Genomic DNA, 72,089 nt, shown 5'->3' with positions numbered 1-72,089 from the left:
TGTTGGCCAAAATCTTAGAGTCCTAGTTGGATCAGGACTCTTTTTCCAGAGTCCCAGTCGGATTAGAACTCTACTTTTTACTACCTTTTCTACCTCTTTTGGAGAAAACCTTTCAAAATCTTCCGTTTTGGCCAAAATCTCAGAGTTCTAGTTGGATTAGGACTCTTCTTCAAGAGTCCAGTCGGATTAGGACTCTTCTCTAGAGTTTCAATCGGATTAAGACTCTGTCTTTTGTCACTATTTTCACCTGTTTTTAACCAAATCTTTCAAAATGAGTCAAAACTCATAGTTTCAGTCAAAACTCAAAGTTTCGATCAAAACAGGACTCTGTTCAGAGAGTCCTAGTTGGATCAAGATTCTGATCCTGATTTCAATTTTGAGAGAATCTTTCAAAAATCTTTTCATCTATCAAAATTGTTACACTTTTATCAAAGAATTTCAAAATTCTGAGGTTTTATCCCAGTGTCCTGATCAAATCAGGACTCTATCCCGGAGTCCTGATCGAATTAGGACTCCATCCAAAGTTGGTTTTTGCACTTCATTTTCACTGGTTTTCAAAAGCTTTGTTTAAATTTCATCATTTACTTATCAGAAAAACCAAAATTCTTAGAGTTTTAATCGAATCAAGACCCTTTCTCAAAGTCCTAATCAGATCAGGACTCTTTCTCAGAGTCCTAATCAGATCAGGACTCTGAACCAAAACTTCAAATTTATCCTGTTTTTAACTGTTTTTCAAAATTGTCTTATTTGTTTTCCCAGAAAATCCAAAAATCTGAGAGTCCTAGTTCAATTAGGACTCTGTCCCCAGATTCTCAGTTGAATCAGAATTCTGTTTTATTTCAATATTTGTTATTGTTTTCACTATTTTCACACGTCCTTTCATCTGTTTTTCAGAAAAATACCAAAAAAATCTAGAGTTTTAGTGTGATCAGGACTCTGTCCCGGAGTCCTAATCTAGTCAGGAGTCTGTTTTAAAGTTCATTTTTACTTCCATTTTCATTTATTTTCGTTTATTTTCAAAAATTAGGTCATTTTGAAAAGTCCAGTTAATCCAGGACTCTATTTCAGAGTTCTGATTGAGTTATGAGTTTAACTCTGACTGTATTTTCTGACTCGTTTCACCATTTTTGGTAAAATCTTTTCAAAAGCTCCTTCGTTTGTCTTTTAAAACCAAAAAATCTCAGAGTCCTAAAAATCCAGGACTCTAACCCGGAGTTCCAGTTCGCCTGAGACTCTATTTTCAAAGATTTTGAATTTTAATTATTGATTTTAACCTCTTTTCAAAGTTATTTTCAGTGTTTATTTTAAATTTCTTAAAACCTGATGTGGGCCCACTCAGTTGGCGCCATATCCAGAGGTGTTCTGACCCAGTTGGAACTCTATGCCATTTCAAAACTTTTAATTTTAAGTTTACTTTTGAAAATCTTTTGAAAATTCTCTCAATTTCAAGTTTTAAAATCGTTTTTGAAAATTCAAGTGGGGTCCACTCGAGGTGGCGCCACATTTGAGAAAGTCAGAGCTAGAATAGGGTTAGTCAGTGTCTTGGTTAGCTTTAGAAGTTTAAAAGAGTCAAAATCCATTTTTGAAAATTCATTTTGAAATTTGATTTTTAAACTATTGTTTTTAAAGGTTTTAGTTAAAACTTTAAACACCAAATGTGGAAAAATGCCAAGTGGCACCACATTTGGAGGTCTTTAGGATTGGTTAGGAGTTCAATTAGGTGTCAATTAGAGTTAATTAGGTCAAGGTCATATAGGTAAATCCACTCCAAAATCGCCCTTCTTAGAGAGTCCAAAATTTTTAAAATTGTCAATTTTCAAAACCTAAAAAAATTTCTATAAATAGAGACCCATAGGGGGTTGATTTTTCCAGCTACCTCTTTAGCAATTCTTGAAGATTCTCTCTCCTCTCCAGCCCTTCCTCCATTGCTGCAACCTCAAGAAAAGAAACTTTCTTAATTTTTTGGATTTATTTAATGCTTTTATTAGTTTAAACAAGAATTTAGCCATTGGCATCATCACCTTCATGGATTAAACCATGGATTCAACCTCAAGAACATCAAGAACATTCCAAGAAGATGATCTAACCTGGTTTCACTGTTTTTACAGAGATTCTAATCCGTTATAATCGATTATTGCATCGATTTTCATGTTATTAACCAATAAAACATGTGATTTACCCTTTTAAAGGGTTAAATCCATGATTTTAAAGGTAAAATCAAATTCCAGCCATGGATTCCCTGTTTTTATTTATTTATTTTACTTATTTACATTTATTACATGTGTTTTAGCATAGAAATTAATTTTGTTTTTCTGTTTGGTATTTATTATTATTATTTTCATTAGTTAAAGCATGATTTATTAGGTTTTATCAAATTTCTGTGTGTTTTTAGTTTAGAACAGTAAAGAGCATGTTATTTCGGATTGAAATATTCACTGTTAATTTCTGATTTTTTTATATGTGATGCATGGATGTGTAAATGAACTACTTTAAAAAAATCAGAGGTTTTGGGATTCGAGAACCCTGTCAGAAAAATCGGATATCAAACCGTGATTTTAAATCTTTAAAATCGTTATTTAAATTCAAGAGGTAACTTGATGTTATGTTATTTTTCTCATCTGATATTCGATTTGAGATCCGTAAAGTGCTGTGGATTTGTGTTGATATTATATATTTACTGTGAAATTTTGGTAATTTTTATTTTCTGTTTAGTATTTTTCCTCTGACAGAAAGTCTGATTTTAAATTTAAAACTCGTTAGGGTTTACCAAAACCCTAATCAGACTTGTAATGACCATAGATCTTAAACCACAGGTCCGATTTATGATCTGTAAAAAAGGAGTTTCATTATTTTTATATCTATTATTCACTTCTAAAATGTCAAAAATGTTTGAGTAGGTTTGATATTTATTTCTGTATTTTCAATCCGAAGTAGCTGTTTTAATCCCTGTTAGATTTGTTATATTTTAGTTTAGATTGCCGGAAGGGTTTCTCCCTAACCGAAGATGATTTTTCCAATCTGTAAAAAGGAAAACCTTTGTTTTTATGTCTAGTTTGCCTCTGTAAAAATTCAAAAATTTTAATGAAGGATTGATCCCTGATTCAGGTCTAACTCTGAAATGGCTTTGTGACCTAGGTTAAAAATAGCATATTTTAGAGTTTTAATGTAATTTTCGGATTAAAATAATGTCAAAAAATCATTTTTATGATTTCAATCTTATTTTAAGGTCATAAAAAGTGCATTTACCAGTTTTTATGAATATTGTTATCTGTTTGATGCCTGAATTAATCAAATTGCAAAACAGGGCACCCGCAGGATCCCGAAACACAGCCAAAATCATAATTTTTGTGATATTTCTTGATTTTCGTGCATAAGTGTGTGTTTTTAGGGTTTGTTCATGTCTAGAATCATATTAGGGTGTTTCATGTTTGATTTTGTGTTTATTTCAATCATAAATCCCAAGTTGTCATCAAGACCTATTTCAGAAAACCTTGATTTCAAGGCCATAGTCTTGCTATCAGGGGTAATTTGGTCATTTGACCTCAATTTCGAAATTAAAAACCCTAATTTTCTCATTTTTAATAATGTCATATCATATTTGAGTTAATTTATCATTATTGGTATTTCAAAAGTTGTATTTTACAAAATATCTTTCTGAAAACCCTGATTTCAAGGCCATAGTCTTGCTATCAGGGGTATTTTGGTCATTTTGACCCCAATTTCGAAATTCCAAATCCATTTTCATATTAATTACATCTTATTACATATTTTATTAAGTTTATATAAGGGAATCACAATTTTCCAAGTGTTATTTTTTTTCAAGAATCTCCAAATATTTTCCAATCTTTGAAGCAAACATCATGTTTTCAAATATGCATTTTCTGAAATCCATAGCACATGCCTGATTATTTGTGCATTTAGGAAATAGAACACGATTTAGACAAGTTAAGCAAAGTTAAGCACACTTTTGATCCTTGGTTCGATTACCCCAGGTAAAGGCACCAGGAACGGTTGAACCTCGTACCGACAGGTGAGTCTCATTCTTCGAAATTATTCTGCATTTTAAAACGGAGGCGAGTTATTTTCAAAATCTTTTCAAAGGTCAGTTTCACTTGCAAAAGTAAAAATTTTGCGATGATAACAGGTTTGGCGACCAAGATGGGACCTGTCTTCGCCTGATCAATCGTGTGCTTAACTTAGTTCAAATTGTCAAAATCATGTTCCATGGAATGTCAGCTTTTTATGATATCATGTGAACCTAGGAGCCTAGACTTGAACCCAGCTGACATGGATTACATGTAGACTAGGCATGATTTGGTAGGACTATATTGAGGAGGAAATTTTCATGCTCACATAGACTTAGGTCTAATACAACCCTCCTCAATCTAGGTTTGATTGAAAACAATGTTTGCTTCTTCAAATTTTTCAAAATATCTATCTCTTTAGGTTTTAGAGCCTTCTGATTTGATTGCATGTGCTCATATTTTCAAAAACCATCCCACCTATCTTTACCCAGTCTTCACGTTGCTGGGCTTTCTTCGAGAACCATAGTTCGGGAAAAAGCCTCACAACTGGGCCACCTATTTGGGTGAAACCCCCCCAGCCACGTACCAAGGGCCATAGTCCAAAGTATATCGGCAGACGCTCAAGGATATTGGAAAACTTGAATCTAGAACTGGAGAAATTGATTTTATGCCACGTACATCGAGCCCCGGCTCGAGTATATAGGCATAGCATGATTGGACACAGATGATCTAAACTTTAGAGCTAGGATTAAGGTCCTACAACTATTTCAAAACTTGTGCATCTAGAGTCAGCTTTTAGGGAATGCTGTATGTGCATACTTGTTTGTACATGATGTGATTGAATGCCAGTTTTTTTATTACATTTTTCCATAAGTTTTCTAAAATACTGGACGATTTTCAAAAATCTCTAATTTTTTCATCTGTTTCCATATACTATCTAAAATTTCTGTTTTATTCAAACCCTGGACGATTTTTCAAATTCTCCTTTATTTTACTCAAAACTCTAGGTGATTTTCCATCCTTTCGTTCTTATGGATCTCGAATTTCCTGCTTCATTTTTATCCTGCCTACATTCTTTTCAAAATTCTTGTATTTTCCCAAGTCTTATTCCAATTCTCCATGTTTTCCAGACTGATGGCATCCAATCAACTCGATTCAGTCTTTTCTGAAGGTCACATCTCCTACGAGGTGCGACAAGGTCTTCCAGAACATCGAGTCCTCAGCACCGGATCCTTCCTTCCCCGGTGGTATTATTCGTGGCTCAAGAACTTCTCTCATATGTTTTCGGACCATCTAGACGATTGTGGATTGGAACTGGCATACGCAGTGGGAAAACAGACAGTTAACAACAATTTGATCCACGCACTGGCTGAGCAATGGAATTTGAGCACTAGTACCTTCTGGTTCCAATGGGGGGAAATGACTATTGATGGACAAATTCTCAGAGATTATAGGATTACTTGAACCAGTTGGTCAGCTTGGAGATCCATTGGAGAAGCAGTTTTTTATCAATGTCAAGGGTTTGGATCCCCGAGACGCTTTAGCTCGCATGACAGGACGCAAGTCATGGCCATTGATAGAGGAGAATGAAAGCAAATATGTGGACCTGCTCGACATCTACAGACAGTATGGGGCATTTGTGGAAGTCAATTCTTTATCTCGAACTGCCCGAGAGAGAATCCAGCATGCGATGGTCTTATGTACTGTGGGATTAACTCTCTTTCCCGATGGACGAAATTACATGGATATCAAGATAGTTCAACTTCTGCGAAGGTGGGAAAGTCGACAGACCAGCCGCCTCTCTATAGCCATGGCTGCACTCGCTTTTCTGTACCGAGGGTTGACCCGTTTCACACTCGGAGAATCAATTCTAGTTGAAGGGTGCACTTACGCATTGCAATCTTGGTTCCTCCGGCATGTGCCAGCCCGAGCCAGTTCATTCAGATACAATGGTGAAGAGCTCCTTCCAGTTGCACGATACCGGTTCTTGATCGACAACCTTCAGGAGGAAGAAGTCGTATGGGACTACTTTGATCGTCAGGAATCACCTCTCAGATATACTTATGCATATGGCAAGCGATTCAGGCTACTTGGCCCATTCTTTTGCACATACTACCATCCAGAACGGTGTGTCAGGCAGTTCTCTTAGAGACAGAAGCGCATAGAAATTCGCCCACTATCAGGGATCTTGCCAGAGTTCGATCTCACATCAGATCAGTGGTCCGAAGTATACCATTCTGCCAGACATGGTTGGGATTCTTTTGTTACTCTCACTATTTTTCCTGGTCCTAGAGTGTCCTCTGATTATCAAGTGTGGTGGAAAATTGTTCGCCCCCCTCCCCTTTGTCAAGTATATTATTAATAAAATCATGTCTTTTTCTTTTAATAAAATTCCTTTAAATTTCATCCTATCTTGGTTTGACGACCTCACCTAGGTAACAAGGCATATTTTTCAGTTGTTTATTTTGGCAAAGGAATGACAACGCAATTATCGTAATCCTAACGATGACTCAATCCCTAGTAATGAGATGCTCTTTCAATTGTCTACCAAAATTCTCAATAAATATTTTCCCCAATCAGAATTTCTTTCAAAAGCCTAACCATCAATTCTGCCCTGCAGAGAGCGTTAGTGACATTCAAGAGAGCACCTGCATCCTTACATGGTTCAGACAAGGCCCAGAAAGAAGATCGCACTAGTCCAGCTTATCAGTTCTCTGTCAGCTTCAGTACAAGAAATGGCTTCTTCATAATCTGCTGGAAATATAAGTCAACAAGCTAATGATGACATCGATCCACAGAAGTATTCGTTGTTCCGAAGAATGCTGAGCAAAGTATTGTCTGAGGAAACAGGGGCCGGTTCAGGAAAAGCCCACAATAATAAAAAGGTTAAAGGCCGAACAACAAAGAAGGATGTGAAGATCACCAAAAAGCAGAGTCGTCATTCCATTTCAAGTCTTCAATAAAGCTATCAATTTTCTCATCTATCTGGATGCCATCTTTCTCTTACTCCTTTGCAATTTGTCTTCAAAATTCATTGTTCTTATCCTTTTCCATTTCATGCAACTTATGCCATAGTGAATGAACTTTTTCTGAAAGCTATTCCTTTTCAAAATTTCAGAATGTCTTCCCAATCAATAAGGAGATTAGTCATTAATTCGTCAATCACATCAAAACCTGCAAAGATTTATCGGGTCAGGGCAAGAGCGGAGGACAGTAAGGTCACAAAGCAACCAGAAGAAATGGCAGAATTTGATTCGGCGCTTCCAAAATTGCCAAAATTTACAGCGATTCAGAAACAGGATGAGCCATCGACCCTAGTTCAGGATCCAACTAAAGACATCAATATTGGTTTAGAGGATAATCCTAAAATTCTCAAGATCGGCTCTTGTCTAAGCACAGATGAGAAGGAAAAGCTCATCCATTTTCTCAAGCAATATCAAGAAGTGTTTGCGTGGACTTATGAGGATATGCCAGGGTTAGATCCTAAATTGGTGGAACATTGCCTCGTCTTGAAGCCTGATGCAAAACCAGTTAAGCAGAAATTAAGAAAGATGGATCCTCGAATCGAGCAGCAGGTCAAGGAAGGACTTGAGGATTTGCTTAAAGCAGGATTCATTCGAGTAATAGATTATCCGGATTGGTTGGCAAATATCATAGATGTTCCCAAAAAGAATGGTAAAGTTTGAATCTGTATCGACTTTCGTGATCTCAATAAGGCTACTCCTAAGGATGACTATTCACTCCCAAATATTGATCTCTTGGTCGATAGCACGACTGGTTATGCCATGTTCTCTTTTATGGATGAATACTTCAGATATAATCAAATCAAACTGACCACTCGTGACCAATCCAAAACACCCTTCACTACACCAAGAGGCACTTTCTGTTACACAGTCATGTCGTTTGGGCTCAAGAATGCCGGAGCAACCTATCAACGCGCAATGGCTGCCAAATTCCATGACCAGATGCACAAGACCATGGATGCATACGTGGATGACATCCTAGTCAAATCCAAGGAAGAAGAAGATCATATCGATGCTTTAAGTCAGGTCCTCAAGCGACTTATTCTTTATAAGCTAAGACTCAACCCTCAGAAGTGTGTCTTCGGAGTTGGATCAGGCAAGTTATTAGGCTTCTTGGTCAGCAAAAATGGAATAGAAATGGATCCTGCCAAAGCAAAGGTCATCATTGATATGTCACACCCGACTACTCTCAAAGAATTGCGTAGTCTTCAGATACGTATGCAATCAATTCAGAGATTCATGTCCAATCTTGCCATGAGATGTGAGCCTTTCAATCATTTGCTTAGAAAAGGAGTGAAGTTTGAGTGGGGACCGGAATGTCAGCAATCATTTGATCGTATCAAGAAGTACCTTCTTAACCCACCTGTTCTGAAGCCACCGAAATTGGGAAAGCCTTTTTTATTGTACGTTTTAGTTAACCAAGCCGCTTGTGGTGGATTCTTGGTACAGTACGAGGAAGGCAGTCTGATTGAGCATGTCATCTACTATGTAAGCAAGACTTTTATTGATTATGAGAAGAAGTACTCCCAGATAGAGAAGACATGTCTAGCACTGGTTTGGATGTGTCAAAAGTTAAGGCATTACTTGTTAGCATCAGAGGTCAAGATTCTTTCAAAACTTAATCCTCTCAAGTACATTCTCGAACAACCATTTCTCAGTGGACGGATTGCCAAGTGACAAGTCCTTTTGATGCAGTATGACTTGAAATATGTTTCTCAACAATCTATCAAAGGCCAAGTAATTGCAGACCAATTGGCAGATTTTCCTCTGGCAGAAGATGTTAAAGTTGAGGATGATTTCCCCGATGAGCGGATCTACAATGTTCAACAGTCTTCAGTTTGGAACTTATTCTTTGATGGTTCCAAGAATATGGTCGGCATAAGAATCAGCATCTTACTGATCACACCAGACAAAGAGATGATCCCCTTTTCTCTAAAACTAGATTTTCAATGTACCCATATGGCTGAGTATGAAGCTTTAATACAAGGTATGAGAATTCTGCAAGACTTCAATGTCAAGAGAGTACACGCTTTCGGTGATTCATTACTCGTCGTCAGCCAAGTCAAAGTTGAATGTCAGGTAAAAGACAAGAAGTTGCTTCCTTATCAAAAGATTATTCTAGCCCTCGTCAACAATTTTGATGAATTTCAGCTTTGCCATATCAAAAGAGAGTTTAATCAAATAACCGACGGTTTGGGCAGCCTAGGCTCCATTATGTCTTTCAGAAGCGGAGAATTCTGTCGTTCTTTTGAGATTGGCAGACTTGATCAACCTGCTTTCGTTCCAGTAATACAAGTTACCCAGGCGGAACAGAAAAGAAAACCTTGGTACCAAGATATTAAAGATTTCATTAAAACTGGTGAGCTTCCACCGGAATTATCAAAGAAGGAGCAAAAAGTGATTCAGCATATGTCGGCCCGTTATTTTATTCTCGCCAATGTTCTTTATCGTCGTGGGTTCAGTTCTGAATATTCTAGGTGCTTAGATGAAGAAGAAGCCAAAGAAGTCGTGCGAGAAGCGCATGAAGGCATTTCCAGTGGTCATGTTGGCTACCAAACCCTTGTTAAGCAAATCATTCGAGCAGGATATTATTGGAAAACCATGCAGCAAGATTGTTATCGCTTTGTAAAGAAGTGTGTTCCGTGTCAGGTGCACGCACCTTCCATTCATGCGCCAGCTACGTACTTGCAATCAGTCGTGTCTCCATGGCCATTCTCTATGTGGGCTTTCGACGTCATGGGACCCATCACTCCTTCCGCTTCCAATGGTCATAAATATTTCCTTGCCGCAACAAAGTACTTCACCAAATGGGTTGAAGCTGTCACTCTGCGTACGGTAGAAGGTCGACATGTGGTCTCGTTCATTCATAAGAACATTCTTTGTCGTTTCGGTATACCGCACGACATTGTGTCAGATAATGACACTCATTTCAAGAATGAGACAATGAAGATCTTTTGTTCGAAATTCAGAATTCATCATCATTTTTCAGCTCCTTATTATCCCCAAGAGAACGGCCAAGCAGAAGCGATGAATAAAAGTTTGATCCGCATCTTGGAAAGAACCGTTGAGACGGGCTATGATTGTCACGAGAAAATCCATGATGCACTCTGGGCATATCGAACCACCATTTGAACCCCAACCAATGCAACTCCTTCAGAACTTGTTTATGGGACCGAGGTGGTGCTACCCTTTCATGTTCAAAAACCCGCTCTTAAATTTGCATCTCTTCTAGAGCTACCACTTGATCAGTATCAGCAACAGAGATTGGTACAACTAGATCTACTCGATGAGAAAAGACTTAAAGCAGCAGAGCATGCCCAGTCTTATCGTCAGAGGATAGCAAGACAATACGCCAAGTCAGTCATCGAAAGAAGATTCCAAGTTAATGACCTGGTCCTTAGATCAACGGCTCATCTGAAGCATCATCCACGTGGCAAATGGTCACCAAATTGGGAAGGACCTCACGTGGTGAAAGAAGCACTACCACGTAATTCATATCGTCTGATTAATGTAGACGGGGTGAAACTATCCGACCCCATTAATGCTCGACATCTGAAGAAATTCTACACCTAGAAAATCTCTATTCTATCTTTTGTATGCTTCAAAAATCCTTTCAATAAATGATCAATTATTCTTTTATAATTCTCAGAATATACTGGGGCATTCTTGTTATAAAGTTGTCTTTTATTCAAAACAACCTGTGTGCAGGCATGATCTAATAAATCTCTCATTTTGCACACATGTGCACTCAGTTGCATCCTTTGCATTTGCATCTGCATTCATTTTACATCAAGCTTTTTCACCTATTCAGGATAAGGGATAAATCCTGAGACCTGTGGCGTTTGTCCAGGTCATTGGAAGGGTGAAGATCGAAAATCCCCTACTACGATCAACCAACAATCTTTCAAAACCCAGTGCTCGTACTGGCAAATCTTTTAAAAATCCAGTGCTCGTACTGGTAACCTTTGCAAATCCAGTGCTCGTACTGGTAAACTTTGGAAATCCAGTGCTCGTACTGGTAACCTTTTGAAATCCAGTGCTCATACTAGTATTCTTCAAAAATTCAATGCGCGTACTGGTAACCTTTTGAAATCCAGTGCTCGTACTAGTAGCCTTTTTAAAATCCAGTGCCCGTACTGGTAATCTTTGGAAATCGAGTGCTCGTATTGGTAACCTTGTGAAATCCAGTGCTCGTACTGGTATTCTTCAAAAATCCAGTGCTCGTACTGGTAACCTTTTCAAATCCAGTGCTCGTACTGGTAATCTTTGGAAATCCAGTGCTCGTACTCGTAACCTTTTGAAATCCAGTGTTCGTACTGGTATTCTTAAAAAATTCAGTGTTCGTACTGGTAATCTTTTGAAATCCAGAGCTCGTACTGATAGTCTTTTAAAAATCCAGTGCTCATACTGGTACTTTGTCAAAGTTTGGTCTTCATACTAGTCGCAACATAACTTTCACATTGAGGTTCAGACTCAATCTTCAGATCTGCGAATCAAACAATCCTTATCAAACCTTTGGGTCACTCCATTCTGTTGATCTGACCTTCGGGTCACCAATCTTGTCAGACCTCTGGTCATCCATTTTACCAAGCAAACCTTTGGGTTATCAAATCATATCAATGTCGATCATATTTGTCCGACCTTTGAGTCGTATCATGCAATCATAGTCTTTTAAGATTCAACTTTTATGTCGAATTTGTCTGCCAGTTAGTTCAGAACCAATTATCAATCTTTTCTCTTGCGAGGGACCCTTTTTCCAGAGAGAGTTCGAGGGAGCTCGTTCTTTTCGCATGTCTTTATTGTTCGTTGAACCCCTTTTTCTAGGGAGAGTTTGAAGAGACTCGTGCTTCACGAACAGTTTGCAAAACAATCTTTATTGTCATACAAGGAACCCTTTTTTCAGGGAAAGTTTCGACGGAAGCTCGTCATCCTTGTAATCCTGAATGTCTTTTGTTAGGCCACCCCCATCGTCGAGGACCCTTTTTCCAGGGAGAGTGTGATGGACTCATTCCTCTATGTTATCTTTTCAACCTTTGTTAGCGGCCCTTTTCCATGAGAGAAGCCTAGAAATAGGGAGTTTTGACGAAAACTTTATTTCTCTTCGAAAGTTCATTTTGCAAACACCTTCTCTTTAGGGAAGAGAGGAGTATCTTCTTTATTACCCGTTCAGGTAAGAGTCAAGCTTGAGTCTCTCCTTTGGGGAAAGGAGAGGAGAATCTAGTCACGGATGTGTCATTTAGATCTCAAGTGATTTCTTTCACCAAGGATTTCAGGAATATTTTGCCAATTTGCCATGAAAAATAGTTGTTGATTTCAAAATCTTTATTGCATAAAATTGTACCTCAGAATACCTTCAGTATTACTTCCAAAAGGACAAAGCTTTTGGGAAAAAGGATTCAAAATTCAAAATCTTTCTATTGGCCAACCAAAAGGATGAAGATTAAATCCGCGATATGGCCGGTAAAGAAAATTCAATGTTGTTGCAAAGCCATGAGTGGTCGATATTGATCGCAGTCAATGGCACACTTTTAAAGATTATTCTTGGGAAATTAAAACAATCAAAATATTCTGGGTGGTACAGAAAAATCCACTCAATCTCCATATCTCTTCAATCACTTAAGCTGCAATTAAATATCTGCAAAAGGGATCTCTCAATTGTCGTCAAGATGAAGGTGAATTAAGCGAGTAGACCCCCGGGGCCAAAGAAGATTTGGATCATCTCCAAGATGACGGAGTTTGTGACGGATCTTTCTAGGGAATGTCCAAAGCATTGTCGAGATGAAGGCATATGCGATGAACCTCCCGACAATCCCTAAAAGGTATTTAATTTCTGCTATCACCAAGAGATTTTCAATAAAAGAGCCAATACCGTCAATATAATCCCTGAGAGAAAAGAAGGATTGGAACATCTCTGAGATGAAGGAGTTTGTGACGTATCCTTCCAAAAAAAAAGAGAGAAAAGTCAGGATATCTCCAAAATGAAGGATGATGTAATTTCCGAAAAATCCAAGAGAGCTCCAATTCTGTTAAAAAGAGAGTGCAGAAAAATCATCATGAGAAAAGAATCCCAGGATATCAGACTGCCGAATCTATCAAGAATCTTCTTTAATTTTGTGAAATTCTTTTATCAATATTCTTTCACCAATAGCTCTCGCAATAACAAGAATACATTCTTTTCCGTCCATATCAAGGAAATTGATAGCTTCCTTGAAAGAAAGTCAATGGCAATGATATTTGAATTCGAATTTTGATTCTACGGAGTTAAGTCCAGTCAGAGGTAATACTTCAGGTAGACAAAAGGGAATATTTTTCATATATATATATATATGTGTGTGTGTGTGTGTGTGCTTATCATTCTTGAATTAAGTACAATCTTTATCTTATTGGCAATCTTTTCAAGTTATTCTGACATGAAGTGAGAACTTGATGTCTATTTTGATGTATCGAGGCGTTGTTGTTATCCCTTTTAGGATCGGATGATGGGAGTTGTCCAAGATCCTTCCCTTCTTGTTTTAATCTGAGTGTCTGGGCTCTCAGATTCACACACTTCCCTGTGCTCCCCATTGTCCCACCATAGACAGTTCTCGTTCAGGTTAAGAGTTAAACCTGAATTTTCGCAAAAAGGTCATCTGTCTTAAAAGTCATTCAGTCTCAGCGATGAGACGTCCAAGATCAATCCCTTTTCAAGCTTTAGGGAACCCTCTTTCTTCCTTTTGCAAACCCCTTTCGGATTTATTGTGCAAAATTCGAAGGTCCCATCATGGTTTCTTCATTTGAGGATTCCGTTTATCGTCCCCTTTCAGGTTAAGGGTTAAGCTTGAACCTCGTTTTTCCATGAGGTATCGTCCCCTTTCAGGTTAAGGGTTAAGCCTGAACCTCATTTTTCCATGAGGCATCGTCCCTGATCAGGTCAAGGGGTTAAACCTGAACCTCATTCGTATGAGGTATTTCGTTTTCCGTCCCATCCAGGTCAAGGGCAAAGCCTGAGCCTTATTTCGATGAGGTGAATCTTCTTCTTTGTTCTCTATTCCCTATCTATCACCATCATCTGAATTAATTCTTTCACACCCAGCCAGATTTTTCTAACTGGGGCATTTTATAGCCCAAATTTGGTGTGTTTTCTTTGCCACTAAGCTCGGCCTTATACCGGCTTAGTAGCAAAGAGGGGCATCTGTAAACACCCCAAATTTTTACCCTTATCCAATACTTATATTTCATACGTCATTCCCTATCATTGCATACATTCTGCATACCATTTCATTGCCCTGCATAGCATTGCATGTCATTACATCTCATTTTCGAGATCCAGCACTCCTGTTTTCAAAATATTTAATCCAGATTCGAGTTTTAAAACTTTTCTTTCAAAATCAATTTTAAAACCTGGGTTTTTAATCAACATTCTGTCATTTGCCAACCCCCAGGACCTTATATTTTGAAATGTTTTCTCAGAAAACAATCTGGATTCGTTTTAAACTCAATTTTCAACTGATTTCAATTATCAGATAAGACTCATTTAGGTGATGTCGCTTCTGGATTCCTTCATTTATCAAATTCTTCAAAAATTTCAGAGTCCTAGTTGGATCAGGACTCTATCTTTTTATCTTTTTATTTTTTTTAAACATTTTCAAAACTCTATTTTGATTTTAAACCAGTTATGGTCATATCCCTTGTCCATTTCAACCATGTTGGCCAAAATCTTAGAGTCCTTGTTGGATCAGAACTCTTTTTTCAGAGTCTCAGTCGGATCAGAACTCTACTTTTTACTACTTTTTCTACCTCTTTTGGAGAAAACCTTTCAAAATCTTCTGTTTTGACCAAATTCCGAGAGTCCTAGTTGGATTATGACTCTTCTTCAAGAGTCCAGTTGGATTAGTACTCTTCTCCAGAGTTTCAATCGGATTAAGACTCTGTCTTTTGTCACTATTTTTACTTGTTTTAACCAAATCTTTCAAAATGAGTCAAAACTCAGAGTTTCAGTCAAAACAGGACTCTGTTCAGAGAGTCCTAGTTGGATCAGGATTCTGATCCTGATTTCAATTTTGAGAGAATCTTTCAAAAATCTTTTCATCTATCAAAACTGTTACACTTTTATCAAAGAATTTCAAAATTCTGAGGTTTTATCCCAGAGTCCTGATCAAATCAGGACTCTATCCCGGAGTCCTGATCGAATTAGGACTCCATCCAAAGTTGGTTTTTGCACTTCATTTTCACTGGTTTTCAAAAGCTTTGTTTAAATTTCATCATTTACTTATCAGAAAAACCAAAATTCTTAGAGTTTTAATCGAATCAAGACCCTTTCTCAGAGTCCTAATCAGATCAGGACTCTTTCTCAGAGTCCTAATCAGATCAGGACTCTGAACCAAAACTTCAAATTTATCCTGTTTTTAACTGTTTTTCAAAATTGTCTTATTTGTTTTCCCAGAAAATTCAAAAATCTGAGAGTCCTAGTTCAATTAGGACTCTGTCCCCAGATTCTCAGTTGAATCAGAATTCTGTTTTATTTCAATATTTGCTATTGTTTTCACTGTTTTCACAAGTCCTTTCATCTGTTTTTCAGAAAAATACCAAAAAAATCTAGAGTTTTAGTGTGATCAGGACTCTCTCCCGGAGTCCTAATATAGTCAGGAGTCTGTTTTAAGGTTCATTTTCACTTCCATTTTTATTTATTTCCGTTTGTTTTCAAAAATTAGGTCATTTTGTAGAGTCGAGTTAATCCATGACTCTATTTCAGAGTTCTGATTGAGTTAGGAGTCTAACTCTGACTGTATTTTCTGACTCGTTTCACCATTTTTGGTAAAATCTTTTCAAAAGCTCCTTCATTTGGCTTTTAAAACCAAAAAATCTCAGAGTCCTAAAAATTCAGGACTCTAACCCGGAGTTCCAGTTTGCCTGAGACTCTATTTTAAAAGATTTTGAATTTTAATTATTGATTTTAACCTCTTTTCAAAGTTATTTTCAGTGTTTATTTTAAATTTCTTAAAACCTGATGTGGGCCCACTCAGTTGGCGCCATATCTAGAGGTGTTCTGACCCAGTTGGAACTCTATGCTATTTCAAAACTTTTAATTTCAAGTTTACTTTAAAAAATCTTTTGAAAATTCTCTCAATTTCAAGTTTTAAAATCGTTTTTGAAAATTCAAGTGGGGTCCACTCGAGGTGGCGCCACATTTGAGAAAGTCAGAGCTAGACTAGGGTTAGTCAGTGTCTTGGTTAGCTTTAGAAGTTTAAAAGAGTCAAAATCCATTTTTGAAAATTCATTTTGAAATTTGATTTTTAAACTATTGTTTTTAAAGTTTTTAGTTAAAACTTTAAAAACCAAATGTGGAAAAATGCCAAGTGGCACCACATTTAGAGGTCTTTAGGATTGGTTAGGAGTTCAATTAGGTGTCAATTAATGTTAATTAGGTCAAGGGCATATAGGTAAATCCACTCCAAAATTGCCCTTCTTAGAGAGTCCAAAATTTTCAAAATTGTCAATTTTCAAAACCTAAAAAAATTTCTATAAATAGAGACCCATAGGGGGTCGATTTTTCCAGCTACCTCTTTAGCAATTCTTGAAGCTTCTCTCTCCTCTCCAGCCCTTCCTCCATTGATGCAACCTCAAGGTAAGAAACTTTCTTAATTTTTTGGTTTTATTTAATGCTTTTATTAGTTTAAACAAGAATTTAGCCATTGGCATCATCACCTTCATGGATTAAACCATGGATTCAACCTCAAGAACCTCAAGAACGTTCCAAGAAGATGATTTAACCTGGTTTCACTGTTTTTACAGAGATTCTAATCCGTTATAATCGATTATTGCATCGATTTTCATGTTATTAACCAATAAAACATGTGATTTACCCTTTTAATGGGTTAAATCCATGATTTTAAAGGTAAAATCAAATTCCAGCCATGGATTCCCTGTTTTTATTTATTTATTTTACTTATTTTCATTTATTACATGTGTTTTAGCATAGAAATTAATTTCGTTTTGCTGTTTAGTATTTTTTATTATTATTTTCATTAGTTAAAGCATGATTTATTATGTTTTATCAAATTTCTGTGTGTTTTTAGTTTAGAACAGTAAAGAGCATGTTATTTGGGATTGAAATATTCACTGTTAATTTCTGATTTTTTTATATGTGATGCATGGATGTGTAAATGAACTACTTTAAAAAAATCAGAGGTTTTGGGATTCGAGAACCCTGTCAGAAAAATCGGATATCAAACCGTGATTTTAAATCTTTAAAATCGTTATTTAAATTCAAGAGGTAACTTGATGTTATGTTATTTTTCTCATCTGATATTTGATTTGAGATCCGTAAAGTGCTGTGGATTTGTGTTGAGATTATCTATTTACTGTGAAATTTTGGTAATTTTTATTTTCTGTTTAGTATTTTTCCTCTGACAGAAAGTCTGATTTTAAATTTAAAACTCGTTAGGGTTTACCAAAACCCTAATCAGACTTGTAATGACCATAGATCTTAAACCACAGGTCCGATTTATGATCTGTAAAAAAAAGAGTTTCATTATTTTTATATCTACTATTCACTTCTAAAATGTCAGAAATGTTTGAGTAGGTTTGATATTTATTTCTGTATTTTCAATCCGAAGTAGCTGTTTTTATCCCTGTTAGATTTGTTATATTTTAGTTTAGATTGCCGAAAGGGTTTCTCCCTAACCGGAGATGCTTTTTCCAATCTGTAAAAAGGAAAACCTTTGTTTTTATGTCTAGTTTGCCTCTGTAAAAATTCAGAAATGGGTTTGTGATCTAGGTTAAAAATAGCATATTTTTGGGTTTTATTGTAATTTTCAGATTAAAATAATGTCAAAAAATTATATTTATGATTTCAATCTTATTTTAAGGTCATAACAAGTGCAGGTACCTATTTTCAAAGATTTTGAATTTTAATTATTGTTTTTAACCTCTTTTCAAAGTTATTTTCATTGTTTATTTTAAATTTCTTAAAACCTGATGTGGGGCCACTCAGTTGGCGCCATATCTAGAGGTGTTCTGACCCAGTTGGAACTCTATGCCATTTCATAACTTTTAATTTCAAGTTTACTTTTGAAAATCTTTTGAAAATTCTCTCAATTTCAAGTTTTAAAATCGTTTTTGAAAATTCAAGTGGGGTCCACTCGAGGTGGCTCCACATTTGAGAAAGTCAGGGCTAGACTAGGGTTAGTCAGTGTCTTGGTTAGCTTTAGAAGTTTAAAAGAGTCAAAATCCATTTTTGAAAATTCATTTTGAAATTTGATTTTTAAACTATTGTTTTTAAAGGTTTTAGTTAAAACTTTAAACACCAAATGTGGAAAAATGCCAAGTGGCGCCACATTTGGAGGTCTTTAGGATTAGTTAGGAGTTCAATTAGGTGTCAATTAGAGTTAATTAGGTCAAGGGCATATAGGTAACTCCACCCCAAAATCGCACCCCTGAGAGAGTCCAAAAATTTCAAAATTGTCAATTTTCAAAACCTAAAAAAAATTCTATAAATAGAGACCCATAGGGGGTGGATTTTTCCAGCTACCTCTTTAGCAATTCTTGGAGCTTCTCTCTCCTCTCAAGTCCTTTCTCCATTGCTGCAACCTCAAGGTAAGAAACTTTCTTAATTTTTTGGTTTTATTTAATGCTTTTATTAGTTTAAACATGAATTTAGCCATTGGCATCATCACCTTCATGGATTAAACCATGGATTCAACCTCAAGAACGATCCAAGAAGATGATCTAACCTGGTTTCACTGTTTTTATAGAGATTCTAATCCGTTAGAATCGATTATTACATCGATTTTCATGTTATTAACCAATAAAACGTGATTTACCCTTTTAATGGGTTAAATCCATGATTTTAAAGATAAAATCAAATTCCAGCCATGGATTCCGTGTTTTTATTTATTTTTTTTACTTATTTATATTTATTACATGTGTTTTAGCATAGAAATTAATTTTGTTTTGTTGTTTGGTATTTTTTATTATTATTTTCATTAGTTAAAGCATGATTTATTAGGTTTTATCAAATTTCTGTGTGTTTTTAGTTTAGAACAGTAAATAGCAAGTCATTTTGGATTGAAATATTCACTGTTAATTTCTGCTTTTTTTATAAGTGATGCATGAATGTGTAAATGAACTACTTTAAAAAAATGAGAGGTTTCGGGATTCGGGAACTCTGTCAAAAAAATCGGATATCAAACCGTGATTTTAAATCTTTAAAATCATTATTTAAATTCAAGAAGTGTTGTGGATTTGTGTTGAGAAGATCTATTTATTGTAAAATTTTGGTAATTTTTGGCTCTGTTTAGTATTTTTCCTCTGACAGAAAGTCTGATTTTAAATTTAAAACTCGTTAGGGTTTACCAAAACCCTAATCAGACTTGTAATGACCATAGATCTCAAACCACAGGTCCGATTCATGATCTGTAAAAAAGAAGTTTCATTATTTTTATGTCTACTGTTAACTGCTAAAGATTCAGAAATGTTTGATTAGGTTTGCTATTTATTTCTGTATTTTCAATCCGAAGTAGCTGTTTTAATCCCTGTTAGATTTGTTATATTTTAGTTCAGATTGCCGGAAAGGTTTCTCCCTAACCAGATTTGGGTCTAACTCTGAAATGGGTTTGTGACCTACGTTAAAAATAGCATATTTTTGGGTTTTATTGTAATTTTCAGATTAAAATATTGTCAAAAAATTATATTTATGATTTCAATCTTATTTTAAGGTCATAACAAGTGCAGGTACCTATTTTCAAAGATTTTGAATTTTAATTATTGTTTTTAACCTCTTTTCAAAGTTATTTTCATTGTTTATTTTAAATTTCTTAAAACCTGATGTGGGGCCACTCAGTTGGCGCCATATCCAGAGGTGTTCTGACCCAGTTGGAACTCTATGCCATTTCATAACTTTTAATTTCAAGTTTACTTTTGAAAATCTTTTGAAAATTCTCTCAATTTCAAATTTTAAAATCGTTTTTGAAAATTCAATTGGGGTCCACTCGAGGTGGCTCCACATTTGAGAAAGTTAGGGCTAGACTAGGGTTAGTCAGTGTCTTGGTTAGCTTTAGAAGTTTAAAAGAGTCAAAATCCATTTTTGAAAATTCATTTTGAAATTTGATTTTTAAACTATTGTTTATAAAGGTTTTAGTTAAAACTTTAAACACCAAATGTGGAAAAATGCCAAGTGGCACCACATTTGGAGGTCTTTAGGATTAGTTAGGAGTTCAATTAGGCGTCAATTAGAGTTAATTACGTCAAGGGCATATAGGTAACTCCACCCCAAAATCGCCCCCCTGAGAGAGTCCAAAAATTTCAAAATTGTCAATTTTCAAAACCTAAAAAAATTTCTATAAATAGAGACCCATAGGGGGTCGATTTTTCCAGCTACCTCTTTAGCAATTCTTGGAGCTTCTCTCTCCTCTCAAGCCCTTTCTCCATTGCTGCAACCTCAAGGTAAGAAACTTTCTTAATTTTTTGGTTTTATTTAATGCTTTTATTAGTTTAAACATGAATTTAGCCATTGGCATCATCACCTCCATGGATTAAACCATGGATTCAACCTCAAGAACCTCAAGAACGATCCAAGAAGATGAACTAACCTGGTTTCACTATTTTTATAGAGATTCTAATCCGTTAGAATCGATTATTACATCGATTTTCATGTTATTAACCAATAAAACATGTGATTTACCCTTTTAATGGGTTAAATCCATGATTTTAAAGATAAAATCAAATTCCAGCCATGGATTCCCTGTTTTTATTTATTTTTTTTACTTATTTATGTTTATTACATGTGTTTTAGCATAGAAATTAATTTTGTTTTGCTGTTTGGTATTTTTTATTATTATTTTCATTAGTTAAAGCATGATTTATTAGGTTTTATCAAATTTCTGTGTGTTTTTAGTTTAGAACAGTAAATAGCAAGTCATTTTGGATTGAAATATTCACTGTTAATTTCTGCTTTTTTTATAAGTGATGCATGGATGTGTAAATGAACTACTTTAAAAAAATGAGAGGTTTTGGGATCGGGAACTCTGTAAAAAAAATCGGATATCAAACCGTGATTTTAAATCTTTAAAATCATTATTTAAATTCAAGAAGTGCTGTGGATTTGTGTTGAGAAGATCTATTTATTGTAAAATTTTGGTAATTTTTGGCTCTGTTTAGTATTTTTCCTCTGACAGAAAGTCTGATTTTAAATTTAAAACTCGTTAGGGTTTACCAAAACCCTAATCAGACTTGTAATGACCATAGATCTCAAACCACAGGTCCGATTCATGATCTGTAAAAAAGGAGTTTCATTATTTTTATGTCTACTGTTAACTGCTAAAGATTCAAAAATGTTTGATTAGGTTTGCTATTTATTTCTGTATTTTCAATCCGAAGTAGCTGTTTTAATCCCTGTTAGATTTGTTATATTTTAGTTCAGATTGCCGGAAAGGTTTCTCCCTAACCAGAGATGCTTTTTCCAATCTCTAAAATAGAAAACCTTTGTTTTTATATCTAGTTTGCCTCTGTAAAAATTCAGAAATTTTCATGGAGAATTGACCCCTGATTTGGGTCTAACTCTGAAACGGGTTTGTTACCTAGGTTAAAAATAGCATATTTTAGGGTTTTAATGTAATTTTTGGATTAAAATAATGTCAAAAAATTATTTTTATAATTTCAATCTAATTTTAGAGTCATACAGTACCAATTTTTATGAATATTGAAATCTGTTTGATGCTTGAATTAATCAAATTGCAAAACAGGGCACCCGCAAGATCCCGAAACACTGCCAAAATCACAATTTTTGTGATATTTCTTGATTTTCGTGCATAAGTGTGTTTTTTTAGGGTTTGTTCATGTCTAGAATAATATTAGGGTGTTTCATGTTTGATTTTGTGTTTATTTCAATCATAAATCCCAAGTTGTTATCAAGACCTATTTCAGAAAACCTTGATTTCAAGGCCATAGTCTTGCTATCAGGGGTAATTTGGTCATTTGACCTCAATTTCGAAATTAAAAACCCTAATTTTCTCATTTTTAATAATGTCATATCATATTTGAGTTAATTTATCATTATTGGTATTTCAAAAGTTGTATTTTACAAAATATCATTTTGACCCCAATTTCGAAATTCCAAATTCCATTTTCATATTCATTACATCTTATTACATATTTTATTAAGTTTATATAAGGGAATCATATGGAAAATGACTTATGTCTAGCAAAATACAGTAATTTCTAGATATTATTGGATAAATCTAGAAAAGCCAACATATTTTCACTAATCAATTTTTCTAGTTTTGCAGGAACATTGAAGACTTTATTTTCCTTTATTTCCTGTATTTAAATTTGATTAGTGATGTAAATTGTAATTAATTTTGGAATAAGAATTTCAATTTCTGCATAGAATAGGATGCATTGCATATAGTTTTAAACTTTGATATATAACTGTTATGTATGCCAATTCATGCACATTCTTTACAAATTCACTATGGTCTACACGAATGGCACGTGCACAAGCTCTTATGGAGTTGACAAACTCGGTGGAATTTGTATTTATGGCCATAGTCAGAATACGAATGAGACCCAGATTTGTAATCTTCGTATTAGCCACATTCAACCTACACTATTAGGCTAACTTCAAAATGCACTGCATTTCTTAAAACTCAAAAGGATTTTCTCAATTCCTCAAAATCAAGTCTTTCAAATCCATATTCATCTATTTCATTCATTTGCAAATTCCAATTTCAATTCGGAGAAATCGATTTCCTCAAAATTTCCTAAGTCTTATTCAAAAATCGATTTTCTCAAGACATTGATTTTCCAATGATATTTCAAGTATTTCCCAAGTTTCAAATTTGATTTTCTAAGTTAAATTTTCAATTTCAAAGTTTGAATTCAAATAAATCAATTTTTTCCAAAGTTATTTCATCTTTCTCAAAATCGATTTTCACAAAACCTCTAGATTCTTCAGAAATCGATTTTCACTTTCTCAGATACAGTATCTCAACCATGATTCACAATTTTTCAAGTGTTATTTTTTTTTAAGAATTTCCAAATATTTTCTAATCTTTAAAGCAAACATCATGTTTTCAAATATGCATTTTTTGAAATCCATAGCACATGCCTGATTCTTTGTGCATTTAGGAAATAGAATACGATTTAGACAAGTTAAGCAAATTTAAACACACTTTTGATCCTTGGTTCGATTACCCCTGGTAAATGTGCCAGGAACGGTTGAACCTCGTACCGACAGGTGAGTCTCATTCTTCGGAATTATTCTGCATTTTAAAACGAAGGCGAGTTATTTTCAAAATCTTTTTCAAAGGTCAGTTTCACTTGCAAAAGTAAAAATTTTGCGATGATAACAGGTTTGGCGACCGAGATGGGACCTATCTTCGCTTGATCAATCGTGTGCTTAACTTAGTTCGAATTGTCAAAATCGTGTTCCATGGAATGTCAGTTTTTTATGATATCATGTGAACCTAGGAGCCTAGACTTGAACCCAGCTGACATGGATTGCATGTAGACTAGGCATGATTTGGTAGGACTATATTGAGGAGGAAATTTTCATGCTCACATAGACTTAGGTCTAATACAACCCTCCTTAATCTAGGTTTGATTGAAAACAATGTTTGCTTCTTCAAATTTTTCAAAATCTCATATCTTTAGGTTTTAGAGCCTTCTGATTTGATTGCATGTGCTCATATTTTCAAAAACCACCCCACCTATCTTTACCCGATCTTCACGTTGCTGGGCTTTCTTCGAGAACCATAGTTCGAGACAAAGCCTCACAACTGGGCCACCTATTTGGGTGAAAACCCCCCTGCCACGTACCAAGGGCCATAGTCTAAAGTATATCGGCAGACGCACAAGGATATTGGAAAACTTGAACCTAGAACTGGAGAAATTGATTTTATGCCACGTACATCGAGCCTCGGCTCGAGTATATAGGCATAGCATGATTGGACACAGATGATCTAAACTTTAGAGCTAGGATTAAGGTCCTACAACTATTTCAAAACTTGTGCATCTAGAGTCAGCTTTTAGGGAATGCTGTATGTGCATACTTGTTTGTACATGATGTGATTGAATGCCAGTTTTTTTATTACATTTTTCCATAAGTTTTCTAAAATACTGGACGATTTTCAAAAATCTCTAATTTTTTCATCTGTTTCCATATACTATCTAAAATTTCTGTTTTATTCAAACCCTGGACGATTTTTCAAATTCTCCTTTATTTTTCCTCAAAACTCCAGGTGATTTTCCATCCTTTCGTTCTTCTGGATCTCGAATTTCCTGCTTCATTTTTATCATGCCTGCATTCTTTTCAAAATTCCTATATTTTCCCAAGTCTTATTCCAATTCTCCATGTTTTCCAGTCTGATGGCATCCAGTCAACTCGATTCAGTCTTTCCTGAAGGTCACATCTTCTACGAGGTGCGACAAGGTCTTCCAGAACATCGAGTCCTATGCACCGGATCCTTCCTTCTCCGGTGGTATTATTCGTGGCTCAAGAACTTCTCTCGTATGTTTCCGGACCATCTGGACGATTGTGGATTGGAACTGACATCTGCAGTGGGAAAGCAGACAGTTAACGACAATTTGATCCACGCACTGGCTAAGCAATAGAATCCGAGCACTAGTACCTTCTGGTTTCAATGGGGGGAAATGACTTTATTAATGGATGAATTCTCAGAGATTATAAGATTACTTGAACCAGTTGGTCAGCCTGGAGATCCATTTGAGAAGCAGTTTTTGATTAATGTCAAGGGTCTGGATCCCCGAGACGCTTTAGCTCGCATGACAGGACGCAAGTCTTGGCCATTGATAGAGGAGAATGGAAGCAAATATGTGGACCTGCTCGAAATCTACAGACAATATGAGACATTTATGGAAGTCAGTTTTTTATCTCGAACTGCCCGAGAGAGAATTCAGCATGCGGTGGTCTTATGTACTGTGGGATTAGCTCTCTTTCCCGATGGACGGAATTACATGGATATCAGGATAGTTCAACTTCTGCGAAGGTGGGAAAGTCGACAGACCAACCACCTCTCTATAGCCATGGTCGCACTCGCTTTTCTGTACCGAGGGTTGACCCGTTTCACACTCAGAGAATCAATTTTAGTCGAAGGGTGCACTTACGCATTGCAATATTGGTTCCTCCGGCATGTGTCAGCCTGAGCCAGTTCATTCAGATACAATGGTGAAGAGCTCATTCCAGTTGCACGATACCGGTTCTTGATCGACAACCTTCAGGAGGAAGAAGTCGTATGGGACTACTTTGATCGTCAGGAATCACCTTTCAGATATACTTATGCATATGGCAAGCGATTCAGGCTACTTGGCCCATTCTTCTGCGCATACTACCATCCAGAACGGTGTGTCAGGCAGTTCTCTTAGAGACAGAAGCGCATAGAAATTCGCCCACTATCAGGGATCTTGCCAGAGTTCGATCTCACATCAGATCAGTGGTCCGGAGCATACCATTCTGCCAGACATGGCTGAGATTCTTTTGTTACTCTCACTATTTTTCCTGGTCCTAGAGTGTCCTCTGATTATCAAGTGTGGTGGAAAATTGTTCGCCCCCCTCCCCTTTGTCAAGTATATTATTAATAAAATCATGTCTTTTTCTTTTAATAAAATTCCTTTAAATTTCATCATATCTTGGTTTGACGACCTCACCTAGGTAACAAGGCATATTTTTCAGTTGTTTGTTTTTGCAAAGGAATGACAACACAATTGTCGTAATCCCAGCGACGACTCAATCCCTAGTAATGGGATGCTCTTTCAATTGTCTACCAAAATTCTCAATAAATATTTTTTGTGACCTTACTGTCATTCGCTCTTGCCCTGACCTGATAAATCTTTGCAGGTTTCGATGTGATGCATGGATGTGCAGAATTTGATTCGGCGCTTCCAGAATTGCCAGAATTTGTAGCGATTCAGAAAGAGGATGAGCCATCGACCCTAGTTCAAGATCCAACTAAAGACATTAATATTGGTTCAGAGGATAACCCTAAAATTCTCAAGATCGACTCTTGTCTAAGCACAGATGAGAAGGAAAAGCTCATCCATTTTCTCAAGCAATATCAAGAAGTGTTCGCGTGGACTTATGAGGATATGCCAGGGTTAGATCCTAAATTGGTGGAACATCGCCTCGTCTTGAAGCTTGATGCGAAACCAGTTAAGCAGAAATTAAGAAAGATGGATCCTCGAATCGAGCAACAGGTCAAGGAAAGACTTGAGGATTTGCTTAAAGCAGGATTCATTCGAGCAATAGATTATCCGGATTGGTTGGCAAATATCGTAGTTGTTCCCAAAAAGAATGGTAAAGTTTGAATCTGTATCGACTTTCGTGATCTCAATAAGGCTACTCCTAAGGATGAATATTCACTCCCAAATATTGATCTCTTGGTCGATAGCACGACTGGTTATGCCATGTTCTCTTTTATGGATGGATACTTCGGATATAATCAAATCAAACTGACCGCTCGTGACCAATCCAAAACATCCTTCACTACACCATGGGGCACTTTCTGTTACACAGTCATGCCGTTTGGGCTCAAGAATGCCGGAGCAACCTATCAATGCGCAATGGCTGCCATATTCCATGACCAGATGCACAAGACCATGGATGCATACGTGGATGACATCCTAGTCAAATCCAAGGAAGAAGAAGATCATATTGATGCTTTAAGTCAGGTCTTCAAGCGACTTATTCTTTATAAGCTAAGACTCAACCCTCAGAAGTGTGTCTTTGGAGTTGGATCAGGCAAGTTATTAGGCTTCTTGGTGAGCAAAAAGGGAATAGAAATGGATCCCGCCAAAGCAAAGGCCATCATTGATATGTCACCCCCGACTACTCTCAAAGAATTGCATAGTCTTCAGAGACATATGCAATCAATTCGGAGATTCATATCCAATCTTGCCATGAGATGTGAGCCTTTCAATCATTTGCTTAGAAAAGGAGTGAAGTTTGAGTAGAGACTGGAATGTCAGCAATCATTTGATCGTATCAAGAAGTACCTTCTTAACCCACCTGTTCTGAAGCCACCGAAATTGGGAAAGCCTTTTTTGTTGTACGTTTCAGTTAACCAAGCCGCTTGTGGTGGATTCTTGGCATAGTACGAGGAGGACAGTCTAATTGATCATGCCATCTACTATGTAAGCAAGACTTTTATTGATTACGAGAAGAAGTACTCCCAGATAGAGAAGAGATGTCTAGCATTGGTTTGGATGTGTCAAAAGTTAAGGCATTACTTGTTAGCATCAGAGGTCAAGATTCTTTCAAAACTTAATCCTCTCAAGTACATTCTCAAACAACCATTTCTCAGTGGACGGATTGCCAAGTGGCAAATCCTTTTGATGCAGTATGACTTGAAATATGTTTCTCAGTAATCTATCAAAGGCCAAGTAATTGCAGACCAATTGGCAGATTTTCCTCTGGCAGAAGATGTTAAAGTTGAGGATGATTTCCTCGATGAGCGGATCTACAATGTTCAACAGTCTCCAGTTTGGAACTTATTCTTCGATGGTTCCAAGAATATAGTCGGCATAGGAATCGACATCTTACTGATCACACCAGAGAAAGAGATGATCCCCTTTTCTCTAAAACTAGATTTTCAATGTACCCATAATATGGCTGAGTATGAAGCTTTAATACAAGGTATGAGAATTCTGCAAGACTTCAATGTCAAGAGAGTACATGTTTTTGGTGATTCATTGCTCGTCGTCAGCCAAGTCAAAGTTGAATGGCAGGTAAAAGACCAGAAGTTGCTTCCTTATCAAAAGATTGTTTTAGCCCTCGTCAACAATTTTGATGAATTTCAGCTTTGCCATATCAAAAGAGAGTTTAATCAAATAACCGACGGTTTGGCTAGCCTAGGCTCCATTATGTCTTTCAGAAGAGGGGAATTCTGTCATTCTTTTGAGATTGGCAGACTTGATCAACCTGCTTTCATTCCAGTAATACAAGTTAACCAGGCGGAACAGAAAAGGAAACCTTGGTACCAAGATATTAAAGATTTCATTGAAACTGGTGAGCTTCCACCAGAATTATCAAAGAAGGAGCAAGAAGCGATTGAGCATATGTCGGCCCGTTATTTTATTCTCGCCAATGTTCTTTATCGTCGTGGGTTCAGTTCTGAATATTCTAGGTGCTTAGATGAAGAAGAAGCCAAAGAAGTCGTGCGAGAAGCGCATGAAAGCATTTCCAGCGGTCCTGTTGGCTACCAAACCCTTGTTAAGAAAATCATTCGAGCAGGATATTATTGGAAAACCATGCAGCAAGATTGTTATCGCTTTGTAAAGAAGTGTGTTTCGCGTCAGGTGCACGCACCTTCCATTCATGCGCCAGCTACGTACTTGCAATCAGTCGTGTCTCCATGGCCATTCTCTATGTGGGTCTTCGACGTCGTGGGGCCCATCACTCCTTCCGCTTCCAATGGTCATAAATATTTCCTTGCCGCAACAAAGTACTTCACCAAATGGGTTAAAGCTGTCACTCTGCATACGGTAGAAGGTCGACATGTGGTCTTGTTCATTCATAAGAACATTCTTTGTCATTTCGGTATACCGCACGACATTGTGTCAGATAATGGTACTCATTTCAAGAATGAGAAAATGAAGATCTTTTGTTCGAAATTCAGAATTCATCATCATTTTTCAGCTCCTTATTATCCCCAAGGGAACGACCAAGCAGAAAAGACGAATAAAAGTTTGATCCGCATCTTGGAAAGAACCGTTGAGACGGGCCGTGATTGGCACGAGAAAATCCATGATACACTCTGAGCATATCGAACCACCATTCGAACCCCAACCAATGCAACTCCTTCAGAACTTGTTTACGGGACCGAGGTGGTGCTACCCCTTCATGTTCAAAAACCCGCTCTTAAATTCGCATCTCTTCTAGAGCTACCACTTGATCAGTATCAGCAACAGAGATTGGTACAACTAGATCTACTCGATGAGAAAAGACTTAAAGCAGCAGAGCATGCCCAGTCTTATCGTCAGAGGATAGAAAGACAATACGCCAAGTCAGTCATTGAAAGAAGATTCCAAGTTAATGACCTGGTCCTTAGATCAACGGCTCATCTCAAGCATCGTCCACGTGGCAAATGGTCACCAAATTGGGAAGGACCTTACGTGGTGAAAGAAGCACTACCACGTAATTCATATCGTCTGATTAATGCAGACGGGGTGGAACTATCCGACCCCATTAATGCTCGACATCTGAAAAAATTCTACACCTAGAAAATCTCTATTCTATCTTTTGTATGCTTCAAAAATCCTTTCAATAAATGATCAATTATTCTTCTATAATTCTCAGAATATATTGGGGCATTCTTGTTATAAAGTTGTGTTTTATTCAAAACAACCTGTGTGCAGGCATGATCTAATAAATCTCTCATTTTGCACACATGTGCACTCAGTTGCATCCTTTGCATTTGCATCTGCATTCATTTTACATCAAGCTTTTTCACCTATTCAGGATAAGGGATAAATCCTGAGACCCGTGGCATTTGTTCAGGTCATTGGAAGGGTGAAGATAAAAAATCCCCTACTACGATCAACCAACAATCTTTCAAAACCCAGTGCTCGTACTGGAAAATCTTTTAAAAATCCAGTGCTCGTACTGGTATCCTTTCAAAATTCAGTGCTCGTACTGATAGTCTTTTAAAAATCCAGTGCTCGTACTGGTGACCTTTTGAAATCCAGGGCTCGTACTGGTATTCTTCAAAAATCCAGTGCTCGTACTGGTAACCTTTTTAAATCCAGTGCTCATAATGGTAATCTTTGGAAATTCAGTGCTCGTACTGGTAATCTTTTAAAATCCAGCGCTCGTACTGGTAGTCTTTTAAAAATCCAGTGCTCATACTGGTATCCTTCAAAAATCCAGGATTCGTACTGGTAATCCTTTAAAATCCAGTGCTCATACTGGTACTTTGTCAAAGTTTGGTCTTTATACTAGTCGCAACATAACTCTCACATTGAGGTTCAAACTCAATCTTTAGATCTGCGAATCAAACAATCCTTATCAGACCTTTGGGTCACTCCATTCTGTTGATTTGACCTTCGGGTCACCAATCTTGTCAGACCTCTGGTCATCCATTTTACCAAGCAAACCTTTGGGTTATCAAATCCTATCAATGTCGATCATATTTGTCCGACCTTTGAGTCGTATCATGCAATCATAGTCTTTCAAGATTCAACTTTTATGTCGAATCCGTCTGCCAGTTAGTTCAGAACCAATTATCAATCTTTTCTCTTGCGAGGGACCCTTTTTCCAGAGAGAGTTCGAGGGAGCTCGTTCTTTTCGCATGTCTTTATTGTTCGTTCGTTGAACCCCTTTTTCTAGGGAGAGTTTGAAGAGACTCGTGCTTCACGAACAATTTGCAAAACAATCTTTATTGTCATACAAGGAACCTTTTTTCCAGGGAGAGTTTCGACGGAAGCTCGTCATCCTTGTAATCCTGAATGTCTTTTGTTAGGCCACCCCCGTCGTCGAGGACCCTTTTTCCAGGGAGAGTGTGATGGACTCGTTCCTCTATGATATCCTTTCAACCTTTGTTAGCGGACCCCTTTCCATAAGAGAAGCCTAGAAATAGGGAGTTTTGACGAAAACTTTATTTCTCTTCGAAAGTTCGTTTTGCAAACACCTCCTCTTTAGGGAAGAGAGGAGTATCTTCTTTATTACCCGTTCAGGTAAGAGTCAAGCTTGAGTCTCTCCTTTGGGGAAAAGAGAGGAGAATCTAGTCACGGATGTGTCATTTAGATCTCAAGTGATTTCTTTCACCAAGGATTTCAGAAATATTTTGTCAATTTGCCATGAAAAATAGTTGTTGATTTCAAAATCTTTATCGCATAAAATTGTACCTCAGAATACCTTCAGTATTACTTCCAAAAGGAGAAAGCTTTTGCAAAAAAGGATTCAAAATTCAAAATCTTTCTATTGGCCAACCAAAAGGATGAAGAATAAATCCGCGATATGGTCGGTAAAGAAAATTCAATGTTGTTGCAAAGCCATGAGTGGTCGATATTGATCGCAGTCAATGGCATACTTTTAAAAATTATTCTTGGGAAATTAAAACAGTCGAAATATTCTGTGTGATACAGAAAAATCCACTCAATCTCCATATCTCCTCAATCACCTAAGCTGCAATTAAATATCTGCAAAAGGGATCTCTCTATTGTCGTCAAGATGAAGATGAATTAAGCGAGTAGACCCCCGAGGCCAAAGAAGATTTGGATAATCTCCAAGATGACGGAGTTTTTGACGGATCCTTCTAGGGAAAGTCCAAAGCATTGTCGAGATGGAGGCATATGCGATGAACCTCCCGACAATCCCTAAAAGGTATTTAATTTCTGCTATCACCAAGAGTTTTTCAACCAAAGAGCCAATAACCGTCAATATAATCCCTGAGAGAAAAGAAGTATCGGAACATCTCTGAGATAAAGGAGTTTGTGACGTATCCTTCCAAAAAAAAAGAGAAAAGTCAGGACATCTCCAAAATGAAGGATGATGTAATTCCCGAAAAATCCAAGAGAGCTCCAATTCTGTTAAAAAGAGAGTGCAGAAAAATCATCATGAGAAAAGAATCCCAGGATATCAGACTGCCGAATCTATCAAGAATCTTCTTTAATTTTGTGAAATTCTTTTATCAATATTGTTTCACCAATAGCTCTCGCAATATCAAGAATACATTCTTTTCTGTCCATATCAAGAAAATTGATAGCTTTCTTGAAAGAAAGTCAATGGCAATGATATTTGAATTTGAATTTTGATTCTACGGAGTTAATTCCAGTCAGAGGTAATACTTCAGGTAGACAAGAGGGAATATTTTTCATATATATATATATATATGCTTATCATTCTTGAATTAACTACAATCTTTATCTTATTGGCAATCTTTTCAAGTTATCCTGACATGAAGTGAGAACTTGATGTCTATTTTGATATATCCAGGCGTTGTTGTTGTCCCTTTTAGGATCGGATGATGGGAGTTGTCCAAGATCCTTCCCTTCTTGTTTTAATCTGAGTGCCTGGGCTCTCAGATTCGCACACTTCCCTGTGCTCCCCACTGTCCCACCATAGACAGTTCCCGTTCAGGTTAAGAGTTAAACCTGATTTTTTTGCAAAAAGGTCATTTGTCTTAAAAGTCATTCAGTCTCAGCGATGAGACGTCCAAGATCAATCCCTTTTCAAGCTTTAGGGAACCTTCTTTCTTCCTTTTGCAAACCTCTCTTGGATTTATTGTGCAAAATTCGAAGGTCTCATCACGGTTTCTTCATTTGAGGATTCCGTTTATCGTCCCCTTTCAGGTTAAGGGTTAAGCCTGAACCTCGTTTTTCCATGAGGTATCATCCCCTTTTAGGTTAAGGGTTAAGTCTGAACCTCATTTTTCCATGAGGCATCGTCCCCGATCAGGTCAAGGGGTTAAATCTGAGCCTCATTCGTATGAGGTATTTTGTTTTCCGTTCCATCCAGGTCAAGGGCTAAGCCTGAGCCTCATTTCAATGAGGTGAATCTTCTTCTTTGTTCTCTATTTCCTATCTATCATCATCATCTGAATTAATTCTTTCACACCCAGCCAGATTTTTCTAACTGGGGCATTTTATAGCCCAAATTTGGTGTGTTTTCTTTGCCACTAAGCTCGGACTTATACTGGCTTAGTAGCAAAGAGGGGCATCTGTAAACACCTCAAATTTTCACCTTTATCCAATACTTACATTTCATACGTCATTCCCTGTCATTGCATACATTATGCATACCATTGCATGTCATTACATCTCATTTTCGAGATCCATCACTCCTGTTTTCAAAATATTTAATCCAAATTCGAGTTTTAAAACTTTTCTTTCAAAATCAATTTTAAAACCTGGGTTTTTAATCAACATTTTGTCATTTGCGAACCCCCAGAACCTTATTTTTTGAAATGTTTTCTCAGAAAACAATCTGGATTCATTTTAAACTCAATTTTCAACTGATTTCAATTCTCAGATGAGACTCATTTAGGTGATGTCGCTTCTGGATTCCTTCATTTATCAAATTCTTCAAAAAATTCAGAGTCCTAGTTGGATCAGGACTCTATCTTTTTATCTTTTTAAAACATTTTCAAAACTCTATTTTGATTTTAAACCAGTTATGGTCATATCCATTGTCCATTTCCACCATGTTGGCCAAAATTTTAGAGTCCTAGTTGGATCAGGACTCTTTTTCCAGAGTCCCAGTCGTATCAAAACTCTACTTTTTACTACCTTTTCTACCTCTTTTGGAGAAAATCTTTCAAAATCTTCTGTTTTGGCCAAAATCTCAGAGTTCTAGTTGGATTAGGACTCTTCTTCAAGAGTCCAGTCGGATTAGGACTCTTCTCCAGAGTTTCAATCGGATTAAGACTCTGTCTTTTGTTACTATTTTTACCTATTTTTAACCAAATCTTTCAAAATGAGTCAAAACTAAGAGTTTCAGTCAAAACAGGACTCTGTTCAGAGAGTCCTAGTTGGATCAGGATTCTGATCTTGATTTCAATTTTGAGAGAATCTTTCAAAAAAAATTTCATCTATCAAAACTGTTACACTTTTATCAAAGAATTTCAAAATTCTGAGGTTGTATCCCAGAGTCCTGATCAAATCAAGACTCTATCCCGGAGTCCTGATTGAATTAGGACTCCATCCAAAGTTGGTTTTCGCACTTCATTTTCACTGGTTTTCAAAAGCTTTGTTTAAATTTCATCATTTACTTATCAGAAAAACCAAAATTCTTAGAGTTTTAATCGAATCAAGACTCTTTCTCAGAGTCCTAATCAGATCAGGACTCTTTCTCAGAGTCCTAATCAGATCAGGACTCTTTCTCAAAGTCCTAATCAGATCAGGACTCTGAACCAAAACTTCAAATTTATCCTGTTTTTAACTGTTTTTCAAAATTGTCTCATTTGTTTTCCCAGAAAATCCAAAAATCTGAGAGTCCTAGTTCAATAAGGACTTTGTCCCCAGATTCTCAATTGAATCAGAATTCTGTTTTATTTCAATATTTGCTATTGTTTTCACTGTTTTCACAAGTCCTTTCATCTGTTTTTTCAGAAAAATACCAAAAAAATCTAGAGTTTTAGTCCGATCAGGACTCTGTCCCAGAGTCCTAATCTAGTCAGGAGTCTGTTCTAAAGTTCATTTTTACTTCCATTTTCATTTATTTCCGTTTGTTTTCAAAAATTAGGTCATTTTGTAGAGTCCAGTTAATCCAGGACTCTATTTCAGAGTTCTGATTGAGTTAGGAGTCTAACTCTTACTGTATTTTGTGACTCGTTTCACCATTTTTGGTAAAATCTTTTCAAAAGCTCATTCATTTGACTTTTAAAACCCAAAAATCTTAGAGTTCTAAAAATCCAAGACTCTAACCCGGAGTTCCAGTTCGCCTGAGACTCTATTTTCAAAGATTTTGAATTTTAATTATTGATTTTAACCTCTTTTCAAAGTTATTTTCAGTGTTTATTTTAAATTTCTTAAAACCTGATGTGGGCCCACTCAGTTGACGCCATATCCAGAGGTGTTCTGACCCAGTTGGAACTCTATGTCATTTCAAAACTTTTAATTTCAAGTTTACTTTTGAAAATCTTTTGAAAATTCTCTCAATTTCAAGTTTTAAAATCGTTTTTGAAAATTCAAGTGGGGTCCACTCGAGGTGGCGCCACATTTGAGAAAGTCAGGGCTAGACTAGGGTTAGTCAGTGTCTTGGTTAGCTTTAGAAGTTTAAAAGAGTCAAAATCCATTTTTAAAAATCCATTTTGAAATTTGATTTTTAAACTATTGTTTTTAAAGGTTTTAGTTAAAACTTTAAAAACCAAATGTGGAAAAATGCCAAGTGGCACCACATTTGGAGGTCTTTAGGATTAGTTAGGAGTTCAATTAGGTGTCAATTAGAGTTAATTAGGTCAAGGGCATATAAGTAACTCCACCCCAAAATCGACCCCCTTAGAGAGTTCAAAATTTTCAAAATTTTCAAAATTGTCAATTTTCAAAACCTAAAATAATTTCTATAAATAGAGACCCATAGGGGGTCGATTTTTCCAGCTACCTCTTTAGCAATTCTTGGAGATTCTCTCTCCTCTCCATCCCTTCCTCCATTGCTGCAACCTCAAGGTAAGAAACTTTCTTAATTTTTTGGTTTTATTTAATGCTTTTATTAGTTTAAACATGAATTTAGCCATTGACATCATCACCTTCATGGTTTAAACCGTGAATTCAACCTCAAGAACCTCAAGAACGATCCAAGAAGATGATCTAACCTGGTTTCACTGTTTTTACAGAGATTCTAATCCGTTAGAATTGATTATTGCATCGATTTTCATGTTATTAACCAATAAAACATGTGATTTACCCTTTTATTGGGTTAAATCCATGATTTTAAAGGTAAAATCAAATTCCAGCCATGGATTCCCTGTTTTTATTTATTTATTTTACTTATTTTCATTTATTACATGTGTTTTAGCATAGAAATCAATTTTGTTTTTCTGTTTGGTATTTTTTATTATTATTTTCATTAGTTAAAGCACGATTTATTAGGTTTTATCAAATTTCTGTGTGTTTTTAGTTTAGAACAGTAAAGAGCATGTTATTTCGGATTGAAATATTCACTGTTAATTTCTTCTTCTTTTATATGTGATGCATGGATGTGTAAATGAACTACTTTAAAAAAATCAGAGGTTTTGGAATTCGAGAACTCTGTCAAAAAAGTCGAATATCAAACCGTGATTTTAAATCTTTAAAATCGTTATTTAAATTCAAGAGGTAACTTGCTGTTGTGTTATTTTTCTCATCTGATATCTGATTTGAGATCCCTAAAGTGCTGTGGATTTGTGTTGAGATGATCTATTTACTGTAAAATTTTGGTAATTTTTGGCCTCTGTTTAGTATTTTTCTTCTGACAGAAAGTCTGATTTTAAATTTAAAACTCGTTAGGGTTTACCAAAACCCTAATCAGACTTGTAATGACCATAGATCTCAAACCACAGGTCCGATTCATGATCTGTAAAAAAAGCATTTCATTATTTTAATGTCTACGATTCACTGCTAAAATTTCAGAAACTTTTGATTAGGTTTGCTATTTATTTCTGTATTTTCAATCCGAAGTAGCTGTTTTAATCCCTGTTAGATTTGTTATATTTTAGTTCAGATTGCCGGAGGGGTTTCTCCCTAACCGAAGATGATTTTTCCGATCTGTAAAAAAGAAAACCTTTTTTTTTATGTCTAGTTTTCCTCTGTAAAAATTCAGAAATTTTCATGTAGAATTGACCCCTGATTTGGGTTTAACTCTGAAACGGGTTTGTTACCTAGGTTAAAAATAGCATATTTTAGGGTTTTAATGTAATTTTCGGATTAAAATAATGTCAAAAAAATTATTTTTATGATTTCAATCTAATTTTAGAGTCATACAGGTACCAATTTTTATGAATATTGAAATCCATTTGATGCCTGAATTAATCAAATTGCAAAACAGGGCACCCGCAGGATCCCGAAACACTGCCAAAATCACAATTTTTGTGATATTTCTTGATTTTCGTGCATAAGTGTGTGTTTTTAGGGTTTGTTCATGTCTAGAATAATATTATAGTGTTTCATGTTTGATTTTGTGTTGATTTCAATCATAAATCCCAAGTTTTTATCAAGACCTATTTCAGAAAACCTTGATTTCAAGGCCATAGTCTTGCTATCAGGGGTAATTTGTTCATTTGACCTCAATTTCGAAATTAAAAACCCTAATTTTCTCATTTGTAATCATTTCATATCAAATTTGAGTTAATTTATCATTATTGGTATTTCAAAAGTTGTATTTTACAAAATATCTTTCTGAAAACCCTGATTTCAAGGCCATAGTCTTGCTATCAGGGGTATTTTGGTCATTTTGACTCCAATTTCGAAATTCCAAATTCCATTTTCATATTCATTACATCTTATTACATATTTTATTAAGTTTATATAAGGGAATCATATGGAAAATGACTTATGTCTAGCAAAATACAGTAATTTCTAGATATTATTGGATAAATCTAGAAAAGCCAACATATTTTCACTAATCAATTTTTCTAGTTTTGCAGAAACATTGAAGACTTTATTTTCCTTTATTTCCTGTATTTAAATTTGATTAGTGATGTAAATTGTAATTAATTTTGGAATAAGAATTTCAATTTCTGCATAGAATAGGATGCATTGCATATAGTTTTAAACTTTGATATATAACTGTTATGTATGCCAATTCATGCACATTCTTTACAAATTCACTATGGTCTACACGAATGGCACGTGCACAAGCTCTTATGGAGTTGACAAACTCGGTGGAATTTGTATTTATGGCCATAGTCAGAATACGAATGAGACCCAGATTTGTAATCTTCGTATTAGCCACATTCAACCTACACTATTAGGCTAACTTCAAAATGCACTGCATTTCTTAAAACTCAAAAGGATTTTCTCAATTCCTCAAAATCAAGTCTTTCAAATCCATATTCATCTATTTCATTCATTTGCAAATTCCAATTTCAATTCGGAGAAATCGATTTCCTCAAAATTTCCTAAGTCTTATTCAAAAATCGATTTTCTCAAGACATTGATTTTCCAATGATATTTCAAGTATTTCCCAAATTCCAAATTCGATTTTCTAAGTTATATTTTCAATTTCAAAGTTTGAATTCAAAGAAATCAAATTTTTTCAAAGTTATTTCACCTTTCTCAAAATCGATTTTCACTTTCTCAGATACAGTATCTCAACCATGATTCACGATTTTCCAAATGTTATTTTTTTTCAAGAATCTCCAAATATTTTCCAATCTTTGAAGCAAACATCATGTTTTCAAATATGCATTTTCTGAAATCCATAGCACATGTCTGATTCTTTGTGCATTTAGGAAATAGAACACGATTTAGACAAGTTAAGCAAAGTTAAGCACACTTTTGATCCTTGGTTCGATTTCCCCTGGTAAAGGCACCAGAAACGGTTGAACCTCGTACCGACAAACGAGTCCCATTCTTCAGAATTATCCCTCATTTTAAAACGAAGGTGAGTTATTTTCAAAATCTTTTTCAAAGGTCAATTTCACTTGCAAAAGTAAAAATTTTGTGATGATAACCGTATACAAACAGTAATAGAAAAGAAATTCATGTTTGGAAAAAGAAAAGAAAGAAAATTTGTGTGAGTACTTGCACGTACTCGGTTTTTCTGGTGATCGGCAACCGCCGGAGTCTGTCACCAGAAAACTCTGTCGGCAGTGCATTTGTTATCTCTCTAGCTACACAGTTCGCCACTTGGATTCTCTATAAAAAAATAGAGAAAGATGGAGAAATAAAAAATAAAATAAAATATTTTTGTGTGTCGCCGAAGTTAACATGCTTTGTCGGGGAACAGAGATCTCTGAGGTTATGCCAAACAATGGGAAGCCATTGATTATCGATTCCCATTTACACAAAAAAAAATAAAATAAAATAAAATAGAATAAAAAAGAGAGGAGAAAACATAAGGTTTTTAGTCCTTTGTTCTTGCTCACCTCGCACATGCTAGAATCCAGTCAGTGGTAGAAGAAATAGGATTCTTTCTCCCTTCCCTCTATTTTCGTTTCTCTTTGTCGGCAAGCGCTATCGAAGGATTTTCCCTCTGATTGATCCTCCTTATGACACCAAACAATTATCCTTGTTATTGGTGACAATCATCAAAGTGTGAAATCCTGACGGTGAATCTCTTATGACCTCACTGGAAGAAAGAGATAAGAGAGAGAAATAAAGAAAACCCTCAGAGAGAGGAAGGATACTGGAAAACAGAGATAGGCGCAGTGTCAGAATCTGTCATGTCAGGGGTGGTCAGATCCCTCAAGTGAGACCATCGTCCGACTGAAACTGCTTGAGATCCTTCTCTCACCAGGGAAAACCCTTTTCCCGGGTTTTTCGATAACCCTAATACCGTGTAGAGGGCTTTATCATCTTCTTTTTGTTGTGGAAATCTCCACCACCGAATGCTGAGCAATGCCATTGGACAGGGTGCTCCGACGGGTCACTAGAAGAGAGAGAGAGAGAGCCTGAAAATTTGGGGTTTAAGGTTTTCCAATTTTCAGTTTGAGGACCCTTCTTTGTTACCTTTAAAATCTTTATTTATTATTTTAATAAGTATAAGTGATGTATTATGTTTTAAGTCCATAAATTTGTTTGTTTTGCCATTAAGAACACTCTGCATTATTCATAACAAAGGTTATATTTTTGATAAATTTCATAGATGAGCTTGTCTGCTGGAAAAATTTTCATGACAGGGTTTCTATCTGTCAATTTTCTAGAAACAATCTCCCTGATTTTTTTCAAAAATTATAGAAAGGTGCCTATAACTTTATGTTTAATTCAGAAAACTTCAAAATTTACAGTTTTTGAGGTTACTATTTTGAGAATTGCTCAGAGAAGTTTTTGACTTTTCTGATGTTACAGAAAAGTGTGTATACTTTTTTTATTAACACAATTTTTTTTCAGAATTGGTATTCATAGGTCCTAACTTGTTATTTTTACTCAGGACAATATTTTGACTTTTTTGATATTATAGAAAATGTTCTATTTTTGCCAAAAACCTCATAGTGCTTTAATTTGATGAAATCGCATGATATTAAGCATTTTTTGTGTATATTGACATATTTAAAATTTTTTGTTCCATGCCTCAACTAGGATAGAAACACAAAACATATAAATTGAATATTTTGTGAGAAATATTTGTAAGAATTACTAATTGACATAGCACTTTATTAATCCTAGTATTTCTCTATGTTTAGGCAAGTGACAAACAAAATAAACCTAGAATGTAATTGGTTGTGGGTATGGATTTGGTCAGTTTTGGATTCATTTATTTAATTAACCAGTCTTGAAATAATTATTAAGATCCATTATAATCAAATTCATATTATGTTGTATATGATGCAACATGGATCAATTTGGTATTTTGAATGAATGCTTATACATGATTATTTATTGAAAGTTTTTCTTTATATCATTTTATGATAATGCATTTGGTTTTGACATTATTTCTATCATGTTATCTTGAAAAAATGGATTGATGAGATGTATTGTGGATATAACAAATATAAAATTAAGTTGATCCTATGAACAACTTATATAATCATTCATTAAAATTTGATCACCTTATTGGGATTGGATTGATTCAGTCATTTTGGATCAAATCATATTTTTTAGATTAAATTGTATATAATGATCCAAAATTGAACATAATCAAATCCATTGGATTGTATTAGTAACCAAATTACACTAATTATGATTAATTGTATTAGATTCAGTTAAATCAGGTCATGTGAAACTGTGAAATTGAGAAAATTGATTACTCAGTTTTGAACATGATAGATTTTATTTTGGTTGTTTTTAGTCTAAGGTTAGATCATATCAGGATCTTATGAACCTTGTTTGGATCTATTTACACCAAGTTGGATCTATGGAATGTGGTTGGACTTAGAAGATAGTCATACTAAATCATTTTTCATATTGGTTCCAACCTGATGGGTTGTATGTAAAATAGGTTTGAATGAGGCTCAACCATACTTTTATGATTGGATCAGAATCAGGGCAAGTTTACTTAGACCCATTCTGATGATTCAATCTAAATGAGCCTTAATGGATTCCTCAAGGTTGTATGAACTAGATCAGATACAATCAAATCATGGATTAAGCTTCTTAAATGGTTTATAGAAAGCCAATTAAGTATCATAAGGCTAATGCATTGTGTGTAATATGAATTGGATAGTCCTTTGGATTTGAATATATATCGATCCAAAATAATCAGAAAGTGATATGACCTAATTAGAACATATTTTGCAAATATGTGATAAATGAATTTACATATTTGAAAATGCATACAATGTTATTTTATTTGTTGTTTTGAATGGTGCACATAGATAGTGAGAGTTTGGTTTAACAATAAAAATGGTATGTGTATTTATCATAGATCCATGCAAGTGCTGAATATTTTTTACTAATGTGCATATAACTATTATCTGTAAGTCAGAGTATGTTATATTGACTTAGTATAGACTATGTACAATGTTGGCACAAAATATTTGGAGGTCATGGAAGAGTTATAAGAGACCCCAATTGACTAATTTACACATATGAACTTTTATGAGATAAGACAACATTGTTGTTATGTGATGTATGAGTAAAAACATGCTAGAAATTTACCATGGTGGTATTCTAGAGAAAAGTATATGTTAGTTTGTATGATAAAAGGATGCTTGAAAATTTCATATATCTATGTAAGATAAACATGACTTAGATCATGATGATGAAATGCTAGAAAAAAAAACTTATGATATCATAAAAAATCTATAGTATATGCGAATAAGTCACAATCCTTAATATACATGTTAATATGAAAACTCATAAATCTTGAAAATAGTTATTCTTAAGATATTATAAAAAATTTGTTTTATGCATAGTATGACAAGTTTGTGATGGATATAAAATTTTATATGTTCATAAGAGGTACATTGATGATTATTACTGTAACAACTAATAACATAATTCCATGACATACGAGTTATGTCCCATAATTAGAAAAGTAACCCTATGTTTGGTGCATGATATGAAAATAAAAAACAGATAGCAAGTAGATTGTTTACCTGCACATAATATGGAAAGAGATTAAGACTGAAAGTAAATGGCCTTTAAGGCATGTGAGTCGAAGAAGACTCAATTATCTATGAATAAAAATCTTACAAGGAACATATAAAAAAATCACATAATGAATGACTAGTATACAGGTAATAAAAGTCTTATGAGATATGTATGAAAATTTTGCAAAATGCATGATTAGCATACAAGGTGTACTAAAGTAAAACCCAGAAGTGAGAGTAAGTTTGATGGTACAATTATCCCTTATAGCCAAGTGGGAGATGTAAGGTTATGACCATAAGGTAACCATTGGGAAGGGACACCTCCAATGGTTACATGCCTCCTAAAAATTAACCATAAATCCATGGGTTGCAATCCTTGAGTCGAAGAGGCATTTCTCTTTTAGGCACACCCCAATCCAACCCCCTTTTAGGATTATAAGAAGGGCGTTAAGGGCTGATTCTATGTATGATGGAAACATAGAATTAATATTTCTAGAAACAAAAAATCTTATAGTGAAAGTCTAGATGTTGTGATTCAAAGCCATTGTCCTTGGCAATTTATTGCATAACTGTGTACGCCCTTTGATTCAGGTTCACCCTCCTTTCACAGATCTAACATAAAACAACTATGCTAAAGTAACAAAGTAATTTTGTGCCTTTCATTAAGCAAAACTTAATGCTTTACTAAAATGTCCTAGAGCTTAGCCACTTTATTTGACTAAATAATAGTCAACTAGGGTCTAATGAGGTAGCTGGATGGTTACATTGCACCATTATAACTGAGGGTTCTTGAGCTCAAATCAGCCGGTGTTATCCTCCCAAATTTTTCTTTTTTTTTTAAATAAATTATGAGATATCATAAATTATTCCCTAAATTACTTATAAAAAAGAAGACAAGTGAATGTGTTGGTAAATTACTTATAAAAATTTAGCAAACATAAAAATTTGCAGCACAACTTTTAAGTTGGTTGTTCCCTTCTTTTTTACAATTTAAACAAGTGAATGTGTTTTTATTTGGATCTTTTTACTACTGCAAGGCAAGATGCATCAATTTTATGTTTTATTAGGTATAGTTTTGTTTTCCTATATATTTACTTAACTTTTCTTCAATTTTTTTTATATGAGATCTTCCTTTTTTTCTTTGTAGAATTTTTTATGCACTCATGTACTTGGTTTAGTATGGTGTTGGAAACAATCGAGCTAAAAGTCATTACATAGAGGGAGTTGAGCTAATTGATCTAATTCTAGATGTTGTAACTAACTTGAGAATTGTCATTGTTTGCAACATTTGCTTTCTTTTTAATATTTTTTTATAGAGTATGTATATCTTTTTATCTTACAACTTTTGGTTGCATCTCATGTGATTTGGAATCACATGAGATTTAGAAAGTGAATCTCATTTGATTAATATTTCAAAAACAATTGAACATAAACTTTTTTAGTACAGAACCTCAAAAAAAAGCTTTATAAAAAGTAAGTTGGCATAGAGCTGCAAAAGTGAGATTTAGAAAGTGAATCTCATTTGTGTGAGATTCACTTTCTTATGAGGTCTCATGAGATTTTGAAAGTGAATCTCTTTTTAACAGTATTTTTACTTTTTAAAAACACAACCCTAAGGGTATGTTTGGTTGTGTTTTTTAAAAGTAAAAATACTGTTAAAAAGATATTCACTTTCAAAATCTCATGAGAAAGTGAATCTCACATAAACGAGAGTCACTTTCTAAATTTCACTTTGGGGTTTTTTGCCAACTCACTTTTTATGAAGCTTACTTTTGGAGTTCTATACCAAAAAAGTTTTAGGTTTGGTTGCTTTTAGGATACTGTTTAAATGAGATTCACTTTCTAAATCTCGTGATTCCAAATTATATGAGATACAATCAAACATACTTTTAGTGTTGTTTCTCTATTCTTCTCTTGAATATATACATATGCATTTATTTTCTTGCAAATTGAATATTTTATAATATAGATCTAGAGTTGATGATATTTCTATAAATTTAGTAGATATTGATTTCTACATTTATTATTTTATTTTATTGATTTGTCATCATTCTAAAGGCATTGCAATTTTTTTCCCTTTGAAATATGTAACTGATATAGCCTCAAACCTGAGGGATTGAACAAGCCACCTTTCGAAATCCCTTACTAATTCTAATACCCTTACTTCTATGAGTAACATTTTATTTTATGTTCTTCCATAGTGTTGGTTCCATTTTTCATCACTTGTTTTTTTTCTGAAGTGAACCCTAGCCCCATTACATCAACCTAAGAACAACAAATATTAACTGAAGGATAAACAAATAATCATAAATTATCTATAATAATATATATTTCTATAAAAAAATTATAAACATAATAAACCCTAAACGATAAATCTGGTGGCTGAAAAAGTCAGTGACAACACAAGAAAACATACAAAAAATATCCATAGCAATAACCAAACACAAATACTCATGGAGATATTCAATGATCACGAGTTGAATCCATTTATACCCCTGATTGTAGGCTGTCATATTAAAAAGAAATATGCATGGGGATACACATGTATATATTGTATGAAACTCACATTTCAAACCTATAGATGAGAAAGTTAATCACAAGGATGATATTGCAACCTCCTCAAAATGCAAAAAATCATTGAAAGGGTTCTACAAAGAAGTTTTTTGTAGACACAAATGAGAAAAAAAACCCTCAAATAAAAAATAAGTATATATATGATTCGATAAAATTATAAATATTAAGAAAAATCACATATGATAAAAATTTCATAAATATTTAAGTAGGAGATTTGTGATTTTTTTTATTTAAGTGGAGATTCACACATAAATTTAAGTGATTTAAGAAAGTATATGTGAAAAAGTAAGATATTTATGAGAGGTGTGTCGCAAATATATTTATGCAAAATATTGACGTATATGCGAAAGAGTAGGATATTTACAATTTTGATGTTTCAGTTTTACCAAAAATCCATAAATAAATTTATACGAGTTCGTGAGGTTTGAATAAAAAAACTGTGTTTTTGAATTTAAGTGGAAGTTGGACCTAGCCAACGGGCAGTACAATTTTATCGCAATAAGACCTAAATTTGCAGATGCAAAGAGTAAAAGTGTTTTAACGATGTCGGATATTTATGATTTTGGACATCGAAAGAATATACATTTTTTAAAGTTTTTAGGGAATCAGGTCAAATTATCCATACAATACGATCATTTTTTATTATTAAAATGACTAAATATTTTATTTTTTCTATTTTTTGAATAACCAATTAACCATTGGGGTTTGTAACAACTAGATTGACTAGTCAAACTAGTCATTAGGATTTGCTTTAATGGCTAGTTTGAGTAGTCTCACTAGTTGCTGGGATTTGTTCTAACAACTAGTTTGACTACTCAAATTAGCCGTTAGGACTAGCTCTATATATTGCTCATGCTTTTGTTGTATATGTGAGAGCGGATGGATGGATGGATGTATATATATTGTTTGTATGTGTGCATGAATACTGTAGTGAGGTTATCTTGTATATTTATGTGAATATTTATCATTAACAAAATATTTATTTTTTTTGTTTTGTTTTTCTTCATGGCTATCTAGCCAAATGCATTATGATAATGCATTTGGATTTCATTTATGTTTGGTGAAATCATTTTTTTCTTTAGTATTTCTTGTGTCTCAGATTTCATGTCATTTTGTGACACCTATTAAGTTTCATTTTCAATTAGTCAAACGGATCTTGTGATACATCAATGAAACTATTATTATGGAATAAGGCTCTTATTTCAATAATCCTTTGGTATTATACAAATTCTCCTGTGCTGATTGAGCCCGATGCCCTAACACCTGCGAGTCTATTTTGAGATATTGTATTTATCTTGGTGGAAATTGCATTTTTTAAAGTGCAAAGAAACAGCCAACTGTCATCAGATCAAGCTTTGAAGTCGAATATTGATCAGTTGCTAAATTACTTATAAAAATTTGCAGCACAACTTTTAAGTTGGTTGTTCCCTTCTTTTTTACAATTTAAACAAGTGAATGTGTTTTTATTTGGATCTTTTTACTACTGCAAGGCAAGATGCATCAATTTTATGTTTTATTAGGTATAGTTTTGTTTTCCTATATATTTACTTAACTTTTCTTCAATTTTTTTTATATGAGATCTTCCTTTTTTTCTTTGTAGAATTTTTTATGCACTCATGTACTTGGTTTAGTATGGTGTTGGAAACAATCGAGCTAAAAGTCATTACATAGAGGGAGTTGAGCTAATTGATCTAATTCTAGATGTTGTAACTAACTTGAGAATTGTCATTGTTTGCAACATTTGCTTTCTTTTTAATATTTTTTTATAGAGTATGTATATCTTTTTATCTTACAACTTTTGGTTGCATCTCATGTGATTTGGAATCACATGAGATTTAGAAAGTGAATCTCATTTGATTAATATTTCAAAAACAATTGAACATAAACTTTTTTAGTACAGAACCTCAAAAAAAAGCTTTATAAAAAGTAAGTTGGCATAGAGCTGCAAAAGTGAGATTTAGAAAGTGAATCTCATTTGTGTGAGATTCACTTTCTTATGAGGTCTCATGAGATTTTGAAAGTGAATCTCTTTTTAACAGTATTTTTACTTTTTAAAAACACAACCCTAAGGGTATGTTTGGTTGTGTTTTTTAAAAGTAAAAATACTGTTAAAAAGATATTCACTTTCAAAATCTCATGAGAAAGTGAATCTCACATAAACGAGAGTCACTTTCTAAATTTCACTTTGGGGTTTTTTGCCAACTCACTTTTTATGAAGCTTACTTTTGGAGTTCTATACCAAAAAAGTTTTAGGTTTGGTTGCTTTTAGGATACTGTTTAAATGAGATTCACTTTCTAAATCTCGTGATTCCAAATTATATGAGATACAATCAAACATACTTTTAGTGTTGTTTCTCTATTCTTCTCTTGAATATATACATATGCATTTATTTTCTTGCAAATTGAATATTTTATAATATAGATCTAGAGTTGATGATATTTCTATAAATTTAGTAGATATTGATTTCTACATTTATTATTTTATTTTATTGATTTGTCATCATTCTAAAGGCATTGCAATTTTTTTCCCTTTGAAATATGTAACTGATATAGCCTCAAACCTGAGGGATTGAACAAGCCACCTTTCGAAATCCCTTACTAATTCTAATACCCTTACTTCTATGAGTAACATTTTATTTTATGTTCTTCCATAGTGTTGGTTCCATTTTTCATCACTTGTTTTTTTTCTGAAGTGAACCCTAGCCCCATTACATCAACCTAAGAACAACAAATATTAACTGAAGGATAAACAAATAATCATAAATTATCTATAATAATATATATTTCTATAAAAAAATTATAAACATAATAAACCCTAAACGATAAATCTGGTGGCTGAAAAAGTCAGTGACAACACAAGAAAACATACAAAAAATATCCATAGCAATAACCAAACACAAATACTCATGGAGATATTCAATGATCACGAGTTGAATCCATTTATACCCCTGATTGTAGGCTGTCATATTAAAAAGAAATATGCATGGGGATACACATGTATATATTGTATGAAACTCACATTTCAAACCTATAGATGAGAAAGTTAATCACAAGGATGATATTGCAACCTCCTCAAAATGCAAAAAATCATTGAAAGGGTTCTACAAAGAAGTTTTTTGTAGACACAAATGAGAAAAAAAACCCTCAAATAAAAAATAAGTATATATATGATTCGATAAAATTATAAATATTAAGAAAAATCACATATGATAAAAATTTCATAAATATTTAAGTAGGAGATTTGTGATTTTTTTTATTTAAGTGGAGATTCACACATAAATTTAAGTGATTTAAGAAAGTATATGTGAAAAAGTAAGATATTTATGAGAGGTGTGTCGCAAATATATTTATGCAAAATATTGACGTATATGCGAAAGAGTAGGATATTTACAATTTTGATGTTTCAGTTTTACCAAAAATCCATAAATAAATTTATACGAGTTCGTGAGGTTTGAATAAAAAAACTGTGTTTTTGAATTTAAGTGGAAGTTGGACCTAGCCAACGGGCAGTACAATTTTATCGCAATAAGACCTAAATTTGCAGATGCAAAGAGTAAAAGTGTTTTAACGATGTCGGATATTTATGATTTTGGACATCGAAAGAATATACATTTTTTAAAGTTTTTAGGGAATCAGGTCAAATTATCCATACAATACGATCATTTTTTATTATTAAAATGACTAAATATTTTATTTTTTCTATTTTTTGAATAACCAATTAACCATTGGGGTTTGTAACAACTAGATTGACTAGTCAAACTAGTCATTAGGATTTGCTTTAATGGCTAGTTTGAGTAGTCTCACTAGTTGCTGGGATTTGTTCTAACAACTAGTTTGACTACTCAAATTAGCCGTTAGGACTAGCTCTATATATTGCTCATGCTTTTGTTGTATATGTGAGAGCGGATGGATGGATGGATGTATATATATTGTTTGTATGTGTGCATGAATACTGTAGTGAGGTTATCTTGTATATTTATGTGAATATTTATCATTAACAAAATATTTATTTTTTTTGTTTTGTTTTTCTTCATGGCTATCTAGCCAAATGCATTATGATAATGCATTTGGATTTCATTTATGTTTGGTGAAATCATTTTTTTCTTTAGTATTTCTTGTGTCTCAGATTTCATGTCATTTTGTGACACCTATTAAGTTTCATTTTCAATTAGTCAAACGGATCTTGTGATACATCAATGAAACTATTATTATGGAATAAGGCTCTTATTTCAATAATCCTTTGGTATTATACAAATTCTCCTGTGCTGATTGAGCCCGATGCCCTAACACCTGCGAGTCTATTTTGAGATATTGTATTTATCTTGGTGGAAATTGCATTTTTTAAAGTGCAAAGAAACAGCCAACTGTCATCAGATCAAGCTTTGAAGTCGAATATTGATCAGTTGCATCCACCACTACAGAACTAACTTGGATCTCCTTCATTTTTTCAAGATCTTGGCATGTTTTTATCTCAAGCTCTCACTCTATTTTGTGATAAAAATTTTGCCCTTCACATAACTGTCAACCCAATCTTCCACATGCGTGCAAAGCACATCAAGATTGACTACCATTTTGTTCATGAGAACGTTGGCTAATGCTAGCTCGTCACATGATTCGTTTCATCCATTTGCAAGTTGCATAGATTTTCACTAAGCCCCTCACTAAGATAGTGTTTCAGCATTTAACACACAAACTTTTGCCTTTGGCCTCATCCCTGACCAAGTTTGAGGGGTCAGTATTAAGCCTATTGATTTGGATCCAGCATACAAGAGCAGCGGTAAAAGTTTGGAAAGCTCAGACAAATGTTTAGAAGGTTCAACAGTTACTGAAGATAAAAATGTAGGAGTGAAGTGGGAATGCCAACTATGCCAGCCAGATCACGCCAACTCGAAGAGCAAATTAAAGTTTACATTTGTTGAAATCAAGAGATAAAAGATAAAGGAGAAATCTGTGTATTAGTTGTACTGGGGATGCATGTCATGCTTCTTTCTCTCTTTCTTCATTTTAGTCTACAGCACCTCAGGATTGAAATCAGAGGGATTCAAACACACCCTAGAAGTCTTCTCAAAGTGATTAAATAGTATGCATTTTTATGTAGTAGATATAGTCAAAAGGGGTTCAGGAGTTTTAGACAACGACATTAGGCCCAAAGGTGCCCTATCCTAGAGGTCTTCTCAAAGTGACTAAATAGTATGCATTTTTATATAGTACATATAGTCAAAAGGGGTTCAGGAGTTTAGACGATGACATTAGGCCCAAAGGTTCCCTTTGTACTAAGACTGGACAGAGTTAAATATCTCATGCATCCCATTCAAGCTTGACTCTGCCAAAGGGTGTACACACACACACACACACACACACACACACACACACATATATATATATATATATATATATATATATATATATATATATATATATATATATATATATATATATATAGTGATAGAGATAGTTTCTTGACCTTATCACTACGACTTGCAGTAAAAGGTTCATTAATGCCAGAGATTTTATCAATAGCTTGTGGAAAACAAAAGAAAATCAACAGAAAAAACACTTATTACAGCAAACTATTGGCTCTTTCTAACCACAACATCAGCTATCCAAAACTCATCTGCTAAATGCTGCAACGCTACAAATAGATGGCTGGCAAATTCTGACATAACCACCTAGTAAAAAGTTTGTAATACAGTATTGAAGGTGTCAAACTGGAATGGCGGGCTTGAGGAGAGCCAATGCCTTGTCAATCTTGTCCATGGCAGCCTGCAGTGTTGAGAGAGATGCAGCATATGAAAACCTTATGCAGTTGTCATCACCAAAAGCATCCCCAGGGACAAGGGCAACCTGTAAAGCAATGGAGGATTAGACTGAATTGGAGGAATATCATGACAAACTTTGTGATTCAAATTTTAGATTATATCTTCCATACTTGTGCTTTGTCAAGCAGAAATCGACAAAGAGAATCAGAACCATCAATTACACCAAACCCTTCAGCCTCTGCTCCATAGTAGGAACTGAAGTCTGGAAAAAGATAGAAAGCACCCTGCAGATGCAAAGAATCAACAAGACAGTTAGTGGAGCATTCAAATGTTTGACAACATAGTTGGAATAACTTGGCTATATCACTTGATCACATTCATTTGCTGATCCCTCTTGAACATAGTCACAGATATCAGTGATATAATGAGCATATCAAATATTAACATGAAATGCTAAAAAATATTTTAAAGGATATTCATGCAATGTATTCAAATTTAACCATTTTTGCCAAAACTCAATGCAACCATTTTATGTCGTTTTAGAAATTTTTATTTTTATTTTTTTCCTTTACATAGGCTTTTTTGAAAAATGTTTTAAACATTAAGATTTTTGTGCTTTTAGAAGCTGAGATAAAAGAAGGATGCAATAAACAAAATTTTATCATTTTTTATAACTTTTAGGTTGCCTACTATATTTTGTTAAAAAATTTAAGGAACTTTTCTTAGCGTATACTTTTCCCCATATCTTCCTATTTGTTTTTCATCTGTTTCCTTTTTTATTTATATCATCAAGATACTCTTAAGATTTACAATGAAAATGTAGGAAAACATCCACACTAATGTATTTGTATCGATCAATGCTAATGACACTTGCAGTTGGCACTCCTCCAATGTCCATTACATTGCAGTTAAGCTAAAAACATGAGATTTAAGTGACAATTGGCAGCTCTACCTGCGGCACTGAGATCTTAACACCATCCAACGCTCTAAGCCTCTTAACTAAAAAGTCCCTCCTTTCTTGAAATGCTTTCACCATTACAGACACTGCCTCGCCTCCTCCATATCCCATGCCTAATGCTGCAAGTCCTGCTTTTTGAGAAATGCTGCTAGCACCAGAGGTAAACTATGGGCACCCACAAATCAGTCATACTCAGCCACCAATGAAGTAACAGACAAATATACCATAGGAATCAGCTCACCTGACTCTGGATTTTACTGCAAGCTGTCACAAAGTGCTTTGGCCCAGCAAGATAACCAAGCCGCCATCCCGTCATTGCAAAAGCCTGTACACATTACAGTGTAAAACTTAGTTACTTTCAGGAAAATGACATGCATGACACAGCTTGGACATGAGTCCTTACGCTAGGAAGTGAATTCACAATAGACAAATCTTCACAATATCATGTATGTGTGTGTATGCATGTGTGCAAATGTGTGTGTGTGTGTGTGTGATTTTAGGTCCATAGCCTTCAATGGATATTACTGAAGTTTCCAGATGTTCTTGTCCTTAACAAATTGCAAAATACCATGGTGGCCCCATACCATTGTCATCACTGTGGATAAGAAGTTTACCAAAAAAGTGAACGCCAAATTTGCACCTAGATTTGTCATTTGGAACATCTTCTCATGGGTGCCTTTGAAAGTTTTACTAAAATACTCCTTGTAGTGATGGAAAATGCAGTCATCATGGTATATCAAAAATATATTTAGGGCAGGAAAATGTAGAAAATCTGTTAATTCTCCACAAGGGACTACGTGTGCATGCATGCATGTATCATTTATTTCTTTTCTAATTTATGAAGGATGGAAAAAGGCCACCCTTTGAATAAGTGATGATAAACCTTTTTTTGCCTACATAACAACAAAGAGAAAGAGAAAAGAATGTCAAGCTTTTCATATGGAGGGGCAAAATGCCCTTGAAAACCATGACAATTCATTGTCAACTCACATAACACTTTTTAGAGGTTAACACAGGAGTCTCAGGTCAAATTCCAAAAGAATGATCCCAAAAATATTGGACAAACAGCACAGGAATTTGTGTTTATAAATTGTCCCTGATGATTAGTACAATGTATACCCTGGTCATAAAAGTACATTATAATCTTCGTAAGTATAATGTCATCTAACCAAAAAAAGCAGACAGATCAACGGATGTCATAATTCATATTTGACCACTGCACCGTATATTAAGTGACATAAAATGCCTTTAATGTCACTTGCTAAATGCTTCGAACAATACACCAATAGGATATATTCAAGACAATGAGTTCTCTGTTCATTGTATTGCAAAACTAGTTATAACTAGTTATAGATTGGTAGGGGTTACTTATAGGTAATATTGTTTTTTTTTTCTTTTTCATTTTCATATCTTAAAAATTGAATCTTTTGACATTGTCATTAATAAAACCTGCAAAATAGCAAGTAGACCATGTCAAACATATCTCATATGTTGGATCTTGAAATTGGTGTGTCTATACATTACTCTCTCTCTCTCTCTACATTTGTACAGATCCAATAAAGATTTGGAAAAATTATTTCCTGGAACATGATCAAGATAGCCTAATTTTCATTTTCATATACTAAGGCTAAGTTCAATTGACAATTTTACCTTTTTTATGGCAATGATTATCATAGCATACTACAAAGTTTTATTCCTAAAAAAAACAGCCACACAATGCACTCTCTATGGTCAAGCATTCTAGAATAGCAAGCTGATGATATTGAATATATAGAAAATGTTATATCTAAATTTTCATAGGACTTATGCCAGCAAAGACGTGCATTAATCTAAATATATTAGAACCATAATACCTTCTCTCTCTCATACACATGTACGCATTAACTGATCTGCATGATTAACAACAAACATAAATGAAGGTTTCCGTGTGAGAATATTACCTTGGAGAACCCATTCACGGTTAAAGTTCTCTCCCACATACCAGGCAAGGAAGCAAAGCTTATGTGTTGAGCAGGCTCATATATAATGCGCTCATATATCTCGTCTGACAGTACCTGAAACAAGAAAAAGGAATCAGATTACCATATATCCAACTGTTAACCAGCACTACAAGGCTGTTAACTGTTAATCTGTTCTTGAGAAAGCTTACCAGTAACCTGGGGTGTTTTGCTACTATTCTTGCTATCTCTTCTAGCAGCTTCCTTGGATAAACAGATCCAGTGGGATTAGAAGGAGAGCACAAAATCAGCAGCCGTGATTTTTCAGTGAGTTTTGAGGTCAGAACATCTGGATCTAAAAGGAAGTCATTTGTTATAGGTGTTGGAATTATCACTGGAGTAGCATCAGCCAGTCTAGCCATTTCTGGGTAGCTGACCCAGAAAGGTCCTGGTATTATGACCTAATTGCAGAGGTTGGTGACCCATTCAGTAAGAAACCAAAGAAGATCACAAACATGAGAAATTCGAAAATGTATATGAATGACAATGATGTGTAGAAAACCATGTCTGCACAGGAATGACAAGTGAGGACAAAACAGTATAAAATAGTAAGCCCACTAGTTATAAAATCCTTGGCAAAATCCCTGACTATATTTTATTTTTCTCTCAAGATCAAAGTTAAGAAACCTATGTATGTTTGCAGACAATCACGTGGAAGCTATCCATGCTTGACCATAGTTCATTTTTTTTATACAAGGTCCTAAGATTTATTTGTGAATAAAGTCATGTAAACAAGTATCCAGGATGTATATATATATATATATATATATATATATATATATATAGAGAGAGAGAGAGAGAGATGCAAATATGCTAAATGGGTTTTATGGGTTTTTTGGGATTTTTTCATTTTTATTTTAAATTTTGACCGTACAGATGTGATCTATGTACTTGATTTTATTAAAAAAAAAAAGGATTACAACACATGGGTGGGTTTTTAGAAGGTCCAAAAACTCAGCCATCCAAAATCTTTGTAAATTTTTTAGGCTATAAATATTGTTTTTTTTATTGAAAACACATTATCCAGGTATCGTTTCCTAGTAAATTGACCATGCCGAACACATCTATGTGGTTGGAATCGCGAAAAAAACACCGGAAAAGCAAAAAAAAACCATTTAGCATGTTTTATTAAGCATATTTCATTTAGTAATCCTATCTCTCACTCTCTATATAATGTCTATCAATGTCTTTGGCTAGTATGACCTGTTAAGAAACAACAAGACTTCAATTCACGAACCACAGTGTTCCCTCAAGGAATCCACTTACAACACTCACAAAGTGAACCACAAAGTGTTCTAAAAGAACACACTCACAAGCCCATAAAAGGAAACAAAATATAATCTATTCAACAAAGAAAGTGTGCCAAAAGGCTTACAAACCAAAGGGGATAACACCCCTATATATACAAGAGGATAGAGAAGAGAGGCTAAAAAGAGAGGGAGCAGTCAAACCCAGTTTGACTCTCCCTCTAACATATATACTTATTGATAAATATATATGTATTATATATTGTATATATATAAATATATGTATGTACACAAGTACATATATATGTACGTATATAATATCATACATACATAAGTATATATAAATATATATACAATTTAACAATCCCCCTCAAACTTACGGTAGAATACCAAAAGTTTGACTAAAAGAAAGTGAAACCTAGGAGCAAAGAGAGGTTTGATAAAAAAGTCCGTCAATTGGTACTATGATGTAACATAAGGCAAATCGATTGTTCTTTGAAGATATTCCTCTCGAACATAATAGCAGCCCATTTCAATGTGCTTCGTTCTTTCGTGAAAGGTGTTGTTGCTGGCAATGTAGATAATACTTTTGTTATCACAGTACATCTTTGAAGCTCCTAAAATCTTGGTTCCTATATCAGCAGTTTTCTCAGTCACACTACCTCCATTGTGGTAGTAGTTAGGGCTAGGTACTCGGCTTCAGTTGAGAAGAGAGACTTTCTATTGCTTTTTGCACCTATACGAGATCAACGATTCACCTAAAAAAACACAAAAACTATGGTTGAGTGTCTATTATTTAGATCACCTCCCCAATTTGCATCTATATATGCAAGTAAATCTAATGCAGAAGACGAAGATATAAATATGCCTCTAAAAAGTATTTTTAAGATATCTAATAATACACAAAATAACTCTCATGTGAACCGATGTGAGAGCGTGCTGAAACTGACTAGCTGTGTATTCAGCATGTGCTATATCAGATCTAGTAACAGTTAGGTAAGAAATAACTCTAATAAGTTGTCTATAAAGAGTTGAATCATTCATATGCTCCATATCATCAATTTTCATCTTGACATTTGTTACTTCAAGAATGTCAACCTTATTATCATCTCATATTTCAGACCTTAGAATAATATCAGAAGTAAACTTAGACTGAGATAATAAATAACCTCTAGGGGAATAAACAACTTCTATATCTAAAAAGTAACGTAGAAAACCCAAATCAATCAATTCAAAACTAGTTTTAAGAATATGACTGACATATTGAACTCCATGTTTGTCGCCAACAGGGATTATCATATCATCTATATAGAGCAATAAAATGGCAGTACATGCATCAGAATCCTTAACAAACAAAGCAATTTGGGTGCCTATTTGAACCTCTATCAAACATAACTTTTCTGAATTTATCATACTAGACTTTGGGTGCCTATTTGAACCTCTATAATGCCTTTTGAAGGCGAAGAAACTTTCCTTGAGAAAGACTCATACCAGAAGGTGCCTCCATGTATACTTCTTCCATAAGTTTTTCATTTAAAAATGTATTTTTGACATCCATTTGATATATAGACCAGTTTTTAATTGACGTTACTGCAATAAGAGTTCTAACCGTGACCATGCAAGCAACCAGAGCAAAGTTTTTTCATAATCAATGTCATATTCTTGCAAATATTCCTTTGCAATAAGCCTAACTTTATATCGCTCAAGAGTTCCATCACTCTTGGTTTTTATTTTATATACCCATCTACAACATATGGGTTTCAATGCTGGTGGAAGAATTTAAATATACCAAGTTTGAGCATTTTTTAAAGCTTCAAGTTCTACCCTCATAGCTTCAACCCATTCAGAGTGTTCTGTAGCCCGAGCATAAGATGAGGGTTTTACATATGAGTGAATTAGGGCTATGCATGCTTGATATTTTGAAGAAAATGAATCATATGATACAAAGTTGGATGGGGTTTTTGATATTCTAGATGATTTTCTAATATGTGGTTCATCATTACTAAGGTTAGAAAACTTTTCAAGTGCAAATGGAGGGTTTTGATTTTCCCTTCTAGAATATTGTATATAAGTTTTGATTTTCTCCAAATCATGTTCACAGTCACATTTATCAATATTTTGTTTGAAAACAAGGTCAAACAAAAAAGAATACTCGATTACTTCCTTCGGTTTATCCTTATCAAAGAAATTTTCTTTTTTCAAGAAGGTAATATTTTGAGAGATGTATAATTTCCCAATTTCAGAGTCATAACACCTATATCCCTTTTGGTTGTCGGAATAACCAAAGAAGGCATAAGGAATAGTTCTAGGAGAAAACTTGTCATTCTAATTGGTAAAAATAAAGCATTTGCAACCAAAAGTTCGTAATATTGAATAATCAAGAGAGAGTTTAAAGAGTTTTTCAACTGGGGAGGTATTGCGTAGAGAAGAAGATGTCATTCTGTTTATAAGATAAACAACAGTCAGAACAACTTGTGCCCAAAAAACCTTAGGCACATAGCTACCAATAAATAAAGTTCTTGAAGTTTCAATAATGTGCCTATTTTTTCTCTCAGCCAGACCATTTTGTTGTAGTGTATGTGGACAAGATTTTTAATGTGTGATGTCATGTGAGTCGAGATAGTTTTTAAATTCTTTTGACAAAAATTCTCCCCTGAATCAGTTTGAAATATCGAGACATCATTTTCAAATCTATTTTTGACCATCTTATGAAAACTTTGAAAATGAAAAAAAAACTTTAGATTTATGCTTAAGTAAATCTAAGTATATCTAGTAAAGTCATCCATGTCATCCACAAATATAACATAATATCTATATTCACCTGTAGACATAACCGGTGTTGGACCCCAAACATCCGAATGAACTAACTCAAATGGTCCAAAGGAAATAAAAGTTCTATCTTTAAATGACAATCTTTTCATTTTTTCAAGAACATAGTCTTCACAAGTGAAATCATCATTATTATAAAAATTTTCCAAACTTGAAAAAATAGATTTTAGATACACTGAGATGTTCTAATCTTTTATGCCACAATTTCAAATCCATTTTTTGGACATTACAACAAAAAACATATTTCGGTATCTCCAAAAAAATCTATATAGTAGAGGCCTCCTTCTCTAAGGCCTTGCCCAATCAGCTTCTTGGACAAACGATCCAGCACCAAACATTCGTTTGAAGAGAAAGAGACCATAATTGGATATTTGAGATACAAATAAGATATTCAAATTTAATTTAGCAATGTATCTAATTTTTGAAATGAGAAATTTATTGAAGTTTGAAAGATCTTTTTCAAAACTTCCTATTCCTTTGATTTCAAGAGGCATACCATCAACTGTAAAACTTTTGATACACTTGAATTGCTATAGCATTAGGATAAAATATCATTGTTAGGGGTCATGTGGAAGGATGCACCAGAGTCAAGAAGCCAAGGAATCTTACATGGGTCCGAACAAGATGATGTCGCAGCCCTAGCTCAAGAAGATGACCCTCTAAGAAGAGGTTGAAGAGCTTCAACTAATTGGGCTAGAGACATGGTTTCAATAGATGATTCTTGAGATGTGGGAAAGCCCTTGTCCTAGACTCTTGAGGAGAGTCAACCAAAGCAACTTTCTTCTCAAATGTCCCTTTTAGTTTAGGACATTTGGGCTTCATGACAAAAATAACAAATGATTTTCTTTCTTTCATAGTCATTTCTTGGTCTTATATAGTGAGGTGACTTATATGCACGAACATGGTTTCTCGGTGTAGAAACGGCTAAGACCGAGTCATCTTCACTTTTGCTTACATGCTTTTTAAATTTATTTTGTTTCATACTCAACTCTTTTATAGTGTCTTTAATAGATGACACTTTTCCTCTATGGAGAAGAATAGACTTGGTAGATTCAAATTCCGGCCTTAGACCATTAATGAATTGATAAAGGTGCTCTGCATCTATTTGTCTTCAACAGAGTTCTATGTCTTTGGGACAATGTCACTTTGGCTCTAGAAAAATCAATTCTAAGTTTGAATAGGTCATTATAATATTTTCTAATAGTTTTATCCCCTTGAACCATAATCCAAACTTTATCTTACACGTTACATATATGTGCAATATCTTTAAGAGAATACATTCTCTTAAGATAATCCCAAGCTTTATTAACATGTTCAAATTTGGCGAGACTTGAACATTTTTTCATATGCACATTATTAATAAGCCAAGACATGATCTTGGCATGTCCCATCCTTCACTTCTTCCACTTCTCATAAGTGGTTATAGCTTTTGTTTTCTCATTTTCAATTAGAGGAACCTCTTTCTCACCCTCTACCTTAGTGAGAACTAGCTTAGGTTCTAGATCAGATCCATTTACTAGTCTCCACAATCCCTTTCCCCAAACAAGGTGCTTCATGATAGAAGCCCATATTACATAATTGAAATCATTGAGCTTTATGGGTTAATGGTGACATTATCATTATCATTCATTTTTACAAGGGCTTAAGAGGGAGAAAGAAAGAAAAGAGAACAAGAGAAGAGAAAAAATGGAGAAGAGAGAGGAGATGAAAAAGAACGAGCACACCTCTATGATCACATGAGCCAACAAGCCATACTTACACAATTTCGCGAACACTTGATTCACCAAAAAGGTCTTTCTTTCTTCCGTTGAGCACAAAAAACGAAGCAACAAGCAACCTTCAAAAGTCAAGAGCAACCTTTGCTCTGATACCATGTTAAAAAATAACAAGACTTCAATTCATGAACCAAAGTGTTCCCTCAAGGAATCCACTTACAACACTCAAAAAGTGAGCCACAAAGTGTTCTAAAAGAACACACTCACAAACCCATAAAAGGGAATAAAATATAATCTATTCAACAAAAAAAATGTGCGAAAAGGCTTACAAATCAAAAGGGAGAACACCCCTATATATACAAGAGGGTAGAGAAGAATGAGGCTAAAAAGAGAGAGTCAAGCTCCCAACGGCTAAAAATTCTAGCCGTTGGAAGCAGTCAAACTAGATTTGACTCTGCCCAACGGCTAGAATTTCTAGCCGTTGGGAGCAATCAAACCCAGTTTGACTCTCCCTCTAACATATATATTTATTGATAAAAATATATGTATTATATATTATATATACACAAATATATGTATATACACAAGTATATATATGTATATATGTACGTATATAATACCATTCATACATAAGTATATATATAAATATATGTACAATTTAACATGACCAGCTAAATTATCCTTGAATACACATGACTAAGTTGAACAAAATTGAAAAGGCCAATTTAGTGTATGCCATAAAACAGGCCCATCAAAAGTCATTCACAAGGTCAGGATTGGGCCTCTAACTGCATCAATGTCATACCATCAGCACTTCCACTGCCTAAGTACTCACCAGTAGAGTGGATTCAATGCTACATAGTGGCCATTGAGTTAGAAGGTCTGTAATCCACTTTAGTGCAGAATGATAATTTCTCCAAGGTTACTCATACAATGAGGAATACTTAAGATTTGTTGAAAATAAAGTGATCAAAATTTCAATCAGAATTTTACCATGAAAATCATAACAAAAACTCAAAACCTATGTAGTTTTTGAGTTTAATACATAAAAATTGAAATAGAACGGTATGGCATTATATAGAAGGAAAATTTGGAATCAAACTAACTAAAGAAAGACAAGAAACAACAAAGGCTTCTTCAGGTTTTACACATCCCTGTCACCCGGCACCCAGCCACACACACATACACAGACCAAAGATCGATTCCAAAAAATTAAACATAAACTCTCTTTCTATCATGTCCCTCCACCTGCCCACCCAGCCACACACACACACACACACACAGACCAAGGATAGTCGACAGAATATTAAACATAAAAATCACAAAAACTAATTTGTTGATCATTATGATTTCTTAATTAATTATCAATTCTTACTGTCCTAGAAATAAGACAAGACTTATTGTATTGAATATTTAAATCTTATTTCCCTTACCATAAGACCTGGGAAATATTTTATAGAGGAAGTGTCTGCTTTTTATACTAATACAACTTTTTAAGTGTTTATCTAGTTGAATTCCTTTTGTCAAGGCAATAACGCATCCTATTTGTTTTAATATGCTATTGGATTTACTTAAGCCAATTGTGGTGCTTGGGCCGTTGCTAGTTGACACATCTATACAGAAAACCTCTAATACCGGAGCTGATAAGAATGATGAGTAGTCCCGTGTAGTTGGGCTAAGTATTGATGATATTAATGCATGCAGTAAGAAGAACAGTAACTAGCAAAAGTATGTTGAATGCTCATTTGTTTAACTATACTATACCTGGATAGTGCACATATGTTACTGTCATAAGAAAATACATGTATACCTCCTTCAATGTCATCTTGAAACTACACATTGAAAGTACTAAGGATTACCCAATTAATAAATGCATCCATTATGTGAATTAGGGCTTTAACACCATTGAATTTAAATGGATTCTGATAAAGGCAGATGAAAAAAGATAGGAGATCTGCTAGTTGCTGATATTTATTGGTATAAGGGTTACCATGGAGTTTAAAATCCAAAACATGTTGCAAAATCTGGTTCCAAGGTACAGAATAGAGCCATAGCATATGGGATAGGTGAGGGTCCATGGTTAGAGCATACTTTTGAAGACTTTGTGCGTGTGAATGTGTGTGTGTGTGTGTGTATTTCTCTCTCATCTTTCCTCTGCCAATATGTTTAACATTATGAAGTTTTCAAAGTTACCTCATCCCTTGGTGCACAAACGGCAAGTATAGCTTGCAAGATGCCCTGTTTTGCCCCGTTGCTGATCAGAATCTCATCTGGAGAATAAGAGATCCCATTCTCCTCTACAACAGGAACAAGAAAATAAAAGAAAACCTTGAATTATCAAAAAGTTGCCAGAGGGAAACATACGTCAGGAAATTCACTCCATGTGAAAAAGCCAAAACGAACCTTTGAGTTTATTGCAGATTGCCATTCGGAGCTCCATTGTACCAGCATTCGGCGTATACCTAGTGTATCCTTCACGAATAGCATGAATTCCAGCCTACAAGTTTCACAATTATCCTTGAAAACTTAGAACTTAGGAGCAGTTCCGAACAAAAGATTTCAAGAGTTAAGCAAGAAGAAGGAAAAAAAAAAGAATCGAGAATGTACTTCGGCGATAGGTCCGGGAGTGTCGAAATCAGGTTCCCCGGCAGCTAAACGAATAACCGGCACTCCGGCCCTTATGAGAGCAGCTGCCTGATCTGTAATGGCTACCGTTTTCGAAGGTTTCACTGAATTAACCCTCGGGCTCAAGGCATTGTCGAGATGCACCGAATCAATGGTGCTACTGCCATCTGCTCTAATGAAGGCTTTCGATCGGTTCGATTTCATTTTTCTCTCACTTGATCTTATTTAAAAAAAACGAAAAATGCAAATCACTATAACATAAACTATACAACAAAGAACCGAAGAAACAGAGAAACCAAGACGTTGGTCTGCGTCGAAACTGTCTCCAATCCAGAATGATGGTTTGAAAGAAAAGCTCCCAAGTCCCCTCTTTCATATGAAGAAGAAGAAGAAGCCTACTCAGATTTTCTTTTATTTCTCAAAATTTGAATTTCCTCAAAAAGAATACAATACACACGCAAGCATTACATTCAAGTCATTATCTTCATTAAAATATAAAAAAATTAGAGAAAAAAACATCGATGTTCACCAAATTACCAAGACCGAAATCTACATATATTCCTAATCCAACAAGCTAACAAGCTAAGCATGAGAGAGAGAGAGAGAGGAAAAGACTCACCTAAGAGAGAGAGAGCGGAAATGGGAGCGCCAGGATAATTGGGAAGACGAGGAAGTGAAGGAAGGAGGGACTCCCTTGGCATGCTTGAAGTTGAGATAAGCAGAAGCAGAAGAAGAAGGATGGTGAGAAGCACACAACGAGAAGGATCCCTCCATGGGAGAATTGGAGAGAGACAACAGCATCAAACACAAGAGAGAGAGAGAGAGAGACTCCCCAACACTCCTTCCTTTGATTTGCTTTGCTTTGTTCAGAAAGCAATTTGAAGGGAAAGGGGGTTGGTGGGAAAGGGAAGATCCAGCAGCTGGATTGGTAAAATTTGGTAGGTAGCAGCCCTGCTCTGTCACAGTCAAAGTGACGGATCACAGGTACCCGGTTCGAACCCAGACTGGTTGATGAGTAGGTCCTAGTATCCTGCCTGATTTTTTGAGGGTTGAAAATTCAATACAGGTTAAACCGATGATTTTCCAACTCTAAAAAAATCTGACATATACGCTAGAGAAACATAATCTGATGGTCGTTTTATACTAAATCAAATATGTAAAGCACATCTAGAGGATCAAATGTACAAAAAAAATTAAAATAAATAAATTTAGTTTTTCACTAGAGAATTTGGAACCCACCGTGGTAGCAAAACAGTAACCTACATAAAAATACGTTTAAGATATTAAAAAAAGTTAAGGGGATTTAAAAAACAAAAATATAATTAATATGACAACATCATAATGAAGATTAAACCTAATAAGAATCCTCGAAATTGATACCAAGAGCAGTGGTGGAATTGGGTTGGCCCTAACCTGGTGAGGCCCATTAGGGCTCGACGACTCGAGATTTAATACAATATCAGATGGGTTCAGGCCCAACTTTTGTCAGGCTCAGGTATTCTTTTATGGCAGCTGCTACTTATTTGATAGGCTCGAGTAGGCAGCCTTCAGCCTCCATTCCCATTTTCCCACAGAGAGAGAGAGAGAGAGAGGTGGGGGGGAGGAGCAGCACCAAATGCACCGCCAGTGGCTCCGGCCATGGTGTTGTTCCTCACCATGCTTTCCATAACCCTAGGCGCTCCTTGCCTCTCGTACCAGAGAGAGAGAGAGAGAGAGAGAGAGAGAACCTGGGCGGGGCTGCAGCAAACACACCACCGTCGGCTTCGATGATGATGTTGTCCCTCACTATGCTTTTCATAACCCTAAGCGCTCCCTGCCTCTCATGCCTCAACCAAACCACAGACAGAGATGGTGCCCACCAATGACGGTTGACAATGGCATGGTTTGACAGTGAGTTGATGACTACAAGTGAAACAATCTTCACTATTGTCAATCCAAGTGAACAGAGATTTTCATCGTTTTTTTCTTCTTAAATTTCACCATGTTATCTAGATGCTTGCTTTTATAAAAACCCTTACATATCATCCGAACGCTTTTTGGGTGATCCAAAATCAATGGTTACAAAGGTATCAGTTTTTTTCGGCTCATAAAATCATGTTTTTCATCTAAAAAATATGATCAAATAGTGATTTTCACTAAATCGAGCATGCTAAACACATCTAATGGTTCAGGTCTATTATAAAACACTTCAAAACCACACTAAATTGAGCATGCTAAACGCATCTAAAAACACTTCAAAACCATAGAGCACTACCTTCATAGCATTGATTTTGGATCACCAGAAAAACATGTATACAGGTCAGATTCGGGTGATCCAAAAGCCGAAGATAACATCTATGGTGTTAAATGTAAGAAAAAAAAATACCAAAAAAACATGATTTGAGAGGGCATAACGGGCAGAATGAAAAAAAGTAGGCAGCACCGTATGTATATATATATATATATATATATATATATATATATATATATATATATATATATATATATATATATATATATCACTGCAATATGATAACTAATGTGGAAACTGCGATTTTCTTTTTGTTCTTTTCTCTTGAATCTAACATGCTTGATTTTATAAGAACCTGCTCTTGAATCATCGGATTTTGATGCATAAAGGAGATTTTTTTAAGGCTTTAAAATCAATGGCTCATAATCTTCATAAATATTCAAAAATCATATTTTTTCATCAAAAATACATGATCCAATGGTTGATTCCTAGCAAATTCACCATGCCAAGCACATCCACATTGTTGGATTTGCAAAAAAAGTGTTGAAAATGCTCATAATTCTAGTTCTCATACTTCAATTCTCATATTCTAGCGACTCATATATATATATAGAACTGAACATATTAGGTCTCATTTATAGTTCTGCTTCATAGTTTTGAAGTGTTTTATGATATATCTAAACCATTAGATGTGTTTAGCATGCCCGATTTAGTGAGAATTGACTTTTGGATCATGTTTTTTAGATGAGAAAACATGTTTTTATGAGCCAGGAAAATCTGGTACTTTTACAGCCATTTTTTTTAAAGAACCAAGATAAAAACAAGTTTTTTAGGTCAAAAGCATCGGAAAGACAGACATATTTTACTTTTAACAAGAAGAAATGTAATGATGCCTTTTTCAGAAATATATTTCTGGAAATAGGATCAAGTTTAGGATGACTTATACTCTAGTCAAATGAGTTATCAGATTGTTCCATGAATCTGTGAGACTTCTTAAGAACCTAATGTCCATCTATCTAAAATATTATCTTAAGATAGAACTAAGTATGTTTTTCTTAATGAGACAATTGGCACAATTGTTTTTTTTTTAAACATAAACAGGTTAGAAGATACATAATGCATGGGAACAATACATGAAATATGCATGATATGTATGAAAAAAAGTGTGTACAATATGCATCAAAATGATCACCAAGGGGACTATGCACTTGATTTTATAAGGATAAGCTCTTGAAGTGTTTGATTTGGACACATGGGTGGGTTTTTATAAGGTTCAAAAAATCAACGGTCTAAAATCTCTATAAAATTTCAAGGATCCAAATATCATTTTTTCATCCAAAACACATGATCCAATTGTGGATTTCTAGTAAATTGACCATGCCCAACACATGTATGGGGTTGAAACTGCAAAAAAAAAAATACTGAAAGGACAAAAAAACCCATTTAGCACATATCAATTTTGCACCAACCCATTTCTCATATATATATATATAGATATATTTGCTATAGTTGATTGTATGTACAATCAATTTAGCAAAGTGGCATGACCCCATTTTCTATTTTTTTCTCACATCTAACACCATGGATGTGATCTACATGTTTTATTTAGTTGGAAGCAACACTTGAATTGTGTTTTTTTATGAAAAATATGATTTTTTAAGCCTTTAATATTTAGAAAAATCTTAGACCATCATCTTTTTAAACCTTATAAAAACCTACTTATGTATCAAAATTGGATGATCCAAGAGTTGTTTTCTATAAGATCAAGCATGTATAACAAATCTGTACGGTCAGATCTAAGAAAAATGTGAAAAAACCCTTCGAAATCCCATTGTCAAACACCCATCTCGTCCTATTCAGATCAGACACAATATGTGCCACTAATCATAACACATTTTTTTTTTGCATTTTTGTCACTCTTTAGTGGTAGTCTTGACCACCTCTAAAGTATTTTTTCAAAATAGTTACAAGCAAGGTGTGTGTCTCACGAAAGGGGGGTTCGTTGATACCTTTTTTCATGCATATATATATATATATATATATATATATATATATATATATATATAGAGAGAGAGAGAGAGAGAGAGAGAGAGAGAGAGAGACAGAGAGAGAGAGAGAGAGATGAACATATTAGCCCCTCTTTTCTCATTTAGCCTCGTTAGGCCCCATAGTTTGAAGTGATTTATGATAGATCTAAATTGTTAGATGTGTTTAGCATGATCAATTTAGTAGAAATCGACTCTTGGATCATGTTTTTTTGATAAAAAAATATTTTTTATGAGCCGAGAAAAAATGATGCCTTCATAGCCATTGATTTTGGATAACCTAAAAAATTATATATCCAAAAACCAGTTTCCACTAAACAAAACCTATAGATCAAATCTATGGTGTTGGATGTGAGAAAAAATACTGAAAACTATGATTTTTGAAGGGGCCCAACAACAAGGCAGAATGAGAAAATGGGGTAGAACCAGCATATATATATATATATATATATATATATATATATATATATATATATATATATATATATATATATATGTGTGTGTGTGTGTGTGTGTGTGTGTGCTAAACATGGCACAATGCTAAGTGAGTCGTTTTTTTGGTTTTTTGGTATTTTCTCAAAATTCTGACCATACAGATGTGTTCATCATGATTGATTTACTTGAAATTGACACTTGGATCATGCATTTTGGATTAAAAAATGGTATTTAGAGCCTAAAATTTTAAGAAAATTATAGGTCATTGATTTTTTAAACCTTATAAACACCTATCCATGCATCACATCAGAATAAAATGCTTTGAGAACTAATTCTTATAAAAACATGCATATAGGTCACATTTGTATGGTCACAATTTCAAAAAATTCCCAAAAATTTAATAACTTGTTTCATTTGGCATTGTGCCCATTTAACATGGATGCATTACCCAAATATAGGATTAATATTTGGTGATATTGAAGGCACCAAATTATATGGAAATATTGTGCTTGAAATCATAGGTTCAAGTTATATATATATATATATATATAGAGAGAGAGAGAGAACAACGAGTTTTTGATGGATTTTTTCTATGTTTTTCTTAAATCATTCAGATATAATTGACATGGTCAATTTACGAGAACAACACTTGGATTATGTTTCTTTCGATAAAAAAATATAATTTTTTAAACCATGATTATTTATAAAAATCTTAGAATGTTGATTTTTAAACCTTATAAAAACCTACCTGCATATCAGAATCAAATGATCTATGAGGCAATTCCTATAAAATCAAGCATGTAGAGCTCATTGGTCAAATTTAAGAAAGACATGAGAAACCCCTTAAAAAACGTGGTTAGCAGCTACCACCTTCTCTCTCTCTCTCTCTCTCTCTCTCTCTCTCTCTCTCTCTCTATATATATATATATATATATATATATATATATATATATATATGAAAAGTGGTAGCCTACCACCAGAAATAGGTGTTTTCAGATTATTTTTCATAAATTCTGACCCTGCAGATGTGTGCAACATGGTCGATTTGGTAGGAAATGACACTTGGATCATATTTTTTCTACAAAAAATATGACTTTTTAAGCATTGAATATTTTTTAAATATGAAAAATAACCATACTACACGACAAATATGATGTGCACCCCAAATGGCCTAAATTTTTTGAAATTTGCTCGTTGCCCAAAATCACAAATAAGAAACATTTAGGACCAGTTTACCCATTATACAAGTGAACCTCATGAAGTTTGCGTGATATATCATTCAACCCATCGGCTAAGGCAAAACCTCACTTAAATTTCATATTCACACATATTTTTTTATGAATTTCAAGAAGCGCATAAAAAATATGCTATTTATGTGGTTTTCTATGTTAATCATAAAATCATAAATATCTTAGCAAAATCACATATTTTATACCAAAGTCACAGAAAACCATGCAACCACCCTTCTCCTTAATTTAAGTGTCACGTGAATGCATGTTCATACCTATTTTTTTATGGTCTTCACAAAGTGCTCAAAAACAATTTTTGTGAACCTCTTTATGATCTTAACTGCGTAAATACCATAGTAAAATTGCATATTTTATACCAAAGTTGTTAGAGACTCTGCAAACCACATTTCTCCTTTCTGCAGTCCTCACTTTTCGTGAAGTTCGCACTCAGAAATGAAGTTCATAAATTCTATAGTAACTTCATAAATCATGTCATTGCAAATATGCTCTTTATGTGCATATTTGCTGAGAAATTTGTGAATTTCCTGATACATCACAAATATTAGAGATGAATACAATGTGAATTTTCTTCTTATTAGGGAATTTTCAGACAAGCATTAAATGTTCCCAACATTGTATAAAATTAGGGTTTTTTTTCACCTAAGAGTCATTTTTGTATAAGCTAGGGTTTTTGTGGTCCCCAACGACCTCCCAACAACTTTTGGCAATTCATCAATCGAAAATCATCGACAGTGAATTTTTATGGTAAGCATATCTTTAACGACTGAACCTGTTAGTTTTTTTGAAACAGCAAGTTGAATTGGTTACTTTTTTTGGCATGAGTTACTTCATTTGTTGAAGAATTACATGGTTTTTTAGTTATCTTTGCATGTTATATAGCTTATTCTATTTTTTTATTAAATCATTTGCGTGTGACTGTTTGTCTAATTATATGTGTGTATCTTGTATTATGTAGCATTGTTCTTGCTCTGTGGCCAAATTTTTTCGGCCTTGTTCCTGCAATTATTTTTTGGCAGCAGTTAATGATGGACTCTAAGATGGTTAAAACACACTATTGTACCTATCACACTAATTGAAGATCTATATTAGTCTCCAAAAATAATAGCTTTAATAAATTTATGGCTTTGATGTCTCCTAAAACTATTTATGCAAAAGAGTTATTGAGCCTTCTCTATAGTTATTCTCCAAACGTAGATTGTTGGATAGATGTTTTAGATGATCATGATGTAGAAGCAATGGTATTTAGTGACGATATATACTTAATTGTATGCTTTAAAACTCAAGAAGATGTTGTTGGTTGCAAAGTTAAGCATTGGACGGTTAGCAAGACATCTAGGAAGTCCAAGCTTGATCATATAATATCAGTGAGATAGGAAAGCAATGGATAGTTAGCAATTGCAATTAATCAGTTAACAATTACAATTGCATGAGCAAGTTTATTTTTTAAATGAATGAAATGCATGAGCAAATTCAGTTTTGAATGAATGAATGATTGGATGAGTATGTTCATTTTTAAATGAATAAATAGAATGAATGCAATGTATGAGCGTGGCATATTTTTGAATGAATAAAATGAATACAATGTAACTTCGTAAATACCTTAATAAAATTGTATATTTTAGACAAAAAAAAGTGTGAACATACATTTAAGTGAAAGTCAAAGATAAATGTAACTTTGCAAATACCTTAGTACAATCACATATTTTATATAAAAAATAATAGTTGTGAACATATATTTAAGTGACGGTAAAAGCTAAATGTAACTTCGCAAATACTTTAGAAAAATTATATATTTTATACCAAAAAAATAGGTACAAACATACATTTAAGTGACAGATAAAGATAAATGTAACTTCATAAATAGCTTGGTAAAATCATATATTTTATACCAAAAAAATAGGTGCGAACATATATTTAAGTGACAATTAAAGATAAATGTAACTTCATAAATATCTTAGTAAAATCGTATATTTTATACCAAAAAAATAGGTGCAAACATATATTTAAGTGATAGTTATAGATAAATATAACTGCGCAAATATGTTAGTAAAATTGTATATTTTATACCAAAAAAATAGGTGCAAACATATATTTATGTGACAGATAAAGATAAATGTAATTTTTCAAATACCTTAGTAAAATCATATATTTTATACCAAAAAATAGATGTGAACATATATTTAAGTGATAGTTAAAGATAAATGTAACTTCATAAATACCTTAGTAAAATCATATATTTTATACCAAAAAAATAGGTGTGAACATACATTTAAGTGACAGTTATAGATAAATATAACATCACAAATACCTTAGTAAAATCATATATTTTATACCGAATCGCAAATATGAAGTGTATATATATAACTTATGTGAACCTTCTTTAATCATAACTTTACAAATAATAGACTAAAATAACATATCTAATTATGCAAAGAGATATGTTATTGATAACCGAGTAAAATCATATATTTTATAAGAAGATGGCATATTTTCTTATTATTTGTTACAAAATTACAAAAGATTGCAACTAATGGTTATTGTTCGCAACAATTATTTGTGGTGTTCTCTAAAATCACAAATCCATCATTTTCTGTTATATAAGTTTTGACCCAGTTTTACAATTAATAAATTATAATATTAATAACATATAGTCCTTATAATTGCCCATAATTTTGGATCTTTCATCTCCACAACCTCTGTATTTGCAACCTTTGCCTTTTTGGTCTTCGTTGTTTTCTACTACGGTCTTTTTTTTGTTCTTTGTCTTCTTGTCAACAACCTTCCTCATTTTCTTATAAAATGAGATCATATGATTTTTGGAATTTGTGACATCATTATGAAAAAAGATTATTAGTAAACAATTAATATAGCTTACCTATCAAAAACATCACAAATAAACACCAACACAGTCAACCCTAGCCCCATTGTACCAACACAGAAATACTAAAAATTAAATAAAGAATAAGCAAACACACATAAATCATCTACAACATGGTAAACCCTAAATGATAAATCATGTAGAAAATATTAAATAAAATACAAGACAAGCAAACAACCATACACAAATACGCATGGGCCTAGATGATGCTCATTTCTACAAAAAAAAAGTTTGGAATGAAAATAAAACAATATGCATATATATATATTGTTTGTATGAAACTCACCTTTTGATCGTAACCTCGTCAGAATGCAATGATGAAGTGCCGCTGATAAATCACTGAAAATTTATAAAAAAATATGTGTGAATATGAAATTTAAATGAGGTTTTGCCTTAATCGATGGGCATAACGATATATCATGCAAACTTTGTGAGGTTCGCTTATGAGAAGGGTGAAAAAGTTCTAAAAAGTTTTTTATTTGTGGTTTTGGCTAGAGGAAAAATTTCAAAAATTTTAGGGCATTTGAAAAAACACATCATATTTGTCGTATATTACGATTATTTTTCATTTTGAATATTATAAAAACCTACCTGTGTGTCAGAATCAGATGATCCAAGAGTCGATTCCTATAAAATCAAGCATGTAGATCACATCTGTATGGTCATATTTTAGAAAAAATAAAAAACTCCTTTCAAAGCTTGGTAGGCACGAAACAGAGTAGGCCGCTACCACCAATTCTCTCTCTCTCTCTCTCTATAGTCACTAGAATATGAAAACTTGAAATATGAGCATTTTCAATGCTTTTTTTGCATGGTAAATTGGCTAGGAATCAATTGTTGGATCATGTATTTTTGATAAAAAATATAATTTTTTAATGTTTCAATATTTGTGAAGACTATAAGCCATTAATTTTAAAGCCTTAAAAAATTTGTTTATGCATCATAACTGGATAATTCAAGAGCTGGTCCTTATAAAACCAAGCATGTAAATTACATCCTTTCTGGTTAGATTCAAGAGAAAAGAACAAAGAATCCATAAAAATCATGGTTCATATGGTAGTTTTCATATCATAGTGACTAATATATATTTTACATGGGTTGGTTCGGTATAAGGGCATGACTAAGCTGCACTCATACCTGAGCTTGTCCCAATGACTAAGCGAGTCAGGTCTAGCCCAAAACTAATTGGGTTTAGGGTAAAATCTACTACCAAGGATGATCCACAAGCCCATCGAGTATCCAACCTAATCCACCCTTAATCTTTGAAGTAACCATGAGGTGGCAACAAAATGGTTTTTCAGGTGTTATAATGTGATAAAAAATAAAATACTAACAACTATTTTCTTGGCAATTTTTGGAAGAGAGAGAGAGAGAGATTGGGCAGAGCAACACCAAACACCATTGACTTGGATGGTGGTGGTGTTGTACTCACCATGCTTCCATAACCCCAGTCACTCCTTAATTAGCTAAACAAGACTACAAAGGAAGTGAAAGGATCTTTGCTAATGTCAATCCAATTTTGATCTTGGTATATTACTTTTTTTTTACATGGGTTGTGTAAGTATTAGAGCTTGACTAAGCTGCACTCGTACCCGAGCTTGACCCAATAACTACTCAAGCCGGGTTTAGCCCAAAACTAATTGGGTTTAGTGTAAAATTTACCACCAAGCATGACCCATAATGAGTGAAACACCCAAAAGCCCATCAAGTACCCGATCCAAAGCAGGTTGTATGCCCCCCCCCTCCCGAAGATGCACTTTTTGCTACAATGCATGTTCGGGGGTCCAAATGAGCACCATGTATATAAGCACATAGGGCTCGTATCCTCGTGTGTGTCAGCATCACTTAGCGTCGGAGTCTGGTGTGATTGCAAAGACTTAAGTACCCTTTCCTGCCATTCT

The 72,089-nt window shown here is 34.3% G+C and overlaps 1 protein-coding gene across 1 annotated transcript; it reads right to left on the bottom strand.

Annotated features, from left to right (window-relative positions):
- Positions 1–49,675: 49,675 nt before the first annotated feature.
- LOC149816655 (bifunctional aspartate aminotransferase and glutamate/aspartate-prephenate aminotransferase-like) lies at positions 49,676–62,199 on the bottom strand. Its single transcript, XM_089986638.1, has 10 exons — positions 61,970–62,199; positions 61,333–61,570; positions 61,129–61,222; positions 60,919–61,022; positions 53,087–53,335; positions 52,878–52,991; positions 51,179–51,262; positions 50,932–51,102; positions 50,150–50,263; positions 49,676–50,064 (listed from the first exon to the last, which is right to left on the bottom strand). Exons 1-10 carry the CDS (start codon positions 62,149–62,151, stop codon positions 49,924–49,926), a joined length of 1,491 nt encoding a protein of 496 aa, XP_089842764.1. The 5' UTR covers positions 62,152–62,199; the 3' UTR covers positions 49,676–49,923.
- Between the last annotated feature and the right edge of the window lie 9,890 nt (positions 62,200–72,089).

The sequence above is a fragment of the Nuphar pumila genome, chromosome 14 (assembly GCF_984573655.1).
Source record: "Nuphar pumila chromosome 14, dmNupPumi1.hap1.1, whole genome shotgun sequence".
NCBI lineage: Eukaryota > Viridiplantae > Streptophyta > Magnoliopsida > Nymphaeales > Nymphaeaceae > Nuphar > Nuphar pumila.
Note: the sequence above shows the minus strand (reverse complement) of the source record. Positions and strands in the feature narration are given on the sequence as shown.

Bases quoted from the DNA above. Each gene is read 5' to 3' on its own strand.
- LOC149816655 (XM_089986638.1), bottom strand. From the start codon at position 62,151: ATGCTGTTGTCTCTCTCCAATTCTCCCATGGAGGGATCCTTCTCGTTG. The intron at 61,023-61,128 runs GTTCGTTTTGGC...TTCCTGTTGTAG, and splicing joins AATCTGCAATAAACTCAAAG to AGGAGAATGGGATCTCTTAT. The intron at 51,103-51,178 runs GTGAGCTGATTC...GGGTGCCCATAG, and splicing joins GCAGTAAAATCCAGAGTCAG to TTTACCTCTGGTGCTAGCAG.